Here is a 71,182-nt window from a genome sequence, read left to right as displayed (position 1 = left end):
ACTGTAAAACCTGCAGTGGTGGAAGAAGTATTCAGATCTCTTACTTGAGTAAAAGTACTAATACCACACTTTGAAAATACTCCACTACAAGTAAAAGTCCTGCATTCAAAACTTACTGAAGTAAAACTACAAAAGTATCAGCATCAAAATGTACTTAAAGTATCAAAAGTAAAAGTACTTGTTATGCAGAATGAACCCACTCAGATTGTATTATAAATTGTATTATATTTGTACTGATGCTTTTATGTAAGCAGTGTTTTAATTTTGTAAAGACAGGGCTCATTTAATAACTTAATATACTGTTGTAGGATTTGATTAAAAAATGTCTAATCACTTTAAATTGATCTTATATCTTATGTTAAATCTCGACCTGTAAAGTAACTAAAGCTGTCAGCTAAATGTAGTGAAAAAGTACAATATTTGCCTCAAAATGTTGTGAAGTAGAAGTATAAAGTTACATAAAATGGAAATACTCAAGTAAAGTACAAGTACCTCTACTGATATCAAGTAGGTGTATAATAACATTCAATTATAAATATATTAAAAAACAAGTGATACTATGATCTCAAAGAGAATGATAAGAGCACCAAAACCTAAAACTAAAGCTCTAGTAATAAAGCACTGAGAGCTATAAAAGGAACAGTAGCTATTAGGAGCCATCAGATGGTGTTAAAGGGTAATTAAATATTAATTAAAGTTCTAGAGGAATAGTTCTGGGGACCTTTGTGTGTCCCCTGCTCTCTGTCTGAATGTAGGAGTTAACTCTCCGGTGTGTCAAATGTATGAAGGCAGCTTTTGAGAAATAGATTTACCAACAAAAATAGATCAAAGTTTGAATTTTATACACACAGAGGTACAGCCTTTATAGGCCAAAATGGGGAGCATTACATATATATAAAAAAAACCAATAGTATAATATCTATTAAGACAGAAAAATAATAAGGGACCTAATATGGATCCCTGTGGAACACATTTGGTAAATTGTCATGATTGTTCAAACATTTAAATTCGTTAAATTACGTATTTTTAGCTGTTCATGGTCAACTTTTTCTTCTTCAATTTCCATTGATAAATCATAAAAAGTGGCTGCACAATGCTGCCTATCATCTCAAGCAGAAGTAACATCAAAGCGGTCACAATAATTACACCGTGATTTGTCCGGAAACCAGATGGATAGTGACCGTTTGTAATTTCCTTCAAAGCAGTTTCCTTCATGAAAGTGTTTTTCATGTGGCTCTGCTCCCTCTCTGTGCACTCCGTTTAACAAGTTAAAACTTACTGCAGAAGTGCTGCTTAAATGTTAATACATAATCAAAAAGTATCTAATTCTATACATTCATATAAATATAATATTATACTCCTCAAGAAGCAGAATGGTCCTCGTTCATAGTTTCATATTTATATACATGGTCGTCAGTGGTGGAAGAAGTATTCAGATCCTTTACTTCAGTAAAGGTACTAATACCACACTGTGAAATTACTCCACTACAGTAAACGTCCTGCATTCAAAACTTTCTGAAGTAAAAGTACAAAAGTATCAGCATCAAAATGTACTTAAAGTATCAAAAGTAAAAATACTTGTTATGCAGAATGAACCCACTCAGACTGTTTTATACGATCTATATATTATTAGATTATTTGTATTGATGCATGTATGTAAGCAGTGTTTTAATTTAGTAAAGAAATCACTAATTTTATCTACTTAATATACTGTTATGAGGTTTAATTTAAAAACTGTCAAATCACATTAAATTGAAATCGTGTTTTTCATGTTAAATCTTACTTACTACAGCTGTCAGCTAAATGTAGTGGAGTAGAAATATAAAGTTACATAAAATTGAAATACTCAAGTAAAGTACAAGTACATCAAAATTGTACTTAAGTACAGTACTTGAGTAAATGTACTTAGTTACATTCCACCCATAAAGTTGGAATAATATACATTTCTTACTTCTTTCCATGACATGATTGTGACAGTGTGATTTATTCTTGACAGATAAAGTGTATTTCTTCTAAAAACTTTATAAATCAATCGCTTTCAAACATATCACAATGAAAATGAAACCACAATAAACAGAGGATTGTGTCTGAAAATAAAATTATTCCAACTTTATGGGCAGCCAGTACAATTATTTTAAGTACTATTTTGACTGAGTGGCTTCTATTGTAGATGTAATGTAATACATCATCCACATCCACAAATAGAGAGTGGCCTTTGTCTCCAGCTCGTCTCTCTCCATCACTGTCACTGCTTCACAAAGTCTCTGTTGACCTCTCGCTCTCTCTTTCTACTGATGTTTTTCTTTCTCTCTCCTCCCCTGTCACTCTCTCTCATCAAGTTGCTTCCACTTTCTTCAGTTCACATCCGCTCAGAGCACCAACCTTTAAAATAGGAGATATGAGACCACCATGACTAGTATTCATTTACTTGTTGGCTAATTATTTGTCCAGTTCTGGTCATGAATGATCTCATTTACAGTAAAAAAAACCATTTGGTAACGATTGATAATAAAGTCCTTAATAACCATTAATTAACAAGTAATAAGGCATTGTTCTCGCTTTAGATCCGGTAGTTGCAAAAAGCATAGTTAACTTATAGTTAACTCATAATAGATGAGCAATAAAGTATATTTTAATATCAATAAGCAAACATAATAAGATTAATAAAGGCATGGCAAAGACATAATGGGTGTGTCATGGGTGTTTGTAATGCCATTATTAAGACTTATATAAGCTTATAAACACACAATAATGTTAATAAGCATCTTGTAAGGACTTACAAGGGCCTTGTTACTTGTTAATTAATGGTTATTACAAGGACTTTAATATAAAGCGTTACCAAACATTTTATTTCATACATTTATCAATTTCAAGGTAGTGGTTAATTTTATCTGCAGGTTAATTTTTAACCACACCCAGGTGGTTTCATATGCAGTTTAGATTAGATGGCTTCTGATATTGAATCTCAATTTGCCAATAAATTGTGCATCGACATGCAAAAAAGTAATTTTTTGTGTTGGTCTGTAAAGTGCCTAACATAGAATCAGAATCAGAATCAGAAGCCTTTATTGCCATTGCACAGAGTAACAAGTACTAGTACAACGAAATTTGCCATCAACCCGTCCAAAATGTATAAAACACACAAACAATATGACAGAGGTGAACAGGACAGGAAGACAGAGATGAAGAAAAAGAAATACAGCGTGAGAAGAGGAAAGGAGGAAAAAACAATGAAAAAAACCTCAGCAACATAAGCACATACACAATACACTTCACAACATGAACAGACTTATGACATGCCACAGGGTGTACCATCAGCCCCTACTGTGATTTATAGTTTAAAAGCTTTAAAACTCAGTTAAAAATCACTCATAGATAAAGTCTTTTAAAGACAGAACAATTAAATAGACATGTATACACTGCACTAGACTGTAAAACTTTTTTCAGTTCAAGACAAGTTATATTATACATATTTATTGGATTTTTAAATCATTTTATTGTCTTAAAATTCTATATTACAGTCGGCTGATGCTCTATGTTGCCTTTATTTTGATTTTCTGCTAATATGTTTATTATCTGCACCAAATACCAATTTCTTGGTGAATAACCCCTCAACCCTTCTGATCTAATAATAAAAATGTAATTTTTAAATTACAAAGATTTAAGAGCGTTCAATTTGATAAATTGTTTGCAGTGGTGGAAAATAACAAAGTACATTTAGTCAAGTACTATACTTAAGTACAGTTTTGTGGTACATGTACTTAACTTAGCAAATATTGTACTTTTTACTCCACTAAATTTAGCTGAGAGCTTTAGTTACTTTTCATGTCGAGATTTAACATCAAAAACACGATGCATTTAAATTGATTACAAACTAATATGGTTAAACCACAAAACAGTATATCAAGTTGTCAAAAATAGCCTTACTAGACAACATTACAATGCTGCTTACATAAATGCATTAATAATAATAGTCTAATAATATATTTGGAATATATAAAACAATCTGATTGGGTGCATTCTGCATAACGAATACTTTCACTTTTGATACCTTTAGTACATTTTGATGCTGATACTTTTGTACTTTTACTTCAGTAAGTTTTAAATGCAGGACTTTTACTTGTAGTGGAGTCATTTCACAGTGATGTATTAGTACTTTTACTGAAGTAAGAGATCTGAATACTTCTTCCACTTATCTGAAAGGAGACAATTTAATGTAACCTGTTGTATAATTCATCAGGTGGCACTTCATATGAGACTAACTAAACTGCAGCTTAATGTTTAAGACCTGTGGTTTAATCTTAAATCTGTGTCCTTTGGACCACCTTGCTTCAAACTGCCATTATGACGTATAGTGTTTTCACACTGCATAAAAGATAAAAATAGAGTGTGTGAGTGTCTGTATCATAATATAAGGTGACGGCCACGAGGGAGCTTAATTAATGTGAGTGGAAAGGCCTCTAGCCTGCTTTAACAGGTCTATGTTAATGATCCTCCCATGGTAGCAGCAGTAGTGTATGCAGGTACTAATGAACTCTTAATAGCGTTAAATCTAACGGCCTCTGAATGATTCCACTAACTGTTTTATGGCTGTGTGGGCAGAACCCTAATTGGGGACTTGTGGCAGAGAGCTCTCTTCACAGCTCTCCTCAGGTTTAACAACCTGAACAATGCAACTGAAGCTGCACTCCTTTGTGCCAAAGAAGAGAGAATGCAATTACAGGGGGTAAGTCGGTTAATTTTTATTTCCCTGTCCTGCCTGATAGTTTGGCCCATTCCACATGAGACTACAAGACACTGTTGTGTACTGTATCAGACACCACCAATACAAAAAGACATACATTAATAATAATCTTATTTTTTCCCAAGTGGCATAATGATTTTTTATGTACAAAGTTTTGAATACATTTGTTACTAATATTCTAAAATAATTTATATTTTTTACAGATAAAAAATAATGTCCTGTGCAGTTAACTTGTATCTTTATCATCTGCTTCATGCAAAAAAAAAACTGCCAAATTGTCAGGCAAAACAGAATGTTATCAGGTTGTTAATTAATGCCTATTAATAAAGATATACTGAGACAAGGTAAAAAGCTTCATACATCATGTGCAACATGCAACTAACAGAAAAAAAGTGAATGCAATTTAAAGTTGAATACACTGGATAGAGAATGAACTTATTTTTGTTTTACAATTTACAATTTGTTTACTCTGTTTGTGGATAAATGTCACTATCCGTCTCTATTTTTTAAAATGTATTTTTTTTTCTTCTTCTTTTGAGCACATTCAGAAAATGCTGAAATTGAAATCTACAGGCTGCCCCATTAGACATTTATGACTGTTGTGACTCTAAACAGGAACTGTACTTAATAAAAGGAAATAAAAAAGAGGTTCAAAACATATTTTTTTTTAAATAAATTGTGCACCAATAAGCAGAATAAAGATATAAAGTGCTTTTTTGATTGTGATAAAGGGCATTATCTTATCCATGGCTAAAATATTTGCGGTAGTGGTATGACAAAAAAACTGGGGAAAAAAAGAGTCTGTTTTTGGATTAACCTGATTATCGTGAGGAGAATGTTTGCCAAAATGAAAGGGTCAAATTGTCCATGCAAAATAAAGGCTCAACTTGTTTGTGTGTCTGAAGAAATTGTAGAACCTTATTAAATAAAAAGGCCTGAATTCAGTGAATAGTGTGTAATTGTGTGACTCACTGGGGGGTTGTGGTGTATTTCTGGTAGAGGATTAACTGTAAAGAAGGAAGTCTTCCTCTGGCCTCGGGGGCAGTGGTCCCCCCGCTGAGAAACGGCCGAGGTGTGACGGAGGGGATTCCAGAGCACGCAACAAAAGGCACACACACACACACACACACACACACACACACACACACACACACACACACACACACACAGCTCCTGATCCTCAGCAGCCCTGCCCTCAGGTCTCAGCCAGTTGAAACGAGGGAAACTCCAGATGCTTCGCAGCAGTTGTGGGCTGCGACTTGGAAAGAAGACGAGAGCAGTGGAAGATTGGCAGGAGGAGGACACTGATGGAGGGTTGATGCTATGTATGGAGTGGAACAATTTAACAGCAGCAGCAGCAGCGGCGCAGGCCTAAATTAATAGTAAAACTGTGGAGGTTTTGGCCTGAAGGAGCGTTTCAAACAGAGAGGGAGGGCAGCGGCAGCAGCGAGGGAGGACGGGTGGGGTGAAAGGAGGTTCCACAGACTCTCTGTATGATGGATGGACTAGTGAGGAAGAGAGGTGGGGGGAGAGGGGGAGGTACAAAGGGAAAATGACCCAGACTGCTGCTGTGATGTAGTGGGAGGGATTGCAGGGCAGCAGCAACATGTGGGGATCTCATAACCAAAAAAAGCTTTCACAATAGTGAGGCAACGCAAACACAGACGTTCAATGGAGAGAAAACAAGCTGGATATGAATCTTTTTAAACTTCTGCCAAGGAAGCGGTTTGTCTGTTTGTCTGTATGTAGCAAGATCACAGAAAAATGTGACAGTCCTTCCCAAAAAACGAGCCTATAGGTCATTCATAGCAGAGACTGTATAATAATAATAGACACAATCACAGCAGCTTCACCCACTGTTTGGGGGACTCCAGTTTTAAAAACTTGAGACTCATTGTGGCCACACATTTTGTTTTTTTTTTTTTTTTACAACCAGTGCATGTGCAGTATTTGCCAGAAATATGCTTTGTCATCAGCCAACGTTAGGGATAATTAGCTAGCCTGGTTAGCAACCAACTTCATTTATTTTATTCATTTTTTTTTGGGTGGAAAATGTGGGTGTAGTACTCTCACCTCACAGCAAGAGGGTCGCCGGTTCACCTCCCGCCTGCCGCACTTCTGTGTGGGTTCTCTTCGGGTACTCTGGCTTTCTCCCACAGTCCAAAAACATGCACTTAGTTTTAATTGGTCACTCTAAATTGGCCGTAGGTGTGAATGAGAGTGTGATTGTCTGTATCTATGTGTCAGCCCTGTGATTGACTGGCGACCTGTCCAGGGGGAACCCCGCTCTCGCCCAATGTCAGCTGGGATCGACTCCAGGATAAGCGGATAAGGAGAATGAATGAATGAACACACTGTGAAAGGGTCAGAGTTCCCAGAGTGAACCTAGTTCTAGTGCAGGTGCTGGTTCCCTGTTAGTTCAACTTGCAAACCTGTTTGCTTTTCCACAGGCTCATAAGATACGTCATTTCATCACTGTTTTCCTCTATATACGTCTACTTTCAGCATGTATAACAACATACATTGGAATCCAAACACGACTGGTACAACACATTTGTTCTGCTCGTCTCGAATGCTAGGGATGACGATTATGTTCACGTTGACACTGAACAAAAGATGTTAATGTTAGCCTTTGTTCTAAGCTAACACTAGCCCGCTAACTCCAAACCGGCCCTGGAACTGCCTTGGTTGAAAAGAGGCATAAAACAAAAACATGAATGTGCACCTTGGTGGGCACCCTGTCGATGACAAGGTAGCCCCGCCCTACAGCTTTATCATCTGTTTTACTGTAAACAAGGCCATCATTAAAAAAAATGTACATCATGCTGTATTGAAGACAACTTCAAACTAGCGACTGAGACCATAAACTCATTATGAAAATGTTTACTGAGGTAATAAATCAGGAAAGAAGAAGGGCCATTTTCTCATAGACTTCTATACAATCTGACTTGCAGCCTGTGGTGTCACCCCCTGCTGGCCATTAGACAGTTCTGCTTTGGCTTCACTTTTTAGAGTTGGAGGTTGCCACTTAGTTTTTCAATAACACCATAGTGAGGCTACCCAAACACATTCAGTGGAGAGAAAGCAGTAAAACAATAATGTTAAAGTTGACTTTGAATCTGTTGTTTTTTATTTGGGGCAAAGTGAACAGCGCTGCAGTGATCAGTTTGCCTAGGCAGTGGGAGATGTCACTGGATACAACACTGAGCTATTACACCTTTCAAGATGCCTCTGTGGCTTTAGTGGTAGGCATAAACCTTTTGACTGGGGTTAACTTCAGGGCTTTTAAAACATGATCCCGCCACACACCCCCCGACTCAGACAGACAGAAATGAAAACCTCTCCTCACACACACCTACTTGCTCTCTCTCCTTCAGGGCCTGCTAAAGCCATTATGGCTCTAAAAGAGATTGTATCAGCTCCAGGCAGACTGGCAAATAGTTAGTTAGACAGTTAGATATACAGACAGAGACCTGCAGACTGAGAAGCCTCTGTGCTCGGGACGGACCGGCTAAATGTCTGGCTACTCTTCAGAGGCTCTCAGGTGTGACCGGCCGGTCTCCTGTGTACCGCAGCCAAGGCGGCAGACAGGCACAGAGGTGTTCTGTGAGCCTGGAGCCGAGTGAATATCTGCTCTATCTCTCCCGTCACAGGCTGCATACGCTCCTGTGAGCAACTCAAACACAAGCCAGATCTTCTTTCCTGCAGAACTATGCAGGCTTTCACTGAGTTAATGCATATTTTTAGGCTGAGCCAAGGTTAAAACATTTTGCCAAAGACCTGCCTGACACATAATTTCTCCCAGCAGCTGCGGTTTCTTATATTTGATGACTAACTTTGCATTCGAATCAAAGACTTTAGCCAGACCACAAATGCATTGCAGCAGGATTTTAAGAGAGGTTGATGGAGGCTTTGGATCTTAACTTACTCATACATGTCTTTCTCACTGCACTAACACTGTTACACTGGTGGAGCTTGAACTCTGCAGAAGAGGCCCTGATGTCCCCCTCCCTACACACACACACACACACACACACACACACAACTCTTCCCTAAAATTGCTGATGGCTTGTTTTCATGAACATATATTATTTCCAGATGGAGGTCATGAATAAAACCCGACGGAAACAAGTCGGGTGAAACTGGAAACTTAAAAAAACAGAAATGGAGGGGTATGGAGCTGAGTAAAAAAAACAAATCTGTCTCCTCCCCCGCTCATTCCCTCAACCTTTTAAAAAAAAGAGACCAACTTGTCAATTACACGGTTAAAAACAGAGGAACAGTGTACCACACATGAACATGGGGACAACACCACATGATCGTTTCAAACGTTTCACCACGGTGCAAATACGAAAACATCCCTAAACAAAATGACTCTCATAAGAAAACAAACAGAAAAATGCTCAGAGCTGCTCAACCTTCAAACCTCCACACATATTTCCAGCTAAATAAACAAAGTCAGAGGGAAGAAAGGGAATACTTTCAGACTCAACTGAGAATACAAACTATGCTGTGAGGAACTCCTGTCTGGAACAACCGCACATTGTGACGCTGATTCACCATCTGCAGGCTCTCCAACAAACCTGAACATGAAGAAAGTCTACAATCAACTGAATAACCCAACGTATCCATCACTGCTCTGCATTTGTTTAAAAAAATGTGATCATAAAACAACATGTGCAAGCTACAGATGATGCCAGAACATCCATTAGCTCTGTCAAAAGGAGCGCCAAGACAAACCAGTCAGACGCCAGACATTTTCTTCTCCGAGTCGACGTGGAGGAGGATGAGCTGCAGCTGTAAGTTTCAATAAATCAGAGCTTATCACTGCAAGAAGGGCAGGCTCTGTATTATCAGCGTGGAGACTTTACTTGCACTTTAAAAGTTATGTTGTGACTAGTTTGCTGAGTCTGCCTCTGCTATCTACTTTTGTTGCTTTTGACGGTTTTCACTTCATTAAAGTTCATTGTAACATTTTGGTTGCTTAAAAATGTCTTATTCTGAGTCCACTGTTCATTTTGAATAATACTTGTCAACCATGCTATCTAGTTTGCACTAGTGTAAGCTGGTGACATATAACCCTAATGTCTGTAAGGGGAAGCTACCACTAGCAGCCAGTTAGCTTAGCTTAGCTTAGCATAAAGACTGGATATTGGGGGAAACAGTTAGCCTGGCTCTGAAAGGTAACACAATCCACTTACCAAAACCTCCACAGTGCTGCATTTCAACTGCATTGTATGAAACAGCTCTACTTGCAGCTTTTTGGGTTTTTATTACCATAAAGTAATAGTATATGGTACTTTATTTTAGTACCACCTCAGTCCAGTTTCCAAGTCTGCTGAGCTGGTAACACTGCAGACCAGAACTAGTCACTCTTTTGGGGAAAGTAACCAGTGATGGAAAGAAACTAAGTACATTTACTCAAGTACTGTGCTTAAGTACAATTTTGAGGAACTTGTACCTTACATTAGTATTTCCATCTTATCTAACTTTATACTTCTACTCCATTACATTTTTAGGCAAATATTATACTTTTTACTCCACTACATGTAGCTGCTACTTTTCAGGTCGAGATTTAACATAAAACACCAGATAAATTTAAAGTGATTAGACTTTTTTTTAAATGAAATTTTATAACAGTGTATTAAGTAGTTAAATGAGTCATTTCTTCACAAAATTAAAAATATTACTTACATAAATGCATCAATAATAATCTAATAATATATTTACAATATATAAAAATCTGTGTGGTCCCATTCTGCATAACACATACTTTTACTTTTGATACTTTAAGTACATTTTGATGCTGATACTTTTGTACTTTTACTTTAGTAAGTTTTGAATGCAGGACTTTTACCAGTAGTGTAGTAGAGTAATTTATAGTGTGGTATTAGTACTTTAACTCAAGTAAAGGATCTGAATACTTCTTCCATCACTGGAAGTAACTTAGTAAAGTAACTGATTTGTCTTAAAAGAAAGGTGACCAGATTTCTGAAATGAAATCCATTTCCAGAATAAAAAATAATTAAATGTTATCAAGATGAAATAAAGAAACTGGGACAATTATGGTTTTATTTATTTAGACATATTTATATGTTCGCGGCCTGCCTTGTGCAACCGATTGTCGTACTACTGTTGTTCCAGTCTGCGCAATATGCCCACTAGCACTTCCTACCCGGCTACCACAATAACTGTTGTTCTAGTCTAAGCGCAAAAATGTTTTCCCATTCATGAAACACTAAAATCGGGGCCATTTCCGGGGGCAGGTCATCCTAAACCGGGACTGTCTGGTTACCTCACTCAAAAGTAACTTTTCCCAACACTGCCTAACACTGACATTACCTTTGGACTGAGCTAGGCTAGCTGATTCTCAGTTTTTAGTGCAAGATTAAGTTAACCGGGTGTTAGCTTTTAGAGTGCTATCAATCCAACACTAGGTAAGTGTTTTAAAGCATTTCCCCCCAAACTTTACTTAAACTGATTTGAAGTAAACTAAACCTACTAGCTGTCTTTGTGCAAAACTTAAAGCTTCGTCTTTCATCTTCAAGCAAATAAAGCGTCATTCACAAACTATTCCTTTAACAAATCCAATGTGGATTTGTGTGCTTACATTTTTGTGTCTATCTGCAATTTGATCACTGAGGCCTTAAGTCTATTTACTGTAGCACAGATAAAACACACGCACATCTTGTGGGGAATTATTTCTCCACCATCCAACCAGTCAGTCGAGTCAGTCCTGCTGTGTTGGTCCAGTGGGTTGGTTTGTTCTTATCTAATCTGACTCAGACTTCTTATCTCCACAATCAGACTCTAATCAGCCAGCTTTGTCCAGACAACAAGGGGCCAACATGAGGCAAAGAGGACCCTCAGGCCTCCCCCAGGTCTCAGCCGTAAATGTGTAATTTGTAGACAGGACGTGCCCTTTCAAGTCAGTGGTATGACTGGATGTATAGTCACCACATTGAAAAAAAATTCTCACATTATTTAGTATTTCTAAATATTTTTCCAATAGGATTTCACCCTTTTTCATACAGCAACAGGAAATATGTTAAGGGTGAGGGATGACTATTACGAGAGTCTCTGGCTCATATCAGGACATCAGTGGTATTTGCTCTGCTCTTTCTCTCCCACCAGTCTCTGTGACTGCTGCAAGTCCTGACTTTACAAATCCTTCAGCCTGCCACCCTGCAGTCCTGCCCTTATCTCAACCTCAACCGGCTCCTCCTGGCAGGCACAGATGGCAAGTCCATTCGTGTGCAAACCACAGATTGAGCTCTGATTGTCCTGATGACTGCCTTTGTCTTACAGTAATGCCCCCTCTCTCACCATGAGAAAGGGACGGTAAGTAAGCTAATTTACATGTATTAATTAAGGCTCATAATGAGCTCAGCATGACAGGGCATTTGAATGCATTCCTCTGGTATTGTGCAAACTCTGCGGAGCTCCGTAGGTTTGCAGTCTCGCCCATTCAGATGAGCAACGGATTGTAGATGCGGGGGCACGCGAGCAGATAAAGGATTTAAAACACACACAAAACCAGGTCAGTATACACATGCAGGTTTCACCTCCCCCACTGAAACACACACGAAGGTGCTAATGAGAAATAAACAGGCTGTTAGTTAAAGGTAGACTTAATGAAATAAAAATGCAAATGACCACAAGAAGTAGAAACAATACATTTATATAATTACAAAATTGTAAAACTGTACAATTACAATAAGTGAAGTATAAAAAAACACTGATGTGAATAATTTTTCATTGAAAATAAAAGTTTCACCCACAAGGTGCACGTAAGCTATAATGCACAATCATGTAAGAGCAATTACATTTCATTCGATCACATAAATATTTATGGACTAAGCAATATAAACTAAGTTTACAAAAAGTATGTAAAAACAGACTGCTCCGGAATGGTTTTAATCATCTTTGCTCATTGTTGATGTGGAAATGCTTACATGGTTGTTGCCATCTCATACCACAGCGCAGCTAAGCCAGGGAACCATGAAAAAACAGCCGCAACCTCAGCGCATTAACATCAAAGTGTATTTGTATAAGAGCTTGTTTTCTTTTCTCGTCCTCAGGCTTCAAACGCTGAGCTGCAGCGGCTGTTCTTATTACCTCCTTGGCTTAAAAATCCTACGATGGGGACCCAGCCTCACAACGAAAGCCAACACACATGGCAAATAAAGACAAGGTAGAAAAAAAACAACATGTCGAGGGCACAAGGCTCTCCCTCCTTAATTGTACCTGAAGGGAAATCCCTTTAAATAGTAGTTGGCAGAGGCAATGAGCTGGCAGGCAGATCAAACAGTCACTGAGCAGAAGCCCTATAAATACATCACATTCACTTGCCTCACTTCAAACGCCTCCTTCTCAGCCCGGCCTCTACGCTCCTCCTGCAAATCTGCAGAGCCGAGCAACATGTTCACCAGGAGGACTCATCTTAAGCGCAACACACGACTGAAACAGGAGAGCTCTGTTTGGTCCTCGTGTCACACAGTGGGAGTTTCGGGAGCTTTGGTTTTCTTCACGTACACCTCTGACGTCCCATCAGGCACCAGATGACTGAAGCTGCTCCTGAAAGAGGCCAGGAGGCGACCTGCAAAGTACGGGAAAAAAAAAAAAAGAGGGGAAAATTTGCCTGTTAAACACATCTGCAACATCAATAAAGTAACACGTCTTGACTTGATATCCTTCATAACGGTATACATTTCAACTTTTCAGAGCGTCATCAAAAAATTAAAAGAGCAGCAGCTGAGAATGTTTACTCAGAAGTCTTAGTCAGACATGATTTTGTGGGTAATTATATGTGCTTATTATAGAGCACTTTAAGTATTTGGCTGGTTAAGTTCATGTAATGAGTTCCACAGACTGAAGTGAGCTGGAACATGTATGACCAGCAATTTGATAGAAAGATAAAAATAACTTTTGTGGTTTCTATAGAGGAAATTAAAGCACTTTTCAAGGTGCCTAAATCAAACATTTTCAAACTCTTAAGGCCTTTATTATCACATATAGATTTTCCACAGCAATTAAACAATGTTGTCTTTTTGTTTATTCGACCAGCCCTCGTATTAAATTTGACTGTGTTTTGATCCTAATTATTTAATTCTTGCTCATTTTCAGGGTAAGCCCCTGATCACACAGATGTATCTCTAAAAACCATTGACTTCCTGTGATACAGAGTGCCTGGCATGCACTCCTTGCACATTGTGTTTTTCTAGCAGTATAAAGATAAAAATGTTCTCAACTTTCTAGTCCCTCGCTTGTAAATGTCCTACTTGGTCCAGGCTGCCAATCACATCAAGCAAGAGGCGGGCTTCACTTCTTTACCATTTCTTGCTTTAATGTTGCAGAGGAAAGGTTGATATTGACGGTATTTAATTATGATCATTTATATAATTAAATGTAGCTGTTGGACTGTGGGTAGCTCCACAGACACACCAGGCTGTTTTAAGCCTATGATGCATCTCAGCTTAATCACCCCCTAATAAATCAACAGGACTTACCTAGTTATGACTATTTTTTTTTGGTTTACATGGAACACCAGATTATGTTGAAAAATCAAGCATTTACAAAAGGAGCTCATATTTGCATTCCAGTAGTGGAATGTAAGTACATTTTCCCAAATTGTACTTAAGTACAGTACTTAAGTACAATTTGGAGGTACTTGTACTTTACTTGAGTTTTTCCATTTTATGTTACTTTATACTTCTACTCTACAACATTTTAGAGGCAAATATTGTACTTTTTACTCCACTACATTTAGCTGACAGCTTTAGCTCCTTTTCAGGTCGAGATTTAACATGAAAAACATGATTAATTAAAAGACTTTTAAATTAATCCTCATAACAGTATATTAAGTAGATAAAATAAGCGCTTTCTTTACAAAATTGAAAAGCTTACATACATGCATCAATACAAATAATCTAATATTTTTGCAATAAATATACCAATATGAGTAGGTTTATTCTGCATAACGAATACTTTTACTTTTGAAGCTATAAGTACATTTTGATGCCAATACTTTTGTACTTTTACTTCAGTAAGTTTTGTATGCAGGAGTTTTACTTGCAGTGGAGTAATTTCACAGTGTGGTAATAGTCTTTTTACTTAAGTAAAGGACCTGAATACTTCTTCTACCACTGGACAAAATGCGATTCTGCATTAAGCATTGTGGTGCTGCAGTGATGTCCCAGCCCACAAATCATATTCTACAAACTTAGGACAGAAATCTTTGGTACAGAGTTTATACTGACTTTGGGGTGACCTGTCTCTTTAAGAGTCTGGATTATAAAAAAATGAGAAAAAACAGAAAAAAAGTTCTTATAATTGTAACTATGCAGGACTTTTACTTGCAGTGGAGTAATTTCACAGTGGCGTATTAGTACTTTTACTTAAGGGATCTGAATACTTCTTCTTGGTCCTTACTTTGAAATATAACGGTTCAAATTCCCATTCATTCATGACTTCCCAAACTTCAAAGATGACCACTGAACATCTGGAACATCTTCCACACTGAGGAAAATAAAAAGAAATCAATCGGCAGCTTTACTAACCTGTCCACGTCTTCTGCCCGGTCAGAGTGAAGCTGTTGCACTGAGAGTGGGAGTTACAGATGTACGCTGCCTCTCTGGCGCTGTGGACCGACAGCACGCAGCCCTGCTGACTGTAGGACGGCCAGCAGCGGTACTCGGCGTTCCCAGAGGTCCCCATGCCTCGCATCACGGTGTAATCTAACCACAAGAGGAGGAGACGCCACTTCAATACATGAGGCTACTGAAAGATTTTGAAGTGCTCTCTGAGGATCAGATGAAAGTTTAATGGACCCTTCGGGGAAACTGAAACCATGCAGCATAGAATAAAGAGAATACAGATAAAAACATGAAGAAGAAAGAGAAAACAGGTTGAAGGTGAAGATACAGCCTCTTTTTCATGCAGTCAAAAGGGATGCCTGATAGGGTTGAGACTGACAGGTTTAAAGGTAAAAAGATGCATTATTTTTTATGATATCAAGTTATGCATTTTCTAGGAGCAATAGCTGAACAATTTATTGGACTAGTGCAATATTTGTTAAGGTAAAATATGCGTCAAAATCAGTGGTGGAAAGTAACTAAGTACATTTTCCTCAAGTACTGTACTTGAGTACAAGTTTGAGGTACTTGTACTTGAGTATTTCCATTTTATGTAACTTTTCACTACATTTTTAGGCAAGTATTGTACTTTTTACTCCACTACATTTAGCTGACAGCTTTAGTTACTTAACAGGTCGAGATTTAACATAAAATATATGACCAATTTAAAGTGATTAGACTTTTTTTGAAATTTTATCTTATAACAGTATATTAAGTAATTAAATGAGCCATGTCTTTACAAAATGAAAACGCTGTTTGCTTACACAAAAGCATTAATACAAATAATGTAATAATATATGTGGATTATATAAAACAATCTGAGTGGGTCCATTCTGCATAACGAGTACTTTTACTTTTGATACTTTAAGTACATTTTGATGCTGATACATTTGTACTTTTACTTCAGTAAGTTTTGAATGCAGGACTTTTACTTGTAGTGGAGTAATTTCACAGTGTGGTATTAATACTTTTACTTAAGGGATCGGAATACTTCTTCCACCACCAGACAAAATACCGTTCTGCATTAAGTATTGTGCTGCTGCAGTGATGTCCCAGCCCACAAATCATATTCTACAAACTTAGGACAGAAATCTTTGGTACAGAGTTTATACTGACTTTGGGGTGACCTGTCTCTTTAAGAGACTGGATTATAAAAAAGTGAGAAAAAAAAAGAAAAAAAAGTTGTTATAATTGTTACTTCCCAGAGCCAAGATTACGTCTTCAAATAACTTGTTTGCCTCACCAAAACCTAAAAATATTTAATTTACTTTTACAAGAGCGAAAGAAAAAAACCCCCAGAAAATCCTCACAACTAAGAAGCTGGAACCACAAAACCTTTCAACCAAACATCAAAATAGTTGCACTTTTTTCTTGTTATTAAAAGTGTTTATGCCAACTCAGAACCTTATCTGTCTATCGGAGTTTTTTCCTGTAAAAAATCTGACACCGTTTTGAGCTTTTCTCTAACAAGCTATAGCTCCACAGTGAAAAATCTCTCCGCTCCACCTTCCACCATCAACATTTGTGTTACATTCATCATTATAACTCTTTCAGTCAGACTTCTTGTGGATCTGGCCTTAAATCATCTGCTACACATTAGCAGGAGCCATGAGAAAGAAGTATGCACTCATATGCCTGCACACATACACACACATGCTAGCACACACACACACACAACCACACACACACCGGAGCAGGACAAAAGCCCAGTGTGTGCGTCCGTACGGAGGAGGCACACTGTTACAAACTGTTAACCTTCCTAAATGGCAGGAGCCGGTGTGTGTGTGTGTGGGGGTATTGTTAAGAGGAAAAGGACACGAGGATCTGCCTTCTGGGTTTGAGCAAAGGGAACAAGGAGAAGGAGTGTTTTGAGGATCCTTCTCAGGGGAGAAAAAAAATGAGGCCTGTTGGGGAGCTGAAGGGTGGCAGGCCTCAGCTGTCGAGGAGACAGAGACGTATGAATATAAGCTCTTTGTGTTTAAGAAGAAGGACGGGAAAACAGACTTCCTGTCAGATTAACATGAAGAATTATTGACGACCGTGCTCATGCAGGTCCTGAGTGAATTTGCCTTCTTGCACACAGCTATTACTTTCAATAACGGCCATTTTTAGAAAACTACGTTTTAAACAGGCCTCCACCTTCAAATCACAAATGATCTCAGCTGTGGAAAAGTTACATCCACATTACCGATGAATCTCCATCTGTCAGCAATTTCAAATTAAGACTTGATGAGCGTCTTTCTCACTCATGCACACACACTCGCTGTGTTTCGTCTTGGAGCTGTGTGTTGCCATTTGGCTCCTTTTATCAAGTTTAGCTGCGTCTTTGGCTGCAATTCTCTTTTTTCTCCCTGTTAGGGGAGACTTATTAATGAGCACATGTGTTTTTTAATACACCATTGCACCATCTTCGCCTCTCCCATTTGGTTGTTCAGTCATTTAGGGCAAGTGTGAAATATGTTGTGTTTTTTTGCTTTTCTTGCGGAGAGTTAGATGAGGAGATTATTCCCTTCTGTTTTCACTCTAAATATGAAGTTATGACGCTAGCAGCTGGTTAGCTTAGCTTAGAGTAAAGACTAGAAAAATGAAAGCCTGGCTCTGCCTAACTGTATAAAAATCCACCTACGACCACCTCTAAAGCTCATTAATAACCATGCTGAGTCCCGTCCTTTTTTGGTAGAGACAGCTTGGCAAGCTTGGCACAGGCACAACCTCGGTCAGGGTACTTGGATATGCTATATGCTAAGCTAATTTATGTAAAGGAAAAGAAAATAGTTAAAAGATGTGGCTTTATGACCTTAAAAAGAGACACTCAACACCCAGACTATGTCACAATACTCACTGACACATTACATTGTATATATTCACATCTTAGGTTAGCTAATGTTAGCAAAAGACAACTAGCTTGTTAACGTATGGCTACATCCTGTTAGGAGTTAGCATTAGCCTGGTTTGCCAAGTTTGCTTGGAAAAGCACAGATGGGCTGGTTGCTGATTTATTTTTAAAGTGACATTAATTATTGTAAGGCAGAAAAGATCAAGTCTAATTTCTTTGACTGGATTATCCCTGTAGGCTAACGCTATATGCCGCTAAACAGTGATTTTTTTGTTTAATATATTTGGATAAAGACAACCTCCAGTGGTGGGATGTAACTGCGCAAATTTACTCAAGTACTTTACTTAAGTACAATTTTGAGGTACTTGTACTTTACTTGAGTATTTCCATTTTATGAAACTTTTTACTTCTACTCCACTACATTTTTTACTGTAATTTTTACTCCACTACATTGAGCTGACAGTTTTAGTCATTTTTCAGGTCGAGATTTAAAATAAAAACATGAACAATTTAAAGTGATTTGACTTCTTTTTTTTTTTTTAACTAAATCTTAAAACAGTATATTAAGTAGTTAAATGAGCCCTGTCTTTACAAAAGTAAAACACTTACATAAAGCATCAATACAAATAATCTAATAATATATTTAGGTTATATAAAACCATCTGAGTGGGTCCATTCTGCATAACAGGTAATTTTACTTGATTCTAATACTTTTGTACTTTTACTCCAATGAGTTTTGAATGCAGGACTTTTACTTGTAGTGGAGTAATTTCACGGTGTAGTATTAGTACTTTTACTTAAGTAAGGGATCTGAATACTTTTTCCACCACTGACAACTTCTAGCATCCCAACAGGAAAAGTACAGTAGTCCTGCTTGCAGCATCTAAATGGCTTAACAAAACAGTGTTGCCATTTTTGGTCAAGTGGGTCAGCCAATTAAAACATTATACCCTGTTTGTTTAATCAGTTAAAAAAACGATAAAAATGATGATGTACTGTTTATTTGGCTGGTAGCAGTAACTTACTAAAGCTTTGGGGACAACCAGCAGAGGCTTTTATCAGTCTTTTCAACAAACAAGATATAACATGTTAATTAGTGAGCTTTAAAAGGTGCGGTAGGCAGACTGTTTAAGAGCCGTATCCAGTCTGTATGAGAAGTTAGGTGAACCGTCTGCTATCTGCATACAACCTCTGTTTCAACAAACCCCCCCGATATGGCGATTTAATACACACACATATTTTCGGGTCTTATCACACACACTTAGCAGCGGCAGCAGCAGCAGGGTTGACTCATGGCACCTCCTTGTTAAACCAGAACATTCCCCTCCTGGTGTCAGCCTCAGCGCCCAGGCCTCTTTACCCTGAATCTGTGATTAAATTCACAAAGTGCTGCTATATAAACAGTCCAGCATCTGGGGGGACGGAAAATCTCACCACAGGAACGCAGCCAGTCATTCTGTTATTAATATTTCATAGAGCTGAGAGGAGAGGAGCGGCGGGAGGGGGGCTACAGTGGACTGAGAGGAGGCGAGTTGGAGAGAAGAAAAGTGAAAGACTTTCAGCGCTTATAACTAAAATGGGGACGACAGGCTCGCAAAAAAGTACTTTACATGACTATTTTGAAAGGCAACAGTTTGTTTCGGAGTTTTTTAAATGTAAAAAACTCAAAACTTGGACAAAAAGTCTCTCCATGACCCTGAAAGCCCAAACAGAATAACTTGATGTAATTCCAGCACTGTTTTTTTAAATGAACGCCGACTGTGCTTTCTGAGCCAGAGACATGCAGGATTAATCCCACTTTGTTGGTCTTGTCCTCTCATTCCAGCTGCCTAATAAACCTGTCAAAACAGCCTGAGCTGGAGAAACACCCCCCACCCTTTCATTTTTTTAAAGATACAAAATGAAAACAGAGGTGTAGACTGTCTGAGCTTTCTCTCTCTCTTAAAAAAAAAGGAGGGGGATGAAAAAAAGGAGAAGCAAGCATTCTCTCCAAGAAGAAAAGGGTCTACAAGAGGGCCCACTGTACTTTATAAAAAGCAGCCTTCATTCCATGATACCTCTGATTATTGATGGAGGCAGGTTGTCCAGGTGCAGGCCAGACTTGTAGAGGAGGAGGATGTGTTCAAAGGCTTCCAGCGTTTGATTGATGTCAGCTTTCAGCTCCCCTGGACACACACAATGCATTCAAATCTAGTAAAACATCTACAGGCATAAAGTCATACGACCATAAATGGATGATTTGTTTTCCTTCACTTTGCCTCTCCCTTCTAATCCTCAAGTCGTGTGATCTCAGCAGATAACAAATTGCATTCACTACTTGTTACATGTCATGGAGCATCTTGTCGAGCTCATTAAAAGAAGAGCTTAAAACGGAGGCATGTCATTACACGACTGCAATAATGGAATGATTTGCTTTCTGATCTCCAACAACAGCGAACGTCCCCGTCGTGTCAAGACGTCTCTCGTCCTCACCTGTGGAGTTCATGATGTGGTCTACCAGGTGTGTGAAGCCGGGCGGGGCCTGGTGAGGCAGCAGGTAGGTGAAAAAATACCTGGGGCAAAGGCAAAGACAACACAGTCAGGAAGACAGAAAGACAGACAGACAAGTCCCATCACATAGTTCCTACAGAACATGACATGTCTCACACTGGTGTTAAAACAAACAGTCCATAAAGCTGTCGGTTTTAAACAGAAAATACTCTTCTTTTTTCCACTCAAACTATCAATTTATTCATCACACCTCCATCAAATTGCAGATCTCCAGCTGTATGTCTTTAGCATCAACAATTTAAGGAGGATTTTAGGAGTCGGCTGGGCCTGTTCTTAAACAATCATCCCTCTAGCTGCTGCTCCATCCATCCATCACACGCCTATCAGCTCGTAAAACTGTCACTTCTCTTACCTATAGGCGTTGTAAATGTTCCTCTTCTCATTCAAGCCCTCACACACTCCCTGCGCCGAGCACGGCAGAGTGAAGTTTCTGTGTGGAAACTGGAGGGTGCAGTCTGAGTCCCTCTGACAGGAAGTCTCCTCCGCACTGGCGTCGTCCAGGTCTGTGAGCTTCAGCTCTCCGGACACGGTGACAAACTGCCGGGGCTGGAAGTCCAGCAGAGCCACGGAGCCCAGAGGAGACTGAGACAGGAAGTGGAGCAGTCTAACCAGGTCCAGACACACCTGGGAAGAGATCAGACATGCCAAAACCTGATCAGTTGGACGGAAATGATGAATACTGAAATGTTTTTGCATCAAACTCCAAGGCTGTACACAAAGTAAATATGACAAATCATAAGTTAATATACCAATATACCAACATATACAAAATAGTAAACATAAAAGATAGTAAACAGGGTTAGAACTTAAAAATAAAAAGTGAACAGTAAAGGGTGACATACAGTCATGGAAAAAATTATTACACCACCCTTGTTTTCTCTTTGCTTTCTTGTTCATTTAATGCCTGGTACAATGAAAGGTACATTTGCATGGACAAATATAATGATAACAACAAAAATAGCTCATAATAGTTTAATTTAAGAGCTGATATCGATAATGATCTTGGTTATTATCAAGAAAACCATGAAAATGTCTAGATATCAGCTCTTAAATTAAACTCTTATGAGCTATTTTTGTTGTTATCATTATATTTGTCGAAACAAATGTACCTTTAGTTTTACCAGGCAAATAAAATGAAAAAGAAATTGAACAAAATGGTCTAATATTTTTTCCATGTCTTTATTGTCCCTTTTACTCCTAAAATGTTCTTACTATAAGTCATTTATATACGTATAATGAGCACCACAAGCAAAAATGCCATATAGTTCTATTATCTTAAAGATAAGGCGACATCTCTACATGCAATATCTTCAATAATCTGCAACTCCCACCAAAACAAATCAAGATTGATGAATAGAAATAGAGGTAAGAGGAAAAATATATTTTATTGATTTGGGGTCGAACTGTCCCTTTAACAGAAATTAGTGAATTGCATGCTTCCCTCCAAATTCCTGCCACTTGTTGTCAAATAAAAGCCTTTAAAAAAAAAGTTGGAATGAGCGATACATTCTTGGTGGTCAAGCTAAACACGGACTTGTTTTTCCCTGAAAAGGTGACATGTTGAACAATGTAATTAAGTTTTATTATATTGCTAAAAATGGTAAAATATAAAAAACCTTCAGTCTCGCAAAAACCCTGTTATTCGCTTTTAAGACGTTTCACCAGCCACATTTGCAAGCCATTTCCTGAGACTGCTTTTATAGTTCTCTTTAAATCCTACAATAAAACAGAAAGAGAAAATAAGTGGGCTACTAAAGGCAACATAAAGGCATTAGCCACACACTGACAGAGCATGAAATGATTCTGTCACACTACAAACATAGCTGCAGTGTTAGGTAATGCTCCGAGTCTCCTGGACGTCACTTGGTCGGGATCGAAGCTCTGTAATAACAGGGCTGGCTGAAACCGAACACCCCCGGATTACTGTAGCCTGCGCAGATGCAACGTAGCTGAAAGGGGCCGAGCAGCTCCAGGGGGGTATTATGAACGGCTATTTGGGTGATGCAGCAAAATGAGGCCCATAGTTGAGATGATACTCGCAGACTGTGATGTTACTTTTGCTAATCCATAAACAAAGCATGCACGCTCTGACATTTTTTTCCTCTTTCGGCCATTCTTTCTTTCTCTTTCAAACACATCCATGCGTGAGCACACACATGCTTGGATCCCTGGAGTGTAAATTCAGCCTCTGTCGACTCCCACTGTGAGCATACCTGTGATGGGGGTTGACTAAAACTCAGTATGTGTGTGTGTGTGAGACGGATGACATGACATTCCTCGCCTGCAGTGGATTAACTCCAGGACCCATCTCCATTCCAGCCCTGGCCTGATCAAATACACTGAGGGACAGATGTCAGACCTCCAGGAGTTTCAAATGTCCGTCTTTCTCGTCTCTCCTGCCAAGAGCAGCGATGGCTTGCACATGCATAACGTGCAAATATGTGCAAGGCAGATTTTTGATGACCAGAAAATAAACTGGCAATAACTTTTTTTATAATCGAATCATCACTTCATCATGTTTGACATTGTCATGCTTCTTAACCCTCCTGTAATGTTGCAGGTCAAATTGACCCATTTCAAAGTAAAAAAAATAAAAATACTTAAAAGTATTTTTCGGGATTTAACATCTTCTGCTTGGCTTGTAATCAACATATAAAATGAAAAAGGTTGATTTCACACATTTGCATGTTTATATTACATAGATACTGATGTGACTCGTGGCCTTTTTTATAATTTTATGGTAGTGCTTTCCAATGTACATAAAAGTTTTAACATGCATTTCTTTTAATGAAAAACGAGTGAATTACCCTCATTGAACCATGATCAGTGAGAGGTAAAGAACACCATTGCACTAAATATTGATTGAGATGGTTTGTAATGGGGTTATTAATGAAATATAAACAATGTTTATTGGGATTTTTAGGTTTCTGACACTTTTGGATAAATAAACATCATGCTGTTCCTGAGACACGAACATAACAGGAGGGTTCTTGCCTACATTATTTGTCCTGCATGATAATAAAGGGAATAGCTTTGGATTTTTGCACTGTTGGTGTGGTAACATAGCATTTAAAAGATGTTTCTTTGTGCTTTGGCAAATTACAGTGTTTTTTTTCATTATTCACTGAGATTTTATGTATCAATAATGGGCAGATTAATCAACAATGAAAATAATCTTAAATTGCAGCCCTGCAGCGTGCAGTGAGATAAATGAAAAAGGCATGTGTATCGACAGCTGAAACCAACGTGCTTACCCTGAATCTGTCCTCCCAGGGGCTCTGCAGCAGCTGGATCATCTGGAGAGGATTCCCCTGCTCCAGAATCACTGTGACTCTCCCCCCCTCTCCTCCTCTTCCTCCTGCTGCATCTCCTGCACAGTGACCTTTGAGCTGTGGAAGTTAGGAATAACTGAGGGTTAGACACGGTGAAATGCATTTAAACTCTGAGATATAGGAGAATGCAAAAAGTGTTCAAAGTTCTCAAGAAATGGTTGCACTGAGAGGACACGATGTTCTGCCAGACGTGCTCTCTGCTGCAGACTTGTGACAGGAAAATCACATTAGCCTGGAGGGGAATTTTCTTGTCTGTACACTTGTGAAATTAATCAATTGAGCTGTTGGACACACGGCTGTCACACGACTGCTGTAGAAAAGTAAAAAAAAACAACAACCACCCCGTCCGGTTTAATTCAAACTAGTTCTAAATTGGGCAGTAATGGTTTGAGTGAATAAACTCTGTGGGGGTTTCAGATGCTACCAGGGATAGTGGAGGGGACAGAGGCACATTGTCTGCTCTTGCCAAACTGGACCCAAAGGTCAGAAGAGGGTCAGTGAATTTAATTTAATTACATGGGAGAGCCAGTGAGGCCTTTCATCCAGTTCACTGTGTGTGAGACAAAGGAAAATGTGAGCAGGGATACATGGATTATGGAAAATCTTAATAATATTCCAGCTCAAGAGTTTAAAAGTGAGCAGCAGCTTATAACGCACTGCATTCTTTGACTGGCAGGATTCTACAAATCCACCATTTGATTAGACTTTTGATTCAATTCAATTTATGTTTTAAACTTTTTTCCAGCACTGAAGGCTGTGCCATTGAGTTTCTCTTGGTAAAGAGTAACAGATTGTTGCTTTTATGACCAATAACTCTCATTTACAGTTAAAAATGTTCATGTAAAAAGATAGGCCACATGGTATCAAGTGATATAACGGTCATATTTTGTGTAATGTACCACACAAAGGCCTAACTGTCAAACTGAAGATTTTTATTTCAATATTCTAAATTGAACGCCGATTTTGAGCGATTTTCAATTAAGAACAGACATGTTGACGACTCTTCTTCATTCCAACAGCTTTGCATTAAAATATGCTGTCAACTGTAAACTAAATCTGACATTTAGACAGTAGCCTTACCTATTTTAGTGTATAAAACCGTTTTAAACTATGCACACAAGGCAGACAGAGGGAGCACTTTACCTTGATGACGTTTGGATGCTGCAGCCTCTGCAACAGCACTATTTCTTTCTTCAACTTGTAAGAAACGAGCTCTCGGCAGCCTCGAGGGTCCTTAAAATCCTCCACACACTTGCCCATGTCTATCCCCTGCTCGTTGACCAGTTTTAAGGCCACGGGCTGACCGCCGGCCAGATTCACTTTGACAACCAGTTTGGTGTATCCAGAGCCGAGGACCTCCAGCGCCTGCATGTCCACCAGAGAGTCGCAGCCCATTTCATCCATATGCGCTTTCCTGGAGCCATGCGTGATCTCATTCCACAGACTGTAATCCAGAGTCGAGTCTTGCGTTTGATCATGTTGGAGAGAAAGTCGACTTTTATCGCCATCAGCAGGTAAAAGCAGCGGAATAATTTCTTTGCGTCTCTCGTTGAGTTGGTGAATCAACGCCCCGCGGAGCGACTCCTCATCACCAGCAACAGTTGCATTGGAAAAGTGAGATATTCTCGCTCCAAACTGCTGCACGCTGCTAATCAGGAGTGACACCAGAATAGAAAGAACCACGAAAGCCAGGAGGGCAGCCGCGCGTAAAGAGTTGCCCATCCCGGGCATGTTCCTCTCGTGGCACGGCTCTGCTGCTGCTGGAAGGACGCACAGCCGCAGGCTCGGACCGCCGCTCAGCTCCAAGTGAAAGGACTCCTGACTTTTCTGCAGGAGAAGTGATCAGCTCCTTGTTTCCACCTCCCCGGGAACTCCCTCTAGAGGTGTGTCCTGTCCGCTCGTAACTTTACACCCTCCGAACAACTTCGCAGGAGAGCTCGACCTCATGTTGTCACTCAATCCGCGTGTTAAAGCGCTGTCCGCAGCTGATTCACAGCAGCAATCAGAGCACAGGCCCAATAATAAACTGCTTTAGTAAACAAAGACACATAATCATTAACCCCCACTGAACCCCAGGGCGTTTTAGGGCGTCTTTTCTTTTCTTTTTTAAAATCTTTTTACATTTTATGCAATGTGGTCTTGTATTTCACTGCAGTATATAAGTCCTGCAGCTCTGTGGAATCAGCACAATCATAGTCAGAAATGCAAATAACAAAAAATGTCTTCGATGCAGAATAGCAGCTATGACATAAAATCATCAAAAATGAAAAAACGCAAGTTGAATTTCTCTGATAAAAAAAATGGAATAAAACAAAATTTATATAAACAACACTTTCCCACGTGCCCACAAGTTTCATGGATATTGGGGGAAATTGTGTCTCCAAATGCTATACATTTTAAACAGTTTGCATTTTTACAACCTCTACTTACAGCTTTTCCTGTCCTCTCCCCTCTGCTCTGTGTAAACAGATTTTCAGTGAATATTTATCTGACTTAATGACTTTGGTGCAGAATAACAGTTATGACATAAATTATCCAAAATGAAAAAACGCAAGTTGAATTTCTCTGATAAATTTTTTTTTTTTAAATTGGGATAAAATGGAATTGGATATGGATATTGTTCAAAATGCTATACATTTTGAACAATTTGCACAATTTTCAACCAGTGAATATTTGTTACGTGACCGTTTCTCTCAGCAGAATCAAGCATGGCTATTCCAATTTTTCTTTTTGGAAATGTTTTAAATGACACATGTATAATAAAGTGATTTTGACAGGAATATCAGAATTTTAAGATTAAATTGTTACTTTTTCTAAGAGACTGTCAAAAAGTTCAAAATCTCAACAACACAGGAGCCTTTAGTGTTTTCATTCAAAGGGGTTAAGACCCTTCCCAAAAACTAAATAGGAACTCTAATTTAATCCTCCATGATTATTCCTCCCCGGGGTCACAACACACTAGAGAGCTGAAGGTGAAACTAGCGTATGTGCTTGAACATCCACAGATTTTATTTATGATTACTGTATGTATGTATCGCCTATGTATTGTTTTCTATGGGAAATGTTAATTTGTATATGTTTTATAAAATTTTCTAACCCAGGACTGTGTTTATTTTCTCTATTATCATTCATGATGATGATATTAGGATATTTTCTTATATATTATTTTGTATAAGCAGTATAGGGGGTGTTTGTTGTGGAGTAACTGAACAGTGCTTTTTTCAAATAAAAATATGCAGGAAAATGATTTTTCATTAGTATGCTGATTAATCAAAATATAAGCAAATTGACATTGTCTTAACAATGTTCAATTCAACATACATATTACAACATATATACAGTACATTTACATAATGTGTTGTGTAAAGACTGTTGTCACCATCACACTCTGTCCAACAGGTGGCAGCAAAACACTTGAGTAAAAGCATTAAAACCACACTGTAAAATATAAATATTAAAAGTCATGTATTGAAATGTTAAGTAAAAGTATAATCAGGAACATGTACTTAAGGTATTCAAAGAAATTTACTCAAAGCTCTTAAATGCCCCTTGTGATTCTGTTTATTGTGAATATAAATAAAATATAATAAATATAATAAAATCTGCTGATTATTTGGTTTATAAAAGATCTGAAAATAGTAAGAAATGCCAACATAATTACCCAGAGCCCAAAGTGTCACCTTCACAATGTTTGTGTTATCCAACCAACAGACAAACTATTAAGAATACAAAATATTTAAAATATCTGGAAGGAATAGCAGCAAATCTGAAATGTTAGTTTATGACTTAATGATGATAAAAATAGTCACCAGTTAATTTTTTGTCTATTTCCTCTTTAAAATGATAAGGAGAGCAACACAACAACTAAAAGATATGCAGGAGTCAAAGTGAGGTGTAAATTAAATTAGTTTTATTTCTAACAGTGCTCCAACAAAAATGTGCAACAAAGGTTCACAAACGGGTGGGGGAATGGGACGAGGAGGTGTTGCCAAATAATAAAATGAAGAAAACAGAACAAGGCCTGACTAACTCCTATTATACAACAAAACAAAGACCTAACTGACTTTTCTACAGTTTTTAGAAATAAATACACACGTGGCACCAACCAATAATCCTAGTGTGTCTAACAACAGAAATGACCTACGTGATTCACAGTGTGGGGTACCCAAACTAACCTATCACTCAATCTCACCACCACAGAAATACACTAACTAATCTTATTTAAGTTGTCCAGCACACAAAACACAGATCTCACAGACAGAGAGACGGGATCCTGACAATGGATCCTTTTAGACTGGGGAAATTTAACCTCTGCATTTAACCCATCCTTTTTTCTTTTTTTTTTTACACACAAGTGAACACACCATGCAAGGAGCAGTGGGCTGCACATGGGGGAGCTGCATGGGGGAGTTATGTGCCTTGCTCAAGGGCACCACATCATCGAACTGGCAACCCTCGGGTTACAAGCTTGATTCTCTGAGGCAGAAACACACACACACACACACACACACACACACACACACACACACACACACAGACACAGACACAGACATAGACACACACACACACACACACACACACACACACACACAGCCAGACCTCTGGCTTCTCTTAGCATGTAACATGCCAGTTAGATAATGGATTACTGATCCAAGCTGTACTTGTATATAATGTTGGGTAGTTCAATTTTTTAAGAAAATGTCATATTTTAAAACTCTTGGTATGGTTTTTATGCAAAAATCTTATTTTGTAAAGCAAGGGATAAATGTGGTGGCGTAAAAAGGTGCATTTTTATTTTTTTACTCTGAGATGTAGTGGAGTATAAAGAGGCACGAAAAGAAAACATTAAAGTAAAGTGCAAGTACATCCAATTTGTAGTGAGTTACATTCCAGCACTGATTATTGATCAGAAGCATTATCAATATTCTGCTGTCTTTTTTCTCTTTCCTGCTGTATCTTTATTTATCCAACTGTGTTTGTTTCTCAGATCTGGAGGCAGCACTGAGGCTGTAATGAATCGTTCTCTTCGCTTCACTACTCGCTGGTACAGCCACAGGAAATTACCATGGCTGTCACCTCAGTACCAGCCAGCAGCCAAGCCCCCCTCTCTCCCCAGCCTCTCATTACATGTGTGAGTGTGTGTCTGGTATCCAGTACGTGCCTGTCAGGCTTTGGATACGTGTGTATTTGGGAGTTTTTTTCTTTTTCCTGTGTGTGTGTGTGTGTGTGTGTGTGTGTGTGTGTGTGTGTGTGTGTGTGTGTGTGTGTGTCAGCTGAACAGTGTAAGTTAATCAGTGTCTGAAGTCAACAAGGCATTAGCCATGTCAGCTGCAACACGGGCTGCTCAGAAGAACTCCATGCCAGCCATCAACACAGCAGCCTTTGTTGAATATGAAGACAATATTACACAAAAACAAACAAGCATGAAAACTGTAAAGAAAGTCGGAGCTCAAAGATTCACTTATAGCTCTCATCATGGATACAACTTCTCCCTGATTGATTCCCTCTACAGCAAGCCGTTTCACTATGCAGAAACAAGCTGTGAACATCACGACTCACTGAAACACTAATAGATATAAATGAGGTTTCAATATTGAGATAAAAATAAAAATACTCCCCTCCACTGTCTCTGCTTCTCATTTCGAACCATGAAATAGGACTTTGATCTCTCCTGCAGAACTTTCTCACACCCGCCTTTTTTCTGATCTTTCCCTTTCTTCCAATAAATCACCCCCCCCAACCCCCCCGAAGGTGGCCCCTCAGGCACAAGGGCCCAGCACCATGATTCATATTTATAACCAGAGCCAGACCAGCGGCTGCCTCATTAGCAGCGAGGCACACAGGTCTGCTGTGTCACACGTTCTCCTCTCTTTTCTGCTGAGCAGCTCTGGCTCTCACCGCTCTTAATAAAAAGCCCAAAGTCATATTCTGCTCTTACTGTTTCTCTTTCTCTCCTCTTTATTATGTTAAAGCTAGAGCAATTTTCAAAAGACTCGTCTACTTCTGATTTTCAAACTTGTCACCGCTAATTGCAAATGCATCAATTAACATGATTAAATATTTATGAAATATATTCTTCTGCCACTATGATCTGGTGTTGTCCTGTTTTGTGACTTTGCTCTGTATCACTTGCACAATGTGATTTAGTAGAAAAATAAAAGTTATGATTTGTATGATTTGATACACACTCTGGATCATCCTTTTTGCAACATCTTAATTACATTTTTCTGAGTATCTGCAGAGGAAACTGCCAAAGTCCATTCATTACACAGGATTTTGAAGGATTTTTTCCCTCATTGCCATTCTTTGAATTGTGCTACATTTCAGAGAGAAATATTGTTATTATTGCTATTAAAATAATTATACTTCAGAAGCTGACGGAGAGAATAACAGGAGTGTGCAAAGCTGTCATCAAAGCAAGAGGTGGCTGCTTTGAAGAATCTAAAATATAAAACATATTCTGGTTTGTTTGAAACTTTTTTTACGACATAATTCCGTATGTGTTCTTTCAATAAAAATCATCTAATGATATATCGGGAATATTTAGAACACTCTGAGTGGGGTCATTCTGCATAACAAGTACTTTTACTTTTGATACTTTAAGTAGCCTACATTTTGATGCTGATACTTTTACTTCAGTAAGTTTTGAATGCAGGACTTTTACTTGTAGTGGAGTCATTTCACAGTGTGGTATTAGTACTTTTACTTGAGTAAGGGATCTGAATACTTCTCCCACCACTGGACATAGTTGAACATAGAAATGGACTTCAGAAAGCCATATATTAATCTTCTGAACCCTTATACCCTTTAATAGGTTTAATTAATTTATCAATTAATTATTAAGTTAAATAATTAATCAAGTAATTTTCATTAGATATTTATGACTAGAACTAGAACTTGAGCTGAGCTGTTTCTCAAACGAATCTGCATGTTGTTTACCTGCTATCAACCCCAACAACCCCAATTCTCAATAAACCTATTGATTTAAGTAAAGGACATTGGATATAACCTGAATTCACCTCATCAGCCCTGACAGGAGTAATATGTTGTTCACAGTATTCATAATGAACAGCAGCTGGAGGTCTTAGTCAAGCGCTTGTTTTAATTGAACACAGTCTCAGTGTCTGCGCACCTTCGTAGCATCCACTAACCAGCATCTGTAGCTCCTGTCCGAGCCAATTAAGCCGGCATTGATGCACACTCTCCGGTTGGACAGCGACCAGGCAGCGGACTCAGCATCACCGCGGCTCCGCCAATCAGCGCGCAGCTCGGGGCAGATTAACCCAAAGAGCCCTGGTGCTGCTCTGTAGTAGCACCCTCAGAAACAAGCTCCCGATCCGCGTGGACTCAGTCTGGTCAGATGGGCACTGTTTAGTTAACCCAATTCTGAATAACAGGAAATTCATACTAGCCTTTTGTTTTTTATATATATTTAAGCGGACTGAGGAGGGAGATGGAGGCTTGCTCGATAATAGGAGAAAGCACGGATGCGATAGTGATGGATGATTCTCCTACAGATGAAATGGAAATTCAGGAGGCTTGCCAGAGGTGGGTTTCTTTTATTTTTGCCTATGGATCTGTTTAGTGTCAACTGTAGAAGACACATGACAGGCACAGGAGTAGACGTGGATGTGTCTTTCTTTTATTATTTTTCTATTTATTAACCCTCCTGTGGCCGACGTGAGTATTGTTCATCCAGCTGTGTTTATGCTGTGGACAATAGGATTATGCACGGTGTATGATTTATGCCGTTTTCCCCCATTATGCTATTATAATTGTCATTTTAACATTATTACAGTGTTGATTTACTGATAATGCTGCACTATTTGTTATGATGGTGAAACCGAGACATGGTCGTGTGCTGATATCAACTTACTTTTAACATTTTTTATGTTCAGTAGCACAACGTTTTCAGGTCAAATATCATTGCTTAAAGGTACGATATGCAATTTCTACGTTTAATTTCCATAAACGACTAGACCTATGTTGTATATTTTGTTGAGTTGTGTACTTACATTATATAGGCCTACCTAAATGTTTCAAACAATTGTCATGTGCCAACATTGTGGTTGTCAGATGTTGAATTATGATGAATTGGATACAGTGTTGGAGGCGGGGCTCCGTTCATTCCTATGAAAGTTGCTTAGTGGTAGGCCTGCATGAAGCCAAAAAATGTTCAACTTCTGTGCATAAAAATACCCAGATCTATGGGTCTTTTGCCCACAGAGCAAGCATGCTGAGCCGACTATTTCCAGCCATTCTAAATATTGGTAGTGTATAGTGTAATAATTGGAACGTTAGATCAAATCTGGTAGTGAAATGGATTATTTTGCAGGTGTTGCTCAAATGTATCTGCTGATGTAATGGAAGTTTATGAGAAAGTATTTTTGGGCCTGATGCCCAACCATGTGACAGTGTGACAGACCTGTAAATGGATATTCCACCATTTGGCCACAATGAAAATTTGCGTCTACACAGGCGGAGGCCTGGAAATATACTCACACTTTTATTTCTTATTGGTTGGAAAGTTGGGGGTGGAAAATGTAAAAGCGTAAATAAACAGCATTTTAAAAAATATTGCTGTTTTTTCTTTTTTAGCTTGACTCTGCACTGACCTATCTTGCACATGACTTCTTTCTCCTCCAGTTGATCTCGAATTAGGCTATTTTACAAACGCCATTGTTTTTTTCAGGGTCTCCTGTGTGTGTTCTTTGGTCCAGTTGGCAAGCAAACATCCGATTTCATTTCAGCAGAATTCCAAATCAGTCCTCTCCCAGTCATGTTGTAGCTTTTGATCTGTGTATATCCGACAAAATGCCCGCACAGGTAGCCAACAATCAACTGCATTCTGGTTCATTTCCTGTAATTGGGTCGGTTACATTCACAGTGTAATAGAACTGCACTAGGGTTCATTTGGAAACGGGCCGAGACACTCTCTCGCTAGTGGTATCTGTTGTTTTGGTGCCCAAGAGTATGATTAGAGCGTTCACAAGCAAACAAACAAACTGTAACGAGGATTTAACAGCACCAGAGTTCGATTGAAACAGACTTAACTTTGGGTTGTTGAAGCACCCATGGTGTGTTTAATCCATGATATAAAACCATGTATTTTAACAAGATGGTAAACAAGAGGTAGTGTCTTACTTATTCTGTCCTTATCATTCATTATCCATAACCGGAGTCAATCCCAGCTGACACTGGGTGAGAGGCGGGTTCACCCTGGACAGGTCTCCAGACTATCACAGGGCTGACACATAGAGACAGACAATCACGCTCTCATTCCCACCTACGGGCAATTTAGAGTCACCAATTAAACCTAAGTGCATGTTTCTGGACTGTGGGAGGAAGCCGGAGTACCCGGTGAGAACCCACGCTGACACGGGGAGAACATGCAAACTCCACACAGAATAGCAACAGGCCGGGGTCGAACCGGCGACTAGCCCTATCATTACCATGAAGAAACTTTTTTTGATGCTCTTATTGTTTTCAGTAGAAACAGTCTCACCTACAGTTCATTGACTCGAGAACTGTGAGATCTGTTCAGTGTCATCTACCTCGTGTTGGGTCATGATGTCACCCTGTCTCTCACTCTGCTGCATATGTATAAAAAATCAAATGACCGAGGGGCCTCAACATGAAAGTGAGGCTGGAAACAGCTGAGGCCTGCCAGCCTTCACCTCAGCATCAGGACACTAATGTGTCCTCTGTCGGTTTGAAGGCAGACCCTCAAGTCTTTGTCCTCTTAGTAGCATCCTACACAAGCTCTCTTTTTGGGAAGGTTAACAGTTCGCCTCCTGCATACAGCCTGAGCCGTGGTCCTTTTTTTCTTGTGTGTGTGATTGGCAGTTGAGGAAATGTTTGAGGACATGACTTTGACTGACATCCAGAGAGTTGACGTAAGAGACGTGCTGTGGAAAAGGAGAGAGGCAGAGACCTAGACAGAGGAGTGAGAAGAGCTGACAGTCTTGAGCCTGTTAGATATTCTCCTTGCTGGAGTCTTTTGAATGCCTTAAAGGGACAGTTCACCCCAAAATCAAAAATACATATTTTTCTTCTTAACTGTATAAGAGTTGGGACGCTGTGTAAAACATAAATGAACACAGAATGTATCAAATTCAGAATTGAGAGTATATATTTACAGACACAAAAGTGTATCAATTTGGACAGTAACCTCTTAAAACCCACCTGCCAGGGTAGGTTTAGGTAAGGATTAGACCAAAAAAGAGATTATTGAGCCAAAGCCTAGAACAGAAGAACAGTGGGGCCAATATACATGCAAGAGGCTTCATCTGAAGAGAAAATCTTCTAGTTCGTGCAACAAAAGGCTTCTTGGTCTAATATATTATTGTTTTTTGTACATATTTCAATTGAATATATATCACAAAGGAATAAAATTCTGTTTTATTTACATTTTAGACAACATCCCAACTTCTTTTGGTGTCAGGGTTGGAGATAGTTTTTGGCAAGTTGCACCTAAATAATTAAGACTCACAAATAACACTACAGGCAAGAGAAAATAATATAAAAATATAGAAAACAATATTTTTTTTATTTTATGGCACACTGTTCCATTAAATCTATGTTTAACCACTATTCTTACATCTTATACATCATAAATGTAAGATTAATTACACCATCAAATTAACTTTTAAGTTAAAAAACAACAACAAAACATTCTAACAAACAACTTACTAAAATAAGTACATTTACTCAAGTTTGTACTGAAGCACATATTTGACATACTTGGACTCAACTGTTTTACTTTATGAATTAATATTTTATATTTCAGGTTAAGAATTAGGTATAAAAGGTTATAGAATATGACAGATTAGTAACTAATCTAGTCAATTCAACAAGTTAACAGTTTGCAGAACAGTTCTTCAAATTTGCTCAAAAAAAAAAATGCTACTTACACAGATTTGCATAATGACTTTGTCCGATATATGAGTCATTTTGTCTGTGTTGATCATTTTCACTTTTAATACCTAAGCACATTTTGCTGACATACCTTTAAGGCAGGAATTTTACTTGTAACTGGGTTTTTTGTTGTTGTTGTTTTTTTTTTTTTTTTTACAGATTTTTACATAAATACTTCATTCTTTCCTGCAAACACTGATCAGTTAAAACTAAACGGCCTAATATTAAAACAACCCAGAAATAAACTGTTTCTCATATTTTGGTTGTTATATCAGACTGAATTAATTTAGCTAAGTGTACCAAATAAACTGAAACTGATTTTGTGTAAAAAGGAAATGAGAAACGAGAGCAGCTTTTGTTTAACCTCACAGACTGTTGCTTTAATATTGCTCAGATTTATGAGGTCATTCTGACATCACTGTGTCCTTTTTTATCTTGGGTGCTGTGAGCAACTCAGTGACACCTTGCTGGATGTATTTTTGTATTCATCCACTGAAATATTAATGAGTTCCACAAATTGCTCTCCTCCTGTATGTGTGTGTGTGTGTGTGTGTCTACGTTGGCTAGCAGATTGATTGTGAAACGCCATCAGAGAAGAGTAATGGGCTTGAATACTCTTTATTATAATAATTGAGCATCTATCTAACCTGCTTGATGATACAGCAAAAATAAACAACATTAAATTAGTTGACAGTGTTGAATTCCAGATACTTTCTATGAGTGTGTTTACTCACTCCAGCTCCTAAACAGGCTGAACTAGATGACAAACATTAGCTCTGTGCCTAAGAGCCGCTGAGTACACTGTGGGCAATTTATTATTCAGATCATATTACAGTTTTATTGTTGTAATTAGACAAAATATTGAGGATCGGTCCATTACTCAGCTCCACCATTAATCAACTCCATAACCTTCTGCTACTGTATACCACCAATTCAACGGGCTACTCATCATATGTTACGAGATGCAAATAAAAACTGTGTGAGGTCACTTAGGCTCTGTTGACTTACTCTGTCACCATGGCGACAGGGCAGGAAGTGCGGTTGCATCCAGTCTACTGTGGAAAAACAAGCATGTGGTAGACGACACAGGCCTGGCGTCCCTTCACTGATACACTACCAGAGCATTACTCTGAGCTGCTTGTGTTGCGGTTGAAAGAAATTAGGTGAAACTGCTTATTTTTGGTATTTGAATCTTTTGAGACATTCTATCATTGCATTAAAGAGAGTACACTGTTTGTATTGCTTTTGAACTAATTTTCCGTCCATAAAGTTAACTGCTAGCATGACTTAAAATAGAATATTTTGCATCCAAGTTTCACTAACTTGCAACATAGTGTAGAAAATGAGAAAGGAATACATTATAAACTTAAAGAGGAGAGGCATATCTCTCCAGGGTTCCCCTGACCGCTGCTACCCATGAGTCACTCAGCCTCGTGTTATCTATCCCTGACAGCCACCTAGCCTGCCTCTCTCATAATGGGCTGACATGATGAGAAAATCGTCTCTTACTCTGTATTTTCTTCTTTCGCACATAGCCTCCCTCTTTTTTAATTGGGCCTCCTTACTTCCAGTAGCCAAGTGTGTTACCCAGAAATCCATTCCTTACCTCATTAGCTCTGCTGACCAACTCAATTTTCAGTTGAATTACGAGATGAAGCCAAGAATGCATTCAGGAAACTGGGATGTCAATCATTTTCTAATAGTAGAGATGGATTGTTAAGTACACTGTTTCATTCACTGAACTTTGAGTTTAAAATAACTGTGTTGCTCCTTTCTTTCTTGCTTGCCTGTCAATCATTTCTCCTGTCCCGCAACCATATTTTCTTCCTCTCCTCAGCGAGATCCCGGCGGTGTCTCTGTGCCCTCCTGACAGCGAGTGTTCAGCCGAGGCCCAGTTGACAGTCATCCAGTGTGAAGGGGAGCTTTGTGACAGCTGCAGCAGCCTCGGCAGGCCCTCTTCTTCCTGCCAGCTCTATCACCAAGTATGTCTGACTGTAGTGTCTGCTGTTTAAGATAGATATTTGGGGACTCATTAAAACAAAAAGGTTAGAAATAGATTCAGGGTTTGGGAAGAAGTAGCAAAAACAGTTAATGTGTCACTCAAAAGGCTTGGATAATGCCAGAATCCTGTGCAATGACGAAAATATACACATTTTCCATAATTTCTATTCAGTTAATTTTTTTTCTTTACCCTTTTTCTCTTCTTTAGGTCCCCCAGTGTCCACAAGCTGGGGCCTACGATTCACAGCCCCGAAAATGTCCCCACTGCAGCCACTACGGTCCAATCAAAGCAAACACCTGCCGTGACTGTCATTCAAACACAACGGGCCCTCACGCTGAGGGAGGTGTCGTGGTGAAAGTGGGACACGGTTGTAGTTCTGCCCATCAGACGTCCCGTCACGGAGCGGTGAGATGTCATTGGCTGCACGGGTCAAATGAAAGCAGGACACAGAAACCGGCGCAGCGACATGTGGTGACAGTAAGGTGCGTTCAAAGAAGCAGTTAGAAAATGTGAAAAATGATTATTCAGTGTGTAGCACAGAGTAAGATTAGAATATTGACTGGGCTCAGAGGACTGTTAGCTTAGCTTAGCATTAAGACAGGAAACATGAGCTGTGTTCCGATATCCATGAGTACACTATCCACACTCACTAAGTACGCAGATTTCAGCAGGTGAGTGTTGTTCCAAATCTAATACTCCGTGGTGCACTTACCGGAAATTACGATTGCGACAGCCGCCGCGGCTCGTCACCCGCCAAAAACATCCCGCTTTGGACGGCGAAAAAAAATACCCTTTGTGTTGTTTAATCGTTGGTTTACTTCTACAATCCTGCAATATGGCAGCAAATAATTTCGGCCGCCATTAAAAAAATTTTTTTTCGAGCTGAGCGGCTCTGCCTGGCTCCGCCTTCCGCTACGTAGACAAGATGGCGGCCGTTGAGAGCGTAGAGTGTACATTGTTGCACACTCAGCATTTTGACCGTTATGAGGGCACCATCCGGGTCCTTTACGTACATTTCTTTTCGCTGCGATCGGAATCGGAACACCCTGCGGGAAGTGTGGGTATCGGAACACAGCTATGGTTTCACAGAGTTAGCCTGGCTCTGTCCAAAGGTAAAAAATACACCTGCCTGCACCTGACCTAAAGTAGTAAAAGCCAATCCAAGCCAGTGGGGGGGAAAGTATTCAGATCTCTTACTTAAGTAAAAGTACTAATATCACATTGTGAAATTACCCCACTACAAGTAAAAGTCCTGCATTCAAAACTTACGTAAAAAACGTAAACGTTCGTAAAAGCATCAGTGCCAAAATGTACTTAAAATATCAAAAGTAAAAGTACTCATCATGCAGAATGAACTTTCTGAATATCCTAAATATATTATTACATTATTTGTATTGATGCTTTTATGTAAGCAGTGTTTTAATTTTGTGAAGACAGGGCTCATTTAATTACTTAATAAACTGTTTTAAGATTTAATTAAAACATGTCTCATCACTTTAAAAGTGATCATATATTGTATGTTAAATCTAGAAGTAACTAAAGCTGTCAGCTACATGTAGTGAAAAGTCCAATATTTCCCTTTAAAAAATAGTTGAGTAGAAGTATAAAGTTAAATAAAATGTAAATACTCAAGTAAAGTACAAGTACCTCAAAATTGTACTAAAGTACAGTACTTGAGTAAATGTACTGAGTTACATTCCACCACTGCTCCAGGAAGTGCTGTTTACATTTCGCTTTTTTGCATGAATTTAATGAACAAGATATACCATGTTTTAGAAAGGTTAAGAGGTGCTGGTAGGTGTATTTTTGACGTCTCTCTGTTTCCACTCTTTAAACTAAACTAAGCTAAGCTAAGAAACTGCTGACATTTAAAAAAATATTTTGTGTGATATCCTTTTCAAATCATTCTCACCAAGTTCTAAACTCTTAAACAGGGACGGAGGACTCTACAAGTTCGTTAGAAAGTAAGTACTCAAATTAATTTTCACTTTAACAGCCTAAAGGTTCTACATATGAGGGATGAAAAATGACATAAGTAGAAATAAATAAATGCATAAAAAAGTTAAAACATGTATAAATAAATAAATGCAAAAGATACATGTAATTTTTACATGTAATATATTAACTCAATAAGCTATTTCTGTATACATTTATTTCTACATTTTAATTGATTTATTTTGTTATTTCCATTTTTTTTACATTTTCATGTGTATTTATTTATTTATAAATGTATTTATTTATTTCTACAATTATTCACTTTTTATGTATTTATTCCTACATGTATCCATTTTATTTCTACATTTATTCACTTTTTTATGTATTTATTTATTTCTACTTAGGTCATTTTTTGTCCCTCATACTACACAATTGTCTTATTTTAATAATAATAATAATAATAATTCATTTTATTTAATAGGGCGCCTTTCAAGGCACTCAAGGTCGCCTTACAACATGGAAAAAACAAAAAACCATGCAGAACATCAACAAAAAACAATGCAGAACATCATATTTTCATCATAATGATTATTCTTAACCGAGTGTGACTAAAGGCTTCTTTTTTTTCTGTGGTTTTCGTATGTGGCAGGTATTCCCAGGTGATCGTGGACTACCCGTTAGCGATGTTGGTGGGTTGTGCCGTGCTGCTGCTGGGATGCTCACTGGCCGGACTCTTCATTGGTCCCCTGCCAGACTTCTCTGACCCGCTGCTGGTAAGTCCCAGACATACACACACACACACAGTCACACACACACACACACACACACACACACACACACAGTCACACACAAAAGAACACAGTGTCTAAAACATAATCCTGCTGCAGTCCCCTTTGGTGCAGTATATCGACTGTCATCCGTCTGTCACTCTGACAATACAAACCTCCGTCACCACCTGAGGCTGAGCGTTAATTACTGTCTCTCTAATGACACATGATCTCAGCTGTATCCATTTCTTAGTCTCATCTCAGATTCAATGAACTGCACCGAATGAGATCACACTCGCTGTCGTCTTAATTAAATGCATCTCCTCACCTTTGTGACGCATGCTTACAGGATAAACACTAATTAAAACATTATCATGAGAATGTGAGTCACAACAATGCATCTCTAATGGCGAATCAAAAAACATTTACATAAAAATTAAATATGATTGCTTTATACCCTAAGTATGGCCCTGTCGTCAATCACTCATCTACCAAACAAGCTCTTTCAGACAACATTACGGCTGCTTGTCATGCTGATTTATTCACTAAGCTGCTGCAGTGAATTGATGGGCACAGACGTCCACACTGTCTATAACTTTGATGTGTGTTTGCTTTTTTCCCCTCAGGGCTTTGAGCCGCGGGGAACATACATCGGAGTTCGTCAGTCCAGCTTGTCTGAGCTGCAGGAGAACACTGGCCCGGGGAAAAAACTGTCTCCTTTGCCACAGCAGCTCAGTAAAAGGTCAGCAGAGAGATTCAGCACACTGCAGGCTTTCTACACAAAAGAACTGCACCACTGACCGATGCACACAGAAGCTTTACACTATATCAATATAGTTTTCATGCTGTGTGTTAAGGGTTGTGGGGTCGGTCAGGGCTTTCAAACTTGCAAGGATTGATACCTAACAGTGTTACTTGAACACATGACAGTAAGAAACAAAAGCAGATTGAATACAAGAATGTTGTTTTGAAGAGCATATCAATATGCACACACAGTTATTCTATTTTAAGTTAATCTAAGCAAATCTTTTTAAATGAACCATTATAAAATGTTTATCATGCAAAATGGTTAACTTGTAGGGACAAACTCACTGAGAATCATCCACAACTGTGCAGTTACAGAGCTCTGTGGTCTATTTTTAGCATCTTTTGGCTGAATTTTGTAATTCCTGGTCTTCAATTTTACTGTTGTGATTAATGCTCACCGCTACCTGCCCAGCACCAAACAACAGACAGACAAATTCAATAACAAGCTGGTGAACAAAGTGGAGCATTTTTAAAGCTTTCTAGCAGCTAAAAATCAAAAATATTTCCCATAATAGCTGAAAAACAGAGCTTAAGGTAAAGTGAAAGAACCAGACACTTGACTCCAAGTGAATGTTGCTCCATATCTGCTTTGCTAACATGTTAATCGTAACTCAGGTTAGGTTAAAGTATGCAACACATCCTCATAAACGGTTCGTATGATATCTTATAGATTGAAAAACAGTCCCATTGTTGCTGTTTTAAACACAGCTGGGTCAAAATAACTTTTATGGTACATAACTACTGGACGCAGTTACGTAGGTGACGAAGAACGTGATGAACTTATAAACATTCATTCATTATCCTTTACCGCTAATCCACACTCAGGCCGTGAGGTCTCCAGACTATCACAGGGAAGACACAGAGACACACAATCACGCTCTCATTCACTCCTACGGGCAATTTAGAGTCATCAATCAAACCTAAGTGCATGTTTTGGACTGTTTTTTGTTTGTTTGTTTTTTTTAAAAAGCAATGAATCTATTTATTTTAGTGTTTATTCCTGTTTTATTTATTTTATTGTCTCTTGTTCTGTTTGTTTATGTACAGCACTTTGTTGTGGCTGTGGTTGTTTTTAAAGTGCTTTACAAATAAAGTTGAGTTGAGTTGTGGGAAGCCGGAGTACTCGGTGAGAACCCACACTGACACGGGGCAAACTCTAAACACAGAAGAGCGAACTGGCAACCCTCTTGCTGTGAGGCCAGAGTGCTAACCACTACACCACCATGTAGCCGTACTTATATACAATTAAACTTAAAATAACAAAGTTATCTCCTGGTTTCACACGGGACACAAACAGCAGTATGGTTACAACTTATTGCCCTGCCCCATGCAGGTGGACCAAACATTAATGCAGCTTTACATTTACATTTACATTTAGTCATTTTGCAGACGCTTTCATCCAAAGCGACTTACAGGAAGAATAAAAACAAACAATCAAGGTATAGTGCAATAAGAGCTATTAGTGCATCAATAAGTGCTAGTTATGATTCTTTAAGGAGTAGAATTATCGTGTGGTGCTAGGAGAGAAGGACCTCTCTGAAGAGCTGGGTCTTCAGGAGGTTTTAAAGGTAGAGAGGGACGCCCCTGCTCTGGTTAGAACTCAGTGGTGGAAGAAGTATTCAGATCCCTTACTCAAGTAAAAGTACTAATACCACACTGTGAAATTACTCCACTACAAGTAAAAGTCCTGCATTCAAAACTTACTTCAGTAAAAGTCCAAAAGTATCAGCATCAAAATGTACTTAAAGTATCACAAGTAAAAGTATTCGCAATGCAGAATTGACCCACTCAGATTGTCCAAATATATTATTGTATTATTATTTTTGATGCATTTATGTAAGCTTTAAATTTACTGTTGTCAAGGCAGGGCTAATTTTAACTACTTAATATACTTTTGTGTGGTTTAATTAGTACAAATTTTAAATCTATTATGTTTTATGTTAAATCTCGACCTGAAAAGTAACTAAAGCTGGCAGCTAAATGTAGTGGAGTAAAAAGTACAATAGTTGCCTAAAAATGAAATGAAGTACAAGTAAAAAGTGACATAAAATGGAAATACTCAACTAAAGTACAAGTTCCTCAAGACTGTACTTAAGTACAGTACTTGAGTAAATGTACTTAGTTACTTTCCACCACTGTTAGAACTGGTAGTGTGTTCCACCAGCGGGGAACAAGAAATGCAAAGAGTCTGGATTGTCTTGGACCAACGGGGGGCAGAACCAGGCGCCGTTCATTGGAAGAGCGCAACGGTCGTGAGGTAGCATATGTCTGAATCAGGGCGTTCAGGTAGGTAGGAGCAGTACCGGAGACAACTTTGTAGGCCAGTATTAGAGATTTGAATTTGATGCTGCAACAGGTAGCCAGTGGAGCTCAATGAGCAGCGGTGTGACATGTGACCTTTTTGGCTGGTTGTAGACCAGGCGCGCCGCCACGTTCTGGATCATCTGAAGCGGTTTTATTGTGCAGGCTGGCCGGCCTGTCAGGAGGGCATTACAGTAGTCAAGTTTTGAGAGATTTTGCTTTAAAATTATTCAATTGTTATACTGATCTATTTTTGTTTCGAAACAAAAATGTGTATGTTTAATAAGGGCTGAAGAAGTGCATAATGTGTACCTCTATCTGTGCTAGTTTTGGGGGCGCTGTGAGCGGAGACGGCAGTGGCAGCCAGGACTCCTCCAGGCTTCGCATCAAGAGGATGCTGGCGAGAGACTCATCTCCAGACACTTTCCTCTGTGACGCTCCAGGTGGGTCAGTCCCGATCTGATGATGAACAAATCTGTCAAACGTCTGCTACGCTGATTATGATAACAAGAAAAACACAACTGTAATTCTACTTGTAGATTTTTGCATATTTACAGAAGATTATGAGGGAAATTTAACACTGTTGGTTGCACAATCCTCAGCAGAGCAGACAATGAAATGGAAATATTATTAAAACAATGTAAATGTGATGGATGCTTATTCAGCAGTTGAGCAGCTTGCATATATGCAAATGAGTGTGAGATGAAGGCAAAGCCCTCCAGCTTGTTAGGGAATAATCAGCACTCCCAGCAAACTAATGAAAACAGTGCGACGTAAAAACAACAGCTTATCGGTTAAATACAAACGAACAAAAAAAAGAAGAGAATATGTGAATAATAGCTTTTAGTGAGGCTTCAAAGGGAACAGTTTGAATGCATTTCCTTGAGCAGGTTATCATAGATTTTCTTCTTTAAGCTCTACTTTGAAATAGTGTGCTGGCAGATCAAAGACTATACTTCAGTTTGCCTTATAAATACACAGAACCCTCCCTAAATGGATTTATTAGCAATTCAAAGCCTCAAGGTTCTCACTTTATGAAGCCAAATTTTCATTCAAAACAGACTGGAGGATAAAACCCTAACCTGGTTTTACCTTTATGAGTTTAAATCTTAACTCCTGATAAAAGTTTAATGATTCTGAACATTTCTTGCCTTCGCCACCAAAGTGATGATTCACCGCCGGTCAACTTGTTCCTTATGTTGAATCCATCTGTGTCTCTCCACGCAGGCGAGCGTCTGGCTCAGCTGGTGTTCCGTTCAGAAAACTCCGCCAGTCTCTGGAGTCTGAAGGCCATCCACGCCATGTGTGAGATGGAGCAATCCAGGGTCCGCTCTGATCTACTCAGCCCTCCATCTCACCTCTGCCTTTTGCTTCACTCGTCATCTCTTTACTCATCATCTTCTGTCGCTCTCTGTCTGCTCTCTCTTTGACTCCGTGACCCAGATTTAAATGCTGAAATCAAACACACTCCATTATGTGCTCATTTTAAATTAATTCATTTTTTGTGTTTCTTTTTCCTGGGCATGTGTTCAAAAAAAGTCTTTCTGTTGTCTGATGCAGATTCGCTCCCAGGCTCAGTTCCAGGACTTGTGCCAGCAGCATGTGAGGGGGGAGGCGGAGGGAACAACCAGAGGCGGCTGTTGTCCGAGCTGGTCTCTGGGGAACTACTTGGCTGTTCTCACTAACGCCTCCTGCTGCCTCAGCCTCACCTCACACCAGGTTCTCTACTTTTCTTCCCATTGTGAAAAAAACAAACATCATACAAACACATTTTCTAAGTGGTATACCGCAGTAGTCCATCTTGTACTGCCCAGTAAGTGAACTATCCACAGTGCATGTTGCTTATTTTGTTGTTCGGTAGATCAGAAGAGTGATACCTATGACAAATATAGGATTATATAAGAAAAACAATGAACAAAATAGTTAACAATCTAGCTACTTATAATAAAGAGACTGGAAAAAAGTGAAAAAAAGAAGAAGTTAAAAGAGAGCGACTCTGGAAGGATGCTGCCTGTGACAACGCCGGAAGTATCTCTCAAACCTCTTCTCCTGCACCCTATATTATAGCCAATAGGCACCCTATTGGCTGTGAAATTTGATAGCGTTGTAACGCTCAAGTTCCAAGTGCGAGCGCTGCGGTTTGAGAGCACAAGTTTTCAAGAGTTTGAATCCAAGTAGAAGAGTTCAAGTGAGAGTGAAAAAAATGTGTGTAAGCAGCAAGTTTTGAGTGCAAACACACCGTTTTGAGCTCAAGGAGAGAAAATCTGAGAGTGAACAGTGTCATTTGGAATGCAAGAGAAGAGGTTTGAGAGAGAGAGCAGTAAAACAATCTGAACGCAAATTCAAGTAATCCTCAAAGTGAATTCTGCTGTTGAATAGAGATAGTGAATAAACTCCAGAGTATGATACCACTCTGAAGTCTGCTCTTAATGTTAAATTAGCAGCTACAGCCAGCAGCTGGCTAGCTTAGCTTAGCTTAGCACAAAGACTTGAAAGAGGGGGAAATAGCTAGCCTGGCTCTGTCCAAAAAATAACAAAATCTGCCTTCTTACACCTCTCAAGCTCACTGATTAAAACATATCAGTCAATTGTAAATATGACAATGGACGGATCCCAAAGTCTGCCCCCCTTAGTTACTGTTGCTAGGTCAGACAAAAAGAAACATGGTGAAAGTTCGATTTAATCTGGGTGCTGCAGTTTGTATTTGTTTCCGGGCAATATAGCAACAGTGAATTACAACTAACTCTGGAGTGATTCTGTTTTAGTATCAAGAGTTTCCGCTTTCTCTCTTTCACACCAGGTGTCTGACTCTCTGAACCTTCTCCGGAAATGTGCTCCGTACTATCACGAAGGACATCTAATGGAAGCCTGCGTTGAGAGACCCAAACATGGCGGCTGTTCTTCTGTCCCGTCCCGCTGTAAGCAATCCCGCGTGGTGTTCCAGATCCTGCACTTCTTGGTCGATAAAGACTTCCTCGGCCCGCAGACTGTTGAGTACCAGATCCCTACGCTGAAATACAGCCTGCTGTTCTTACCCGTGGACAAAGGAGAACACATGATGGAGATTTATATGAGCAGTCTCGAAAGCAGGGATCTGACATACAACAACACCACTATCACTGGCATGGACTTTGGCATCAAGCAGAGGCTTTTCAAGTATTATCTGGCGAGAGATTCAATCTACCCTGTCCTAGCTGTTGGCTCTCTTCTTTTCACTATGGCCCTTTATCTGCACTCTCTCTTCATAGTAGCATTATCTGTAATAGCCATTACAGGCTCCCTGCTGACCTCCTATTTCTTCTACAAAGTAGCATTTCGCCTGACATTCTTCCCCCTGGTCAACCTCTCTGCAGCTCTTATTCTCTTGGGAAGCTGCTCAAATCAGGTTTTCATCTTTGCTGATTTCTGGAAACTGCAGCTAACCCAGAACCCCTCAGCCTCCCTGGAGAAGAGAGTAAACAGAGCTTTGCAGGAAGTCGGCTATTTGATTTTAGCGTCTGGGTTAACTTCCAGCGCAGCATTTTTCTCCGGTTATCTCTGCAGCATCACAGCAATCAGATGCTTCTCTGTTTATCTCGGAACTGCCTCATTTATCAGCTCAATCTTGGCGTTGGTGTGGCTGCCGTGCTCTTTCATTCTGCGGGAGCGCTACACAGAAGCGTCCGCCGCATCCGCAGCGGTGCAGGGCTGGAAACCGTGCTGCTCCAAAAACACCGGCGGCTTTTGGGATACGAGTTCACGCAAAAGATGCCTCTTTACTCTCAGGCAGAAGCTGAGAGAATTAAAAAGAGGTCTCAGCGACACTTCCAATTTGTTATTTCTAAAAATCCTGCCATGCGGAGTGGTGAAGTTTAGATACATCTGGGTGTGCTGGTTCGCAGTGCTCGCTGCTGGGGGCATCTACATGTCCTGCATTGACCCAGGCATGAAGCTGCCCACCTTAGATAGCAGGGTTGCCCAGCTTTTTCGCTCCAGTCACCCGTTTGAAAGATACGACGCAGAGTATCGCCACATGTTCATGTTTGAGAGACAGAGGAATGGAGAGGATAAACCTGTCACCTTGATGCTTGTTTGGGGTGTCAAACCAACCGATAACGGGGATCATTTTAACCCCAACAGCAATGGCTCTTTGGTTCTCGACCCAGACTTTAACATGAGCCGGCCAGATGCTCAAGTTTGGTTGAGGGACTTGTGTGGACGGGTTCAGAACCAAACCTTTTATTCCCCCCCATCCCCTGAGGATAAAGACGTGATGACGGACAATATCTGTCTGGTGGAGCAGCTGATACAGTGGGTGTCCGTCAGACGGTGCTCAGAGAGTGATGACTCCCTCCATTTTTGCTGTAACGATATCCCTTTCCCCTACACTCCCAGCGTTTTTGAGAACTGCCTCAGTATGATGCTGGCGGAGAGGTATGCTGAGGGCCATCTGGCCCACAGTGGAGGCCTGTACTTCCAGCCAGATGGCAGGGTCGCTGCCCTCGTGTTGGCATTCAAAACCACATACCTCTACAGCTTCAACTTCAGCAGAACCAGCCTATTCTACAGAGAAATCCTGACATGGTTCAACAGAGAAATATCAGGAGCACCACACGGGCTGGAGAACGGCTGGTTCATCAGTCATCTGTCCCTTTTTGACCTACAACAAGCCTTAAGCTCAGAGACTCTCGTGGTAGCTGGCTTCTCTGTCGCTCTCACGTTTACTTTGCTTCTTTTTACCACCTGGAATATTCCACTGAGCATTTATGGGACTGCAGCAGTAGGAGGAAGTGTTTTTGTTACCATCGGCCTCCTTGTTCTGCTTGAATGGCAGCTGAGCGGCATCGAGGCTCTGTTCATCTCCTCAGCAGCAGGGCTGTCTGTAGACTTTATTGCCAACTACTGCATTTCCTACAGCTTGGCTCCTCATTCAGATAAAATCGGGAAAGTAGCACACTCTACTAAAAGGATGGGATGTCCTGTAGCAATAGTTTCTGGTGCATTTTTCTCCATGGGGATCATCATGTTGCCTGCCACCGTCTTGCTGTTCAGAAAACTGGGGATTTTCCTCTTTTTGGTGAAATGTGTAGCATGTGGATTCGCAACCTTCTTTTTCCAGTCCCTGTGCTGCTTTTTTGGACCCCAGAAAAACTGCGGGAACATCACCCTGCCGTGTTTTTCAGACCACAATGATGGCGTGCTGTCCTCTTGCTCGGCAGCAGAGCCCGGTTCCTCGTCAGCCTCGGCCGCTAACGGGGCCTTTGGCAGATCTAGAGTGCGGAGGAGTTATGACAAAGAAGCAGGTGGCTATCTGTACCCCGACCACCATCGCCAGCAGAGACAGAAACAGACTGGCGCAGGGGGAGGCGGGGGCAGAGGGCCGGAGCAGTACGAGCTGCAGCCATTGGCTTATCGGCTGAGCGACAGCTTTGAAAACAGCACCTGCACTAGTAAGCTGTCCAACCGGCCGTCTGTGCTCTCCGATGAGATCGAGTACTGTGGAGGAGACGTGGGCAGGAATAGCATGGATGGAGACAGCGAGGAGACGTGTAGTCGTCAACACAAGAGTGGCCAACCACCTCCAGCTCTCCAGACTTCATCTCCATACAAAGAAAACACCCTGCGCCCTGTAGGCCGGGCGCAAGACGACGCAGCCACCGACAAGATGCTGTGTAAAACATGCAGAGGCCAGCCTGAAGGCCACTGGAGCAATACGTCTTTCTCCTCATCGTCCAGCATAGAGGACACCATCATCAGCCACACACTGGAGACTTTAGACCAGCCGTCTCTCTGCAAAGACGACCAAGCCACAGAGGAGAGCCTCCGTCACCACCATCACTCCAATAAAGACTCCTCCCTGTCCCAGAGCTCCTGCGAGGGTCTGGAGGACTCCAATGAAACATGCCTGAGTGACACTGAACCAGGACCTTCTAATACGCAGCAACACGAAGCAGAAGAAGGGCTTCAGTTACAGCCAGGACACTTAAACGGGAAGAGAGACACACTTCGTCTCTCTCTGAAAGAAACTGTGTACGAGACCTGTAATAAGGGCCGCACCAATCAGAGCGAAGAAGTTGTCATCTTGCCCAACAGTAAGCCAGACCTGCCAGACGTCTGGATAAAGAGAGACGGACAACGAGAGGATACATGTTGAGCAAAGTTGGGAAGAATCTTTGCTAACACTGTGCATTTATTGCTCTGAATTTCTATTTAAGAAAAGAAGACACTGCACTTATACAAGCATATAGAAGCAAAAGAGCATCCACTGTTACTTTTGTGTGGTACTCAAAGGAAATATAAGCCAACTGCAAATGTAACATGTGACAGCATGTTTGTCTACTGTTGCTGCTGAGGTTGTGTGTGTCACAGGGTCAGAGCATGAGCGTCTGCAGCAAAAGGTCAAATCAGAGCATGGCTTGTTAGAAACAGAAGACAGTGAAAGATGAAGCTTTCTTACAAAAAAAACAAACAAGTACTTCACCTGCTGCTGCAGAGTTTACTTTGTGCCTGAAAGCTTTTTACATCACAAACTGGGAAATGCAGTGTTGCCTGTGTGCAGCTGCCGGCCTTTCTACATGCTGGAATTGACCTCAATGAGCCATATGCACTCATGGACTTCTGAATATTAAAAGATAAATGTGAGATATACAGAAAAAGCAAAATTGTCACTAAACTACAGTCAGTTGGTTTTGCACTTTGTGGCGATAATATGTACAGTTTGTCCTTTGTGACTAGAAAACCAGAAAGCTACAGTTATTAATGTGTCATTTGTAGTGTAATGGCTTGTTTGCATTGAGTGTTTCACTGTCATATTAAGAGTCATGCTGTTTATTCCAGTGTCCGTGCCAAAAATATGTAATGTTTACTTACTGTACTTAAAAAAGCAAAAAAGGGTTTCTAATGCAGATTAAACACTATATGTGGGTTTTTACACTGTTGGCAAATTAAGGTGCGTACTACTCCAGGACACATGGGTGTCAGTGTATGCCTTACCCTTTGAATCGAAGGAGGAGGTTCTAATTTCTATTTCCAAACCAGTAGTTGTACCACCACATGCCACTGCTTCAACAGCTAACACTTTGTACATAGACCTTGCTGCAGCACTGTTAAGAGAAAATCTAAGGAATAAAAAGACTATCTACACCCCATCCCACAGCTGAGACGTCACATCAGCTGTTTTTATGTGCAAATAACAGTATTCATGACATGAACAGCATGTGCCAAATGTCTTTCAAGGGGTTGTTTTTAGGTGCTGAAGCAACTGAAACTGTGTGTTTTGTGTAAGGGTGTGTCCTTTAAAAAAAGAATAATAAGAGATGTGTCTATGGTCCTTAATATTAATTACATAGGTGCAGTGATGGTGGATCAGCAGATCTCAACAAGAAGAGACTTGTGTCTAATGTGCCTATGAGCAGTTATTTTCAAGTTTTCTCTTTGTAAGAAGTGTTTGCTTTTGACATCTTGACTGTAATATCACAATTCTTCAATGAGCCTTCACTCAGCAGAAAATAACCTGCCTTAGAGAGAAATTAAATGAATAACAGGCTTTCTATGAATGGAAGAACATCAAGGGACAGTTTGGATTTTTTTTAAGTGGGGTTGTATGAGGTACTTATCCAGCAGATGGTGATCGGTACTGACAGGGAAGCCAAGCAGCAAAAGTTTTAGTCACCTAAAAAAATCTCAATATTAGTTTATGTGTACGCTATATTTAGAATATTTTCATTGCTATTCACAGCCTCTTGTTTATGCTCCCTTCAAAGTCACCAGACTCCTTTGAGAAAAACAGTTATTTTACATTGCAGAACACATGCGTTGCTGGTCTACTGTGTGGTTTTTGTTTTTAAAAGGTTAATTTGTACGACGGAGTATTAGGGCCACATTTAGATAAAAATATATATAATTAAGGGATTAAAGTTGTAAATATTTATTTAATTACCAGAATAAAGTAGAAAATAATTAATTACGAGAATGAAGTCGTACATAATTGATAGGCTGTTGCCCTCTGGATCCAAAATCTTAATTATCAGTCGGAATGATTCTTGAGACGCCACAAACCCTCTGAATGGCCCGCTGATGCCTCCACTGTTGGCCCTGCAGCCGACCACTTCCAGCCATTTCCTCTTACAAAAAAGCAGCGATTTCCTCCAAGTCCATCTGGTTCCTTCTGCTGAAAAGACGCAATTTCTTGCATATTCTTTTTAATGTCCTTATACTTATGATAATATGATCCTGATGTGCCAAAAGATTTAGTATCTCCTTGTTTGTGAAATCTATCTTAAAGTACATTTCTACAAAATGCTCCACGCCCCTTATTTAAACAACTCGCCTCCTCTAATTTATAAAATATTTTCGACTTTATTCTTGTAATTTAATACAATATTTACGACTTTAATCTCATAATTGCTATTATTTTTTTCCTAAATGTGGCCCTAATACTCAGTTGTAAGTTTGAATTCACCAAAGTCATGCAATACTAAACAATGGAAGCAACTCCTGTGTTCTGCAAGGTAAAACTACTGTTTTGTCAATGGAGTCTGGTGGCTGCGAGAGAACATACATAACTTCAGTTCCCCCCACATAAACTTAAAAGAGGCTGTCTGACAGCAAAGTAAAGCAGTAGAAATGTCTAAATATGTACACTTAAACTGATATAACATTTTTTGGGTTAGTTAAAATAGGTTTTGCTAGAGCTTGCTACTGGAGGAAATACACCGACTGTGGATAAGTACCTCACACAAACCCAGTTCAAAAAAATCTGAACTATTTGAAGGTCACCACCACTACTTACAGATGTCAATGTTGTTCATTTTTTCACAAAACTGAAATAAAACACTTATTTTCCTGCAGACTGGCTTTTAATTGATTTCAAGTCTCGGTTGGAGTCCTGGACAGATTACAGGCTTAAAAGGATGAAATTAAATTAAAAATGTTTTCATTACATTAAAAACAAAGTAAAATGAGAATGAATGCAAGGCCATATATATTTGTGTTTCTGGCGGAAACATCTGCTCAGGTTAATTTGTATATTCAACACAAAAAAAAAACAACCAAAAACTGCCGTAAAGAAAAAAACCTCTAAAAGGTTTAAAACCTGAAAACCAAAGTCATCAGCAGTCCGCATACGGTCAGCTCCAATCAGCCTCCACCCAGTCCTCTTTGGCCCAATCGGGTAAAGGTGTGGAATATTCAAAATCAGGTCCTTTGTATCGTAAAGCGTGGAGATACATGACGAGTTCCCTCTCTGTGGGATCTGGTCGATCCAGCTTACACTCACTGCACAGGTGGTCTCTGGTCTTTGGAGCAGCGTCGACAAGTGTTGCTTCAGTTTGACTTCCATTTGATTCGTTGGGTTGAGGTTTGAGTGAATTATTGTTACTGTTTGGATCCGTTGGATCTGTTTGACTCACCTCATCCACCGTCTCACTGCTTGAGCTACAACCTGTCTGACTTTTGTTGGGATCAGATGCAGCGACTCCCTCAGAGGTCTTGTTCTTCTCTTCAGTCCCGACCCCATCATCCTGAATATCCAGCATGTGAAGACTTTCCTGAGAGCGATGTTCCTCTACCAGAGCCTGCACCAGCTCCTCGTCACTCTTCCCCACCTGGCCCCCCTTCCCCCTGTGAGGGCCCCAGGCTGAGGACCCATAGATGGGATCATTGAGGATGGGGAAGCCCAGGTACTGGAGGTGCACCCTGATCTGGTGTGTGCGGCCCGTCAGGGGCAGACAGCGGACCACGCTGGTTTTTCCGTTGAAGCTGAGCCTCTGGAAGACGGTCCTGCACTCCTTCCCCTTAGGGTGGACTCTGCAGAGGCCGATTTTAAAGGAAACCACCAGGATGGGCTCCTCGCAGACCAGCTCACCCTCTGGAAAGTCCCCCTCTACTCTGCACACGTACTCCTTCTCAAGCTGGTAGAAAGCACAAACGTAAAAGACATTTTTGAGAATCTTTGGACAACTGCACTTCAATTAATCACATTTTATTTTTAATCATGATGATTGATTTCCAGCCAATTATGAAAACAAGATAATTGAGAAAAAACAATTAATTTGCCACAATCGGTTTCACAATGATGCTCTTATATCCTCTTGTGTTATAAATCCAGCACATCCCTTCATTTACTGAGTTACTAACTCATCTGTTGATTGTAGTTCACAAAATTATTGAATATATATTTCGGGGATTTTAGAAGGTTGTGGCAATGCACTACAAAGAATTAAAAATTACCAAAGTGCACCCTTCTATATATTATTTATTTACATGTGTATATAAAATAGATTAAAGATTATTTATCTATTTCTTTTTTATTACAAATTTATTTCATGACAACCCAAACTGTTAAAAAACAGTTTTTTTTAAATTAATTACAGTGCTTGATGTTTTCAACATCAGTGAGCAACTGTGTTAAATAATTGTTATTTCAATATGAACCAAAAATAATCACTATGGTGTTTGCCATAATCTAGCAGCCCTATCTTTGATGCATTACAGTACAACAGAAGCAGTGGTGTAATACTGTTTATCTAAGTACATTTACTCAAGTGCTGTACTGAAGTACAATTTCGAGGTACTTGTACTTTACTTGAGTATTTCCACATAAAAGTATATTAATTGTTAAAATGAGCCCTACATTTACAGCAGTAAAATGCTGCTTACATAAATACACCAGCACAAATAATCTAATAATATATTTAGAATATATAAAACAATCTGAGTGGGTCCATTCTGCATGACGAGTACTTTTGCTTTTGATACTTTAAGTACATTTTGATGCTGATACTTTTATACTTTCACATTGTGGTATTAGTACTTTTACTGAAGTAAAGGATCTGAATACTTCTTCCACCACTGGTGAGAAGCTGAAGAAACTAAATCACCAGAGAAATCTTACCGCTTTTGTATTTGGTAAAAAGTTAAATCCAGCTGGTCCTGAACGTACCTGTCTGTCTCTCACCAACTTGTCCAGCTTCTTGGACGTCTCCAGTGTCCTGGCGAACAGCAGCACTCCGGAGGTGAGTCTGTCCAGTCGGTGGACCGTGTGGAGCTTAGAGATGCCCCGCTCTTTCCCCAGGATGAAAATCACCGTGTTGCAGCGGAAACGCCCGCAGGGGTGGACCGGGATGGAGGCGGGCTTGTCCACCACGAGCACCTCGCCGTCATCCGCCAGAACCTTCAGGGGCGTGTCGACCACGGGGGGCTCGTGGCGATGCACTGTGTTCTTCATGAGGTCGTTGTTCTGTGGATAATCAGACGGGAGAATTTAACCATGTTTCCACAAAATTAAACTCATCAGCTACTGGACCACCTGGATCCAAAGAGCTTTCAGCGTCAGATGACGGTCTCTCTAACACTTTTTCAATCCATCAGACTGCAGCATTAGGATCTGGTTTAGGTAAATGTTTAAGCGGTGTAGCACCCTATAATGCAGGGATGGGCAACTTAAATGCTGGAGGGGGCCACGATTTTTTCATCGACACCACCACAGGGCCACATATAGGACCGTGCACTTAACCAGATATGATGAAACTGCAATTTTAAATATGTTTACAGTGCAGTAACTTAACATATTTCATGCTCAAATGCATGTTTAACAGTATAAATAGGAATACAAAAGGTTTGTAGCAAATAAAAAATAACCACTTCCTGTGATTTTTTTTCAGTGCAAGAACAGCAGACCAACATTAATTGCAAGAAGTAATTTTGTGCATTTTTACACTGCACTTTTAAGATTTCATGCTCAAATGCATGTAGGGCCACTTCAAGTGAGGGTGCGGATCTTATGCGGCCCCCAGGCCTCCAGTTGCCCATCCCTGCTATAATGTAATAATTTCCTGATAATGTAATAATGCCTGAAAATGTATTAAAATATCCTGAGTGATAGAATTTCAGCTCAGATGAGCTTCTGAGCAGCATTAGAGACCCCAGGTAACTCTTCCCTAAACGTTCCTCTTCACAGATTGGCAACAAATCACCACCTAATGAAAACAACCACAAACCAACAAAACAACTTCCTGAAATTGTAATAAGTTCCAATAATTATGTAATAAGGTATTACATTATCGGTAAAAATGTTATTACAATATCAGTCATTTTATTACATTATTGGTCAAGTTATTACATTATTGGGTTTTATTTAATTTTTTGATCGAGTTAAGTGCAAATTTAATTACATTTTCAGGCGTTATTGCATTATTAGGAAATTCTTACGTTATAGGGTGCTACAAGCGGAGAAACGCTGTCTCTACTTTTGTCGTGTGAGAAAAGTATTCTGGTATTACAAGAAAAGTTAGAGATGCATTTATAGGCTTAGGCTGCAGCGGCAACTGGTTTATCATTAAACACCACAGTATAATAATTTACACATACTTCCATTAAACATTGTTATAAGTCATTATAATACATTTTATTTTAAAGTGGTTCTGTTCTCATTACTTTAAAATAATATTTAAGTCCCAAAACAATATTGTAAAACTTTGGCACACTAAAAGTTCAGTGTGTTTCCTTTAGATGTCATATTAACTAATAAGAATATTAACAGTGTAATACTGTACCATGAATCTGTGATATTTTCTGAGATGGTTACTGTATTATAAAGGGAAGATCATATGTATTTATGATCTTTACTTGAACAAATTTGTATGACATTTATTTGATTTATTTAATATTTAGTTTAGCACTAGACTAATTTGTTGACAAATGTAATATTTAGGCAGTTGACATATAATTGAAATGTCCTTTCAGTCTGTGTGACATGTGGGCCTATTCCTAGATTACACTTCAATGTAGCCTTTGTAAATCACTGGGGCAGTTGTTACTTAATTAATGATCTAGTGATCTTAAGTTAAAAATCAAAGAACGTCCTAAATGAGAAAACTAAGACTGTGATTGGAGCCCTGTGATTGGCCACTGCCCTTGTGAAGAAGCCCTTGGCCCCTGCTGTGGCCCCTGTGTCAAATTAATAATAAAATGATCAATTTATAACAATAAACGACGGAACAATTTTTACCAATTTTTTGTTCAAACAATATCTCATTGTACACAAAAGTAACCAAGAATGTGTACATTGTTTAATAGTTTAATTGTGCAATAAAAACTAAATATAAAGATTATTCTCACTGTAGCCCAATTAATTGTGCCCAAAAAATGAGAAATGTCATTGTCGTACAAAAATAACTGTTAATGTTGGTAAGTCTCATTGCTCCAATCAATGTAGTTCTTCCAAATATGAGACATTTAGCTAAAACAAAGGTTTTGAATGCTTAAATATCATTTTTGACGATTTTCAATGTGCCCCTCTGATTAAACACTGGCCCCTTCTTGGCCCCCACAGTAAAATTGGTCTAGAACCGCCACTGCCCTCAGGAATAAATAAAGTAATTTTGATTTTATTCGAGTGATATCTATGCGTCTGTATCTTGAGCTACTGTGACAACTAAATTTCCCCACTGCTGAAAGTCTTATATTATCTTATCTTGAGTTTTGCTGAATAAAGCCATGACTGCATAGTGATGACAGGACACCTCAGACACTAAATGAGTATTAGTGGGTACTGACCCTGAGCACCAGAGACAGGTCCTCCACAGGGGTCTCGTTCAGCCGGATGCGACCCTCCTTAGCGGCCCTCTGGTAATACTCTATGGACTCCGATCTGAACTCACTCTTGAACACCTCCAGGAGGGTTTTCCCAATCCACCGACCTTTGCAGTACGTTTTGAAGTCAAAGTAGTACGGGTGCACTTTGCGGAGGCCGCCTTCAAAGTAGTAAGAGGCCTCGTCGAAGTTCTCCTGGCTGAAGCCGTCCCTCTTCTGCGGCGGAGGGATATATCTCTCTCCCGGACGTTGCTTCTTCCCTCCCGCTCCTCTCCGCCTCTTACCTCGGCCGCTTGTCTCGGGTTCGTCGCTTTTTCTTTTCCCACTTTCTGTCACCTGTTTGGTTGCGTTTTCTTCCCCTGGCACCGGGTTGTTCACCTCCATAGTGGCGCTGCTCTGTTGACACCGTGCAGAACGAAAAGGAGGATTCAGAGGAGAAATAACGCGACAAAACCAAATAAACCGACTCTGTGTTTTATTAATTACACGCCTGTTAACTCCCGTTTCACTCAAAGAGAAGAAAGACAGCACAATACATTTTCTCAAGCCTCCAACCAGCAAACTCACGTGCATTTCTTTCTAGTTAGAGGTCCTGTAACTACAAGCGCACAGTGGTGACGTTGATATGTAGTCCAATCAGTCAGATCTGTAGTTCAAACCGTCAAACTTCGACGTTTCGTCTTCTTCTTTTATTCTTAGCGAGAAATCACCTCCTCAATGAGGCATCATCGCCACCAACTGTTCATAATGCGTATTTAGTTTAATAGAGCTCCATGTGGTGGCTAAGAGGGACAAAAAATGACATAAGTAGAAATAAATAAATAAAAAACTGAATAAATGTATAAATAAATACCCTCTCTCTCCGTGTCAATAAAAAAGCCTTAAAAATGGCCAAAAAATACCTAAAAGTATTAAAGCATAAATAAATAAATACATAAATAGCTAAATAATGTATTACATGTAAATATATAAAATGTACGTGTAACTTTTGCATTTATTTATATATTTTTTCCTACATTTATTCACTTTTTAAAATGTATATTTTTTGTCCCTCATAGGCAACAACTCTCAGGCTGAATACTTTTTAGTTTAATAACTTAATATTTAATATATTAAACATTTTTACACTGAACTGTAACTTTTATTGTTGTATTTTATGTATGTATTATTCTTATTATTTTACCTTGTTTTTTTGTGATGCCTTGTTATTGAAATGTGCTTTATAAATAAACCTGCTTTGACTTGCCTTAGAAGTTCTGAAATATATTTATACCACATACCTTTCTCATCCTCTAGTAGTACACCATGTGAGTATTACAGTGATCCTGTGCAAATTCTATATGTATATATATATATATAATTATAATTATATTTTATTTTATTCCTATTTTGGTCGTTTTTATTATGTTTAATTTCTATTTATCACCTTTTCATTTGCTTTTTTGTTTCATGTGCGGCTCTAACAAGTGAATATCCACCGATATTATGTCATATTTCCAGGGTAATATAAACTAATGAGGTTGAAGTCAAAATCCTAATTTGTTCCAGGTTTTGAAGAGTTTGTCTTTAATGTTGGAAGTGAGGCCTTGGGCTAATTCTCTGGAAAAAATAATATAAAAAATGTTGATCAACAATTAAATTAAAGGTAAGGCAATAAAAAGCACAATATAATAAACTATCTCCATGCACCATTCCAGTCACGAAATTTCAAATTATTATAATTTGTTTCAGATTAAAGCGTACTTTTTGTTTTGGAAAACTGATAACTGTGATGTTTTATTTACCCAGTATTTTTGGTTATTTATAAATACGTGTCACGGCATTTAAGTCATTGAAAAAATAATGAGGATGTTTCCTCAGCAGCCAATGACACATTTTTTATTACCTGTAGAACATTATTAAATTTCCTGTCCTAAAATATTAATACCCCTCCCTTGTCCTTCCTGTAGTTCTGTCTGACGCATTGATGCATTGATTATCAGTAGAACAATGAAAACAATAAAGCATCTATTTCGCAGGTTTTTATTAATAAATCTTAAGTGTACACATAATTAAACAGTTGAATTGCTTCAAAAAAATTAAGTGCCTCAGTTGATTGTTTTTTTGGCACAATGCCCCCTGTGCTCTACAGTAAGAAATGTCAAACAGAACTTATGCTAAACATACAGTATATGAAGCCAGAAGGAAGAAGTTCCTACCACAAAAAATAGATTATTTTGCTTTTCTTGATGTGTTACTGCATTCATAGCCGAAGCATTCTTATAAAATTACACCGACATTTAACACTCATCTGAAGCATCCAGAAGAACACATACAGAACGTCCTTAAGCTGCAAATGCATACTTGACTTGCCCATAAATAATATTATGAATCATTTAGGTCTGAGTCACCTTTTCTTGTCCTGACTCAGAGGATTCTGGGAGTTAAGGTCAGCAGTTCAGTGGCGCTCGGTCTCTCTGTTTTATCGCTCCTGGAAGACAATCTGGTCGGGCAAACAGAGCGAGATCCTCCTCGTGCGTTGCTAGGTGACAACCCAGCGGGGCAGGTGGCTGTTAAGACTGGAGCTCAGTGAAACCAAGAGGAGCACTACGGGGCCCCGGAGACGCAGCACCAACGCCACCTCCTGCGGGGGCAACCACACTGCAGTCAGAGCTCACCTCTGGAGAGAGAAGGGAGGACAGCATGGAGATCATAAGGGACAGAGACAGAGACAGGACAGAGACAGGACAGATGTCTCATGACTCATGGAGAAGGACATAAGTGGTGTTCCTTCTAGGGATGGGAATAATAATCGATGATTGATTGATGGTTGTTAAGAATTTGGTTGATCACATGGAATTTTTAATCGATCTGTGTATTTTTTAATTTTAACTTTTATCTCTGACTGTGTATCAGTATCATTCAACTGAAACACGCCGATCGTTCAGTTCTACGGCCGTACGTCAATAAGCCAATGAGCTGAGAATTAAGTTGGATAAAGCTACAGTTTGCAAACTGAAAGTTGCAATAACAATTATAAAACACACAAAAATACAAGAGTATCTTACTGTATCAAACCTTGCTAGCATGAATTACTAGGTTTCATTTGATCGACAACTTATTGAAGCACAAGACACATTTAAATATGAAGATTTTTATTTTCAAAAAAGGAAAAATATATTAAATTGGAACCATTCATTATGTTCCTAAAACATCATTATTTATTGACCAAGTTTATGATAAAAAAAAAATAAAAGAAAGCTACAATCAGATGGTTGGCAAAAATTAGCAATCATAAAAGATTGGAATAAGGATCAATAATTGCTACCATATATTTTCCTATTTTTCTGTTCTGGCTGTCATGGAGCTAATAATAGTTTAAATATGGAAATGGCTGAAATATACATTCAAGATATGTATGCCTTTTTATGTTTGTCTTTTTCTTTATGGGGGCGATTTAGGGATGCAGGTTTCTTATCTTCTTATCCTTAGTACCCTTGTTTACTGTCTTGTATGTAAATGTGTTTAAAAAAAAAAATAAAATATGAAAATTACTGTGAAAACTAACCTCATGCCTCTTCAGGGGCTAAAACATAAAACATTGAAAACCTTGATGTTATTTTTACAGTTTAATTTCACTTGATTTAGTTTTAAGATTGACAGGATCAAGTCCTTTGTCCTTTCAAAATAAAAGCGTTCGTTATCAAAACAGGCTTTTGCATAGTATGTATATATATCTTTTATTTTGCCCACGTATGCATGCAGCGATTTATTGATTGTTAACATTATAGATAATCTAGTTGGCAGGTTTCTTCCAAACGCCCATCCCTAGTTCCTTCATTGTCTTGGTTTAAAGATGGTAGATTTGTGAGTGTGTTAGTGCAGTACCCAGGCCACTGACGCCTCTTGTCAGTCAGCGGGACGTAGACCACTCCCATCAACGCTTTCTTGAGAAAGGTCCCGTCGCTCTGCCGGTCGTACTGTTCGAGCACCTGACTGCCTCCGTCAGGGCCGACAGGGAGAACCAGGCGCCCCCCGGGCTTCAGCTGCTCCAAGAGCTTCAACACAGAGAGGGCAGAACACGAGTTCAATTCAAGAGACACATTCAGGGTGGACAGTTATCTATTCTGCAAATAAAGTTTCCTCACAGCTTAAAGATTTCTTTTAAAAATGTAAGCTGCAGCTGTAGATGTACAGCGGTGGAATGTAACTAAGCACATTTTCTACACAAGTACTGTACTTAAGTACAATTTTGAGGTACTTGTACTTTACTTGAGTATTTCCATTTGATGTAACTTTATACTTCTACTTCACTACATTTTGAGGGAAATATTGTACTTTTTACTTTTCAGGTCTAGATTTAACATGAAAAATATGATTAATTTAAAGCCATTACACATTATCTTTGATTTAACAACAAAAGACTATATTACGTAGTTAGAAATAACGGTACCTTAATAACAGTAAAAATGTAGCTTACATAAATGCATCAATAATAGTAATAATCTAATAATATATTTGGAATATATAAAACAATCTGAGTGGGTCCATTCTGCATAATGAGTACTTTTATTTTTGATACTTTAACACATACATGCATTTTGATGCTGATACTTTTGTATTTTTATAGTTTTGAATGCAGGACTTTTACTTCAAGTGGAGTAATTCTGCAATGTGATATTAGTACTTTTACTTAAGTAAGAGATCTGAATACTTTTTCCACGACTGCTGCAAAGTCATTTTAACCTCAACTGTCTGGTTTGTGGATTTTGGATGAATAATTTGGCATGTATGTGCTGTAGGAATATACTGGTGCAGATGATAACCATGATATTTAAGGAAATACTGATATCATGTTCATAATACACATAACAATATTGTGTAAAAGAAAATTCAGCCACATAATTTCTGTGTCTTCTTTTTGTACAGTTTTGTACATTTATGGTTCCAGACTCTCTGTCCACTCTCTCCACACTTATATGTTGAGTGCAAAATAAACAAAACCAAGCTTTTTGCCTCCAAAGATTCTTTAGATATCACAATAATATCATTAATGTGAATTATTTTGGCCATGATAATTGTGCAGCAACAACCTGATATCCCTGGTCGGATTAATCGCAAAAATGTGATGATGTTGATTAATTGAAGGATACGCATTATAAATTCATAGATAAATAAAGTAGTGCATATAAATGTTATGCTCATGTTATTTGTAACATGATATAAGGTTGTAACAGTTAGTTGTTGTCCATGTAAAATAAATAAGATTAGCTAAAAAAGTTATTTATCAACATTAACCCTGATAAAGCAAAATGTTAGTGTTTTTAGGGAACGTCCTGGTGCAACACCAACAAGTCTGGGACAAAATCACATCTTAAAGCTTCATACAAATACTGACAGCAGATATCAACATGTAGTTTAAATGCACCAGGAAGCAAGGTTATAATAGTTTTTTGATTTTTCATTAGTTTTAGTTTTAATTTCGTTGTGAATTTTGTTTTCAAATTCAGTTAGTTTTAGTTAGTTTTTAGAGTGAGTTTGCTAGTTTTAGTTTAGTTTTTAGTTTTTGAAAATGCTTAGTTTTAGTTTAGTTTTTATTAGTTTTAATTTTTTTTGTAATGGGGTATGTGCCTTCATTTCCTTTGGTTTATCCATCTCAGCCCCAATAAGGTTATCAACTCTTACAGTTCAGGGTGTTTTGTATTTTGGTTGGAGTGTAGACATCCCAGTCTCAGTAAACATATTTACCATGTGTTCCTGCATGTTGAAATAGAAAAACTGAATTATGTATGAAAAAAGTTGACAAAGACGAAAACTAAGGACATTTTCACTATAATTTTAGTTAGTTTTAGTTAGTTTTGTAACCACACAATACAGTTTCAGTTAGTTATCGTTTTTTTTAAAAACTCTTGTTTTTATTTTTATTTCAGTTAACGAAAATGTTTTTTCAATTTTAGTTTTCGTTATTTTGTTAGTTTTCGTTAACTATAATAACCTTGCCAGGAAGTAAACTACACATCTTTTATTGGAGCATCGTGACTTAAAGCTCATAGTAAAAAGTCGAAAGTAGCAAGAAAAACTTCCCAACTTGAGAAATGGGACTGCTGAGGAGCACATGAATGCAGCATAAGTGCATTACTTCTATTATTCTATTTTCACAAGAGTAAAAATCAAATGTGTACATACAGCCTTAGGAATCATAGCTGCAGCTGCACCAACATGGATGGCATCATAGGGCGCTCCCTCTGGGTGGCCGAGCCTTCCGTCTCCCACTGGACACATGGAGAACTTTTATAGACTTTTGTAGATGTGAACCATGAAAATGTGAAGGCTGCATGACCTGGACGTCTCCTGACTCACCTACAAGTTTGATGCGTCCAGAGGTGAGCAGCTCTGGGTCGTCAGCTTGCACATTTTTTATTGACATTTGAACCAGTTCATCGATGTGCTCAATGCCAACCACTTTACCATTCGGCCCGGTCTACAAACAACAGAAAACACTCACTCGTGTGCGATATTTCTATGCTAACTTGTAGGAAACATGCGGCGTTTTTACAGAACTTACCATCCTTGCAAAGCAAGCTGTTAGATATCCACTTCCTGAGCCCACATCCAGCGCCGAGGCTCCTTCAGTTAGTTTGTCACTCAATAGCTCCAAAGCATGAGCGTGCTGTCAAACCACCATAGAAAAACACACAGTGGATCACGTGCATGTACAGTAGTGGATTACAGTTCATCTTCAGTGTGGTTAGTTTTTTTTTTAGAGGTGTAAATCCCCAGAGGCCCCAGGATACAATTTTATCCCGATACTTGAACCACAATACGAAATATTGCGATTTTAAGCATTTTGCAATATGGTGGGTATCGCAATACAATATATTGTGATTTAGCTGCTTAACTGCATTTTGCGTCCAAAAAAATTAAATTCAATCAAGAATTGTTTTGTCAAATCAGAGAAAATTCTCAGTCTATTCATCTCACTTCAGTCTTTTTATTTCTCCACAATGAGAGTCAAACCCACAGACTGACCAACAAAGTATTCAGTCAAACTGAACTCAACTGATATCAAACATGTATGGACGACAACAACTGCAGCATTTTATCAAACTTTCAGAAACTTTAAGCTTCACTGATCTGTATAGCTTTGATACGGCTGTGTACGGAGTCACATTTCTGGTTCTAGTGTCTTTAGCATGTAGCTAAAACCCTCGTAACTTTTCAGTGTTATCTCGACAACTTCCCGACACGATATGGCGCACATATACCCTCATGCCTATATATCTTCTAGTTTCATATGATACCAGTATCTCCAGTATAATTCTAAAAGTGAGCCAGCTATGTCCTCCTGGGGAAAAAAACGGCGAAAATACTGACACTGAATATCGATACTTGGCGGCCATGACGATATAATATTGCCATTCAAAATATTGCGATACTATGCTGTATCGATTTTTCCCACACCTCTAGTTTTACTCACCATGTGTGGTGCACTGATGGTCGCCCTGTAGCCTGTGACAACAGAGTCATAACACACAGTCACTACGCACGTCTGTGCTCATGAAACCATTAGTCTACAACACAATGCACTCACACAAATACATGTGATCCTATTGACAGTAAATTACGTGTATGTGTCTTTAAAAGTGACTGAAATAATCACCTATGGACTGAGGAGAGTCTGCGTAAGGATAGTCTGTAGAATAAAGTCCTCTGTCTGTAGCCAGCATGGCATCAAACACTCTGTCGCTGCGGATCACTCCGTGATCTGGAGGAGCAGAGAGGAGGCAATGACACTGAGATGGTCTGGGAAATGTGAAATGTGAGCAGAATGAACTCTGTGAAATTGAAGTCTGCTTTCTGATTGATTTGTTTTTTTCTTTACCTTTTAATGTGAAGGGAAATTATTATTATTATGATTAATAATAATAATGTTTGTCGATTATTTGCTCTTTTGTTTTTTGCATTTGTTGTGATTTTTTTCTTATTGAGGTGAGATTTTTTTTTTCTATGAGCCTTTAGGTCTTTTAAAAAAAATTTCACCTGCACAATTTGCTTTTTCATTTTCCTGTTGCGTTTGTGGTATTTTTTCATAATTAAAAAACAATAATAAATAGTGTGCTATAAAAAGAGCATATTACTATTATTATTATTATTATTATTAATAATAATAAATAGCAATAACGATAATAATAATAAATATATAATATTAATACCAATATTAATATTATTATAATACTATTAATATTATTATAATAATACCTATCTATTATTTGAAGCATTTTCCCTTTACAATTTTCTCATGTTTTCATTTTTTACTACTAATTTAAATGCAAGGTTTTTCATTTCACTTTGACAGTGTAGCATTTTGTTGTTGTTGAGAAAACACTATATAATTATTGTTAATAAATAATATCAAATATATATTATAATAACAGTGTGTAACTTATTTAATTTAATTTTAATTCCTGGTCAAATTTCAATATTTTTTTATATAAAATATGTTGACATTGTGGACCTTGAGGTTTTGACCTAAGACCCTGTACTGTGAACGCTGGCGCCCTTTACCCCTCAGCCTGCTGATGAGCTCAGCATGAGTCCTGCCGCTGGACATCCACGCCATGGTCCGGGACAGCAGCACACCCATCGGGATCGCCGCGACTACCAGGCGCAACGCTGCTCGCATCTCCTACACTGGATCTCCCTGCAGTGACATGATGATCAGCGCTAACAAACCTGAGCACACGACACACACGTTAACTGTAACATGCATTAATAGTATTCAGCTGAATGTTACAGAGCAAAGCATTCACATACTAAAGTCAACCTGACAGTTAGCTTATCAAGCTGCATAGTTAACCGCAATGGCAGGTTAACGTCAAATTACCGTCACAGAATACCACTGAACAGTTTCCAGTGCTAATACAAGTTCTTCAAATAGTCAATAGTGAAGAAAACAATAACTGAACAGAGGTCAGCAGCGCTTGTTTACCTTCAGCCGTCTCTTCCAGCTGAGAGACAAACTTCCTGACTCCCTCCTGAGCGAAACAGCGCCCGGCCAATAAGATGCTGCTCTCTCTCCGTTACCAAAAAGAGCCAATCAAATCTCAGAACAGTTTGATAGGCGGTTGCAACGGCCAATCATATGACACTAAATAAGGAAGTGGGCAGGCGCTTGTTAAAGATTGTGGATCATGGACACAGAGAGCTAGCAGGGCTAATCTTTAATCTTTAAAATTAATACATTACAGGAAATAATGGTTCTTCTGTTGAAGTTTCCACGCAGGTAAGACATATTTGTGATGTGTTATGATGACATACCGTTTGAAGAACATGCGAAATGCACGACAATAGTCAACACAGTAGGTTAGACACCAGTTTAGCTAGTAACTATGTCAAAGCTCTGATTTTGGTTGGTCAGTTTTGAGAAAATCCGCGCTGTTTGCCACTCTTTTTTAAATCTAATCGCACAAAAATGACTTATTTTATGTTGCTGAAATAACCAGGCTATTAACAACACTGTGCTATTGCTAACTAGAGCTGTCTTCCGTCCTTTCCCCCCAGTACACCAGAATGATCGACGACTTTGAGAGCCAGCAGGTCCGGTCCAGCGGGGAGCTGTGGACCCAAATCTGCTCCAGTCTGCCGGAGGCGCAGGCTGAAGCTGAAGCTGAAGCTGCCCCGGAGATCAACACGGAGTTCAAAGACTCATTCCATCCAGTGGCACAAGGAGTGCAAGTCAATGGTCATTCAAATGGGACAAGTACCAGTTCCTCTAGCGCCAAATGGGAACCAATGGAGGACTCTGAGATCTACATAGCCAGTTTAGGTATAAACCTCCCTCCTGCCTCTTTCATGTTAAAGACATCTGACATTTTATAGACTAAATCATCAATGAATTTGTTGATATCTACAGGTGCATATCAATAAATTGGGATATAATTGAAAAGTCAATTTCCAGTAGTTCAAGTCAAATAGCCCCAACCAAGTATTGAGTCATATAGATAGACGTACTTTTCAGAGGCCAACATTTCCATATTAAACATACTTAAAATGTAAAATTGGTCTTTTGTAATATTTAAATGTTTTGAGACGCTGAATTTTAGGTCTTCATTAAATGTAAGCCATAATCAGAATAAATTCAATAAATTAAGACATGAAATGTTTCATTCTGTGTGTAATGGACCTATAAAATTTGTTATTTCTACTTTTTGAATGAAGCAGAATTGTAGAAATATTGCACCTCCTGCAATTTGGATATTGGAAACACTCCATATTCCTGTTTCTATAAAATTGCAACTGTTCGGCGCTAGCATGGCTGATTGCAAAATAAAAAACATCTGTATACTGAGAGACAAAGAAGCTAAAATTTGTTTAGTCAGTGACCGGAATTAGTTGCCCTTGACCCTCAAATTAATTTAGATTTTTTCATCTACATTTTGGTGCAGAGAACCGCCTGAAGAAATTAAAGGGCCAGTCAAGTGATGTGACCTCCAGGGACATGCTGCGCTCCTTGTCTCAAGCTAAGAAAGAATGCTGGGATCGATTTCTGCACGACGCTCAGACCTCAGAGCTCTTCCAAGGCGGTGACATGGATGAGAGGTATGTTGGGAGGGATGGATCACACTGTTAGACACACATACTTCTGCCAGGACACAAACATTAGTAAGAGTTATCCTGTCAGAGGAGTGCTTGTGCTCTGAGTGTACTTTGTCTGTCAAGAACTGCCCCATTTAAACCATTTAAAGTAATACTGCATCATAGTGACATTTTAACATACAGTTGTCATGGTCTCTCTGGTTCGTAGATTGGAAGCGTAAACACGCACTGGAGATAAAGTCAGGTCTCAATACTGGCCTTTATTTTAATTAAACAACTAAAATTATGCAGATCTGGTCTCAGAATAACATAATTCTCACAGGAATTCAGTTAGTGAGCCATGAACACTATAAAAGTTTACATTTAATTCTTCTTGGGCTAGGCCTGACCCGTACAAAAAATGGACGTACCGACACAGACTTCTATTGGCCAGTTACTGATTACAACAGCTGTTCACGATGTTTGTTATACACAATGTGTAAGTGTGTGTTGTTCTTACAGGCGTGTATTTGAGTTACCAAGAATAAACATGACAGCTGAGAACCCAAACTGTGCCCTCCTAAATCTATGGGAAAAGATTATAAAATCACTAGCAAAATGAAAAGTTACATATACTCTCTACAGCATTATAATTATCCAAATATAACACATTGTATCTTTGACTGTTGCAGGAATAATTTCAGCTGTGGTTATATTTTCTGTAGCATGCTCCAAATTGACTAAAGTTTGTTTAATTTGCAGAATTGTTTCACATTTTGTGCTGCCAAGAAAATAAATCTCCCAGAACTTGAAAAAGGGGCCACCCTTCATCTTAATACCCTTTGACTTTTTGTGTACCTCTCTTCCCTAGTGCTCTTGAACACTTCAAGAGGTGGTTGATTCCTGAGAAGGTCGCCATCAGCGCAGAGGAGCTGGAATATCTCCTGAGGCCGTCTCAGACAAACGAATCTGCCGAACCAAACCAAACGCAGAATGAAGAGGACACGGAGGGAGAGAGACACAACCCCGAGGAAGATGACGCTCACAGCCCGGAGAAATGAGCGTGTTAAAATAGTAACTCTGAAAGATGAACTAATACGCCGTGCAGTCAGTGTGGACGATGCTCATTTTGAGCCGGGTTGTGTTATAGCAGTGTTTCGGCCAAAGCTTTTGTTAACAGCAGTGAAAGAAGCAATTACAGCCTGTCATCATCCTCTGTATCCCCAGCAACTGAGTGTTAAGTACTTATTCAGCCCCTGTTATTCACCCACATCTCCACATTAACATATATAAGGAATAACTTGAAATTAGACTTGTTTTTCCTGACGCACAAGAATTAGCATCTAGTCTTTGTAGTGACTCCTATTATATTTGTTACAAGAACGGCTCTCTACTTTGAATACATATGCAGAACTTAATGAAGGACCAATGCAGTACCACGTTGTTAATGAGACTAATAATGACATCTTCCTAATGACATTCTCTGTTTTGAAATATTGTGTCGTTAAGAGTAGGAACACTGATATATTCCTGGAAATATTGTAACATATTGTGCAACGTCTTTATTTTTGCCATGTTGATTTTACAAATGAAGTTTTACCCATGTTTCAATAAAAACAAGCAGAACTGAATTTGTTCATTTGTCTGCACAAAAGGTTAAGCAGCGGTACGGTTATATTTAGATGATAGCTAAAGTACAATTTAAATTATTATAATCTTATTCTTGGAAACATTCATGTGTGTGAATGTTTTCATGTATTTCTATCTTTGTGAGGACCAATTTGAAAGTTTTTGGGAGTGAAGACTTATTTGCAATGTGAAGATACATAAAGCTCTATTAATGATGAAAGTTATTTTTAAGGACTTCATTTTAATGATGGAGGATGTATATTAGATAAAGGGCCCTTTATAAGAGCAAGCCACAGGGTAGACAGTGTAAAGTGTAGGAGGAGATTTCTATGGAGTCTCAGGAGTGCCATTTAAGAATAAAATAAATGAACTATAAAAAGGAATGTATAAAAGAATGAATAAATAATGAGGTCATATATAAGGTGTATATAAGTAAATTTATACATGTGGAAATATAAAGATAAATTGTAAATTATTTTATATTTTATTTTGTTCATTTGTTGATTTATTTCACTTTTTTTTCTCATCACATATGTTTTATTTAGCTTTTTGTAAAAAAAATTCTATACTGCGATTTCTTTTTTATTCCTCTCCTTGCACCATAGTTTCTCCCCTGTGGTCTGCCTGTCTGACTGCACTCTTTATATGGCAGCAAAGAACTACATTTTATTGATCCACAAAGTGTTATAGAGTATGTGGGGTTTTAACCAGGCAGGTATGCTAATAACTAACCTAAATCCTAAAAAGTTGGGGTACCATGAAAAATTTAATAAAAACAGAATGCAATGATTTGCAAATCCTTTTCATTGAACATTCAATTGAATACAGTACAAGATATAATATATGTCATGGTCAAATTTGGAAACTTCCAGACTTTTGATGTATTCTGTTTTTAGTTTTGTTTTACACAATGTCCCAAACTTTTTGGAATCAGGGTTGAAGTTGCATTATGGGAAAACTTGGCCCATAGGTACTGAATGGTGGCCTCTGCAACAAAGACTTTTTAATATTCCTTAAAATCTGTTGATCCAGCAATTTATGGATTATGCACACATTGAAGGTCTGGAATTTAAGTCAAAAACAAATTAAAGGAGCTGCAACCCTGTCACGGGCTACACCTATAGCAGGGAATATTGAGTTTTTACCATCTATGTATGATAGGGCTTATAAAAGATGGGCAGATACTGGTTTGATAACAATAAATCAACTCCTGGATGGACAGGTATTCAAATCTTTTTCACAACTTAGAGACAAATTTGACTTACCTTCAAGTGATCTATATAGATACCTACAAATTAGACATTATGTCACAAAAAACACAGACTGGGAAAATATACAAAAGGAACCTACAAATATAGAAAGTTACTTCATCCATTTGTTTGAACGCTGTTCTTTAACAAAAAAACGAATATCCCATATGTACAAAAAAATAATGCTGGATATGTCAGACAATACACTACACATCAAGCAACAATGGGAACTAGAGCTGAATACACTAATAGATGATGACTCTTGGGAAAACATATGTTCCAGATGCCATAAGGGGGTTGGAAGCCAACTATACAAAGAATTTGACTTGAAGGTCAAAATTAGGTTCTTCAGGACACCACTAACAACCTTTGTTTCCAAGAACAATGCCAGCAACAAATGTTGGAGGAAGTGTGGCATGGTTGGCGACCATACTCATATATTTTGGGACTGCCCAAAAGTACAAACATTTTGGAAAAATGTCAAAGAAGAACTGGAAAAAAATTTGGCAGTAGAACTTCCAATGGACTCTTTGTTATTTTTATTAGATGTGTTTCCTGACCACCTGTTTACCACAGAACAATGTTATATATTACACATTTTGTTGATGATTGCAAGAAAAATTATTACTATAAACTGGATGAAGAAAGACCCCCCCCCCCATGATCACTCAGTTTTACTACAGAAAGTAAAACATGTCTACGTGATGAATATATGACTGCTCAATTACAGCTAAAAGTACAGCTTTTTATGAGAAGGTGGGCCCCAGTTACAGACTATATTGCTTAAGACTCTTATATGCTAATCTATTATTATCTAAATTATCCCTTTTTATTTTTATTTTTATTTTATTTATTTATTTATTTATTTTGGAATACAGAACCAGATAAAATATGTGTAATACCCTTTACAGTGCCAATTGTGTGACAGATGAGACCCAATCTCAAGATGTTTTAATTTGTTTTCCTTTGTGATGTTAATTGTCTGTAAATGTGCATAAAGGCAATAAAGTAAAAAAAAAAAAAAAAAATCTGTTGATCCCAAGACCCCAATCTTTAGGGAAGCCTACCATCAAAGCATCGATGTACCTTTCATTATGTCCAGTTGTTTCCAAACCGAGCAGCTGCTGGAGCTCACTGAGAGGAATCACTTCTGGGAACAAATGAGGTTTGCAATAAATTAAGAAAAGCCATTTAATATTAAATGAACTCCAATATGAGAACTATGGAAGCCGAGAACGGCCATGGATTTTGTATTGTAAAGTTAGTTGTCAAGTCAGATCTGTGTGTGAGTCTGTGTGTGTGTGTGTCCGCGCCACGCAGACACACACACCGCAATGAAGTCAATGTGACAG

The 71,182-nt window shown here is 38.8% G+C and overlaps 5 protein-coding genes across 9 annotated transcripts; 2 read left to right on the top strand and 3 right to left on the bottom strand.

The window, feature by feature from the left end:
* Positions 1 to 13,207: 13,207 nt before the first annotated feature.
* pkdccb (protein kinase domain containing, cytoplasmic b) lies at positions 13,208 to 25,929 on the bottom strand. Its single transcript, XM_059353415.1, has 7 exons — positions 25,240 to 25,929; positions 24,019 to 24,153; positions 21,117 to 21,388; positions 20,687 to 20,766; positions 20,272 to 20,379; positions 15,304 to 15,480; positions 13,208 to 13,343 (listed from the first exon to the last, which is right to left on the bottom strand). The coding sequence occupies exons 1-7, from the start codon at positions 25,825 to 25,827 to the stop codon at positions 13,237 to 13,239; spliced, it is 1,467 nt and encodes a 488-aa protein (XP_059209398.1). The 5' UTR covers positions 25,828 to 25,929; the 3' UTR covers positions 13,208 to 13,236.
* Positions 25,930 to 31,367: 5,438 nt separating this feature from the next.
* disp2 (dispatched homolog 2 (Drosophila)) lies at positions 31,368 to 49,206 on the top strand. The gene is made up of 10 exons (XM_059353369.1): positions 31,368 to 31,644; positions 36,851 to 36,995; positions 37,223 to 37,497; positions 38,950 to 38,979; positions 39,600 to 39,723; positions 40,344 to 40,459; positions 43,153 to 43,268; positions 44,053 to 44,150; positions 44,386 to 44,544; positions 45,626 to 49,206. The coding sequence occupies exons 1-10, from the start codon at positions 31,550 to 31,552 to the stop codon at positions 48,956 to 48,958; spliced, it is 4,491 nt and encodes a 1,496-aa protein (XP_059209352.1). The 5' UTR covers positions 31,368 to 31,549; the 3' UTR covers positions 48,959 to 49,206.
* Positions 49,207 to 49,876: 670 nt separating this feature from the next.
* rpusd2 (RNA pseudouridine synthase domain containing 2) lies at positions 49,877 to 57,009 on the bottom strand. The gene is made up of 3 exons (XM_059353367.1): positions 56,362 to 57,009; positions 53,747 to 54,043; positions 49,877 to 52,715 (listed from the first exon to the last, which is right to left on the bottom strand). The coding sequence occupies exons 1-3, from the start codon at positions 56,968 to 56,970 to the stop codon at positions 51,933 to 51,935; spliced, it is 1,689 nt and encodes a 562-aa protein (XP_059209350.1). The 5' UTR covers positions 56,971 to 57,009; the 3' UTR covers positions 49,877 to 51,932.
* A 1,394-nt stretch (positions 57,010 to 58,403) lies between these two features.
* pcmtl (l-isoaspartyl protein carboxyl methyltransferase, like) lies at positions 58,404 to 65,429 on the bottom strand. Of its 5 annotated transcripts, none has more exons than XM_059353708.1 (9): positions 65,366 to 65,429; positions 64,942 to 65,077; positions 64,037 to 64,141; positions 63,854 to 63,885; positions 62,942 to 63,046; positions 62,737 to 62,857; positions 62,563 to 62,648; positions 60,265 to 60,434; positions 58,404 to 59,020 (listed from the first exon to the last, which is right to left on the bottom strand). In XM_059353708.1, the coding sequence occupies exons 2-9, from the start codon at positions 65,057 to 65,059 to the stop codon at positions 58,984 to 58,986; spliced, it is 774 nt and encodes a 257-aa protein (XP_059209691.1). In that variant the 5' UTR covers positions 65,060 to 65,077; positions 65,366 to 65,429; the 3' UTR covers positions 58,404 to 58,983. The 5 variants fall into 5 exon arrangements, with proteins under 5 accessions (XP_059209691.1, XP_059209692.1, XP_059209694.1 ...); XM_059353709.1 differs by having other exon boundaries at positions 64,942 to 65,109; positions 65,366 to 65,396; XM_059353711.1 differs by lacking the exon at positions 65,366 to 65,429 and adding an exon at positions 65,261 to 65,339.
* Positions 65,430 to 65,516: 87 nt separating this feature from the next.
* On the top strand, positions 65,517 to 68,582 carry ccdc32 (coiled-coil domain containing 32). The gene is made up of 4 exons (XM_059353713.1): positions 65,517 to 65,659; positions 65,938 to 66,202; positions 66,822 to 66,975; positions 67,823 to 68,582. Exons 2-4 carry the CDS (start codon positions 65,947 to 65,949, stop codon positions 68,010 to 68,012), a joined length of 600 nt encoding a protein of 199 aa, XP_059209696.1. The 5' UTR covers positions 65,517 to 65,659; positions 65,938 to 65,946; the 3' UTR covers positions 68,013 to 68,582.
* Positions 68,583 to 71,182: the final 2,600 nt, after the last annotated feature.

This window comes from Centropristis striata, chromosome 16 (genome assembly GCF_030273125.1).
Source record: "Centropristis striata isolate RG_2023a ecotype Rhode Island chromosome 16, C.striata_1.0, whole genome shotgun sequence".
NCBI lineage: Eukaryota > Metazoa > Chordata > Actinopteri > Perciformes > Serranidae > Centropristis > Centropristis striata.
This window is presented reverse-complemented; position numbering and strand designations above follow the sequence as displayed.

Coding starts and splice junctions, on each gene's coding strand:
- pkdccb (XM_059353415.1), bottom strand. CDS start 25,827: ATGCCCGGGATGGGCAACTCTTTACGCGCGGCTGCCCTCCTGGCTTTC. Junction 20,767..21,116: donor AACATTTACAACGCCTATAG/GTAAGAGAAGTG, acceptor CCTTTGCCCCAG/GTATTTTTTCACCTACCTGC. Junction 13,344..15,303: donor CGGGCAGAAGACGTGGACAG/GTTAGTAAAGCT, acceptor CGTACTTTGCAG/GTCGCCTCCTGGCCTCTTTC.
- disp2 (XM_059353369.1), top strand. CDS start 31,550: ATGGAGGCTTGCTCGATAATAGGAGAAAGCACGGATGCGATAGTGATG. Junction 43,269..44,052: donor TTTCCTCTGTGACGCTCCAG/GTGGGTCAGTCC, acceptor CTCTCCACGCAG/GCGAGCGTCTGGCTCAGCTG. Junction 44,151..44,385: donor GTGAGATGGAGCAATCCAGG/GTCCGCTCTGAT, acceptor TGTCTGATGCAG/ATTCGCTCCCAGGCTCAGTT.
- rpusd2 (XM_059353367.1), bottom strand. CDS start 56,970: ATGCACGTGAGTTTGCTGGTTGGAGGCTTGAGAAAATGTATTGTGCTG. Junction 54,044..56,361: donor ACCTGTCTCTGGTGCTCAGG/GTCAGTACCCAC, acceptor GATTATCCACAG/AACAACGACCTCATGAAGAA. Junction 52,716..53,746: donor AGTTGGTGAGAGACAGACAG/GTACGTTCAGGA, acceptor GCTTTCTACCAG/CTTGAGAAGGAGTACGTGTG.
- pcmtl (XM_059353708.1), bottom strand. CDS start 65,059: ATGCGAGCAGCGTTGCGCCTGGTAGTCGCGGCGATCCCGATGGGTGTG. Junction 64,142..64,941: donor GCTCATCAGCAGGCTGAGGG/GTAAAGGGCGCC, acceptor CTGCTCCTCCAG/ATCACGGAGTGATCCGCAGC. Junction 63,886..64,036: donor AGACTCTCCTCAGTCCATAG/GTGATTATTTCA, acceptor CTGTTGTCACAG/GCTACAGGGCGACCATCAGT.
- ccdc32 (XM_059353713.1), top strand. CDS start 65,947: ATGATCGACGACTTTGAGAGCCAGCAGGTCCGGTCCAGCGGGGAGCTG. Junction 66,203..66,821: donor GATCTACATAGCCAGTTTAG/GTATAAACCTCC, acceptor ATTTTGGTGCAG/AGAACCGCCTGAAGAAATTA. Junction 66,976..67,822: donor GGCGGTGACATGGATGAGAG/GTATGTTGGGAG, acceptor TCTCTTCCCTAG/TGCTCTTGAACACTTCAAGA.